This window comes from Panthera uncia, chromosome D4, assembly GCF_023721935.1.
Source record: "Panthera uncia isolate 11264 chromosome D4, Puncia_PCG_1.0, whole genome shotgun sequence".
NCBI classification, from domain to species: domain Eukaryota; kingdom Metazoa; phylum Chordata; class Mammalia; order Carnivora; family Felidae; genus Panthera; species Panthera uncia.
In genome coordinates this window covers 78,700,936-78,771,124 of record NC_064807.1, presented here as the reverse complement: position 1 = coordinate 78,771,124, position 70,189 = coordinate 78,700,936, and the positions used below count along the sequence as shown (strand labels likewise).

At 56.1% G+C, this 70,189-nt stretch overlaps 2 protein-coding genes across 2 annotated transcripts in view; one reads left to right on the top strand and one right to left on the bottom strand.

The window, feature by feature from the left end:
* The window catches only part of TTLL11 (tubulin tyrosine ligase like 11), a 236,875-nt gene extending 231,651 nt beyond the window's left edge, over nt 1-5,224 (top strand). Inside the window, 2 exon segments of the mRNA XM_049637428.1 lie at nt 4,369-4,532; nt 4,534-5,224. Coding sequence (XP_049493385.1) covers nt 4,369-4,532; nt 4,534-4,662 — 293 coding nt within the window. The 3' untranslated portion in view covers nt 4,663-5,224.
* A 27,915-nt stretch (nt 5,225-33,139) lies between these two features.
* Nucleotides 33,140-64,849, bottom strand: LOC125927247 (disabled homolog 2-interacting protein-like). Its single transcript, XM_049637418.1, is given in 15 exon segments — nt 33,140-34,135; nt 35,267-35,354; nt 39,878-40,071; nt 42,148-42,201; nt 42,203-42,301; nt 43,020-43,908; nt 45,809-45,987; nt 47,675-47,876; nt 49,505-49,741; nt 51,970-52,114; nt 52,205-52,349; nt 55,271-55,825; nt 56,645-56,743; nt 58,325-58,478; nt 63,764-64,849. Coding segments are annotated over 14 exon segments (3,198 nt in total). The 5' UTR covers nt 58,469-58,478; nt 63,764-64,849; the 3' UTR covers nt 33,140-33,967.
* Between the last annotated feature and the right edge of the window lie 5,340 nt (nt 64,850-70,189).

The window sequence follows — 70,189 nt, the reverse complement described above, 5'->3', positions numbered from 1 at the left end:
ATTTCCTCCTCCTGTTTTCTTCCTCCCTCCACCCCTAGTCCCTCAGAACCCTACAAAGGCTCGATTCTCTGCAGCTCAGCAAATATCGAGCTGAGTCCGGCCGCCATTTCCTGGGCCAATTGATGAAATGAGGAGCAAGACACTCAGCCCCTCAAGGCGGCCATTGTGGGGACCGGCGACCCACATGTGCATGGTGTGCAGTGTGGGGTGTCCTTCTTCCCAACCCTCACTGGGTTTCTTTCTTATTTTGGTGCTGGTGATGGTAGTGCAGTTTGAGGTCTGGAGACCTGGGGTCCTAGTCCTGCTTATGCTGGGCCTCGATTCCACTCCCCTCTTCTGTAAAAGGAAGTTGCTAGACCAGGCTTTTGGATCGCGGGGAGGGATGGTGCTCGGCTGGGTATGAAGAGACAAGAGTCCCTTAGATGAGTCCCTTCTGGTGAGGGAGGTCTGTCAGGGCAGGGCTCTGAGCCTCCACCCACCTCACAGGATTGCGTTCGAGGAATAAAGCCAACAAACACACTCCACTATACAAAACAGGAATCCCCTGACCGGAGAATGTGCTCAGGCTGTACGAGCCATGGGACTCCGCCTCGGCTCGCTCTCCTCGGACCCCTTCCGTGCCTCCCGGCTCATGTCCCCTGGCCTTCCAGTCCTCTCTGGTCTAGTCCAGCTGCCCCTTCCCCACCTGTCCTGCGGCAGGTGCCCGGGGCCATCACTGGGGCCACACGCCCCACCTCCTCCTCCTTCCTCCCAATTCTCAGCCCAGCCCACCCCTTCCGGCTCATCTCTGCCCATCAAAGCCCTACCCATTTTGCCCATTCCTTATTCCAGGAATGAGATTCAGGACCTGCAGTGCATGAGGCCGGTTCAAATCCATCCCAGCCCTGCTGCCCTTATCGGCATGTAACCCGAGCTCAAGTTATTTGGTCTCTCTGGGCCTCTGTTTTCTCACAGGCACAATAAGAGTCGTAGTGAGGTCAGAGCACCCCGTACACCAAGCCTGGTTCCTGCAAGTCAGTAATGTCCCTTACTCCTCACTCTGCTTCTATTTTCCTTGCATGCATATAAACTGTATCAAAGCAGAACGTGTATTCAGGAAGGTGGCATCGTGTTTTCTTCAAAGTGATACATGCACATAACCTCAAATTCAAGTGGTAGCAAAGGGTTCACAGTGAGAAGCAGCTACCCCTGCCTCGCCTCTTTCCACCTCCTAGAATTTTCCATTGCACGTTTTAAAATTGGGTCCGTGACTTATTCATTCCATAATGGGAAGCCTGTGTTGCCCTCTCGACCCTCCTACCCATTTTGTCCACCCCACCGCCTCCGGCAGTCATCAGCTTATTTTCTGTATCTGTAGGTCTCATTCTGCTTTTTGTTTGTTTATTCATTTTGTTTTGTTTTTAGGTTCCGCAAAAAAATAAATAAATAAAATAAGGTATGTGTTTACTCGAGAAAATCAGGACATGTAGACAAACAAGAACAAAACCCAGTGTAACACAGGATGTCTCCTTTCTCTTTTTAGAAGGTCTCCTTCCAGATGATTTAGTCATATTTTTCGCCCAAGAAAGGTCCTTTATATTTTGTCTGTGCATTACTGCTTCAATCGTAGCCTTATTAGTTTAATTAAGGGAAAGAAACTAATATTGGTTAAGTAAAACGCATTCAGTGCTTGCTACTCAGACTGTGCTCCAAAGAGCAGCCACGCGGGCACCACCAGGAAGCGTGATGGGAATGCGGTGTCTCAGGCCCCACCCCGGAATCTGCATTTTGACAAGATCATGCATGGTAAATTTGTTTTTTAATGTTTACTTATTTTTGAGAGAGAGAGAGAGAGCACGAGCAGGGGAGGGGCAGACAGAGAGGGAGAGAGAGAGAATCCGAAACAGGCTCCGTGCTGTCAGCGCAAAGTCCAGTGTGGGGCCTGAACCCACGAATCGTGAGATCGTGACCTGAGCCCAAGTCAAATGCTCCACTGACTGAGCCATCCAGGCACCACAGTGTCATGTGCATTAAAGCGGGGGGACGGGGTGTGTAGACCAGGGCGGCTCAAAGTTGCAATCCACGAACTGTTCTGCACAGTCCTGGACAAGAGGCTTTGAGCCAAAATGTAAACCAGTGCCGCTTCCTTTGTAGAGAAAGACTTGCTACAAAATACTGCCAGCTGAACTAAACAATGTGATTGATGAGGAGGGTGATTTATATTCTGGCCCAGGCTCCTTATCTTGTCAGAGACCGGGGACACACAGTTCCCGGACTCGGCACCCATCTGCCGTCCACACTTTGAGTAGCACTGTCGAGATCACACGGTTCTGGAATGGGAGGCTGGGGCTGCATTGGGTTTCTCTGGCTTTGGATCCTGGCGCCTTGCACCCTGCTTGGGTCTGACCCTCCCGCTGACTGTGACAGACGCACGTGCACGCATGCACAAATGCACACAGATGCACACGCATGCATCCACGCTCACACTCTAGGAGAGCCCGGGCCCCTTGTCGGTGATTAGGAAACCCCTGTCTCTCGATTCAGACGGAAGCTCCCTTTTCCCTGTGTCTCTCTGCACGAGACCTCTGTTTGTATTAAGAAGGTTTTACGCCAGGGTCCCTGTTCCCTTTATCAGCTCCTCCTGTCAGGGCCCAACAGAGCCCTGGAGAGAGCATCTGGAGCCAAGAAAAGCTGAGCAAAAAAGCTTGGATGGATTCGGATGGAGACAAAGAAACAACTTTGCTCAGCTCAAGTTCCCAACACAAGAAGAGCTCTCAGATCCCAGGGTCCATCTATAATCCAGTATTTAAGCCTCCAGGCCAGGCTTCTGCCTGAGGACAGAAGCAGGGGAGCAAGGCCACTGGGAAGCTATGATTAGCAGAGGCAAAGCCAGCCTCCTCTAAAATGCCTGTGGCGTTCCGTCCAGCCTGAGCGTCACCTTCCCCGAGGAGTCCAGGCAATCCCCTGACTTTGGGTCATGGGGTTCAGTTTTGCTTGGACATTGGAAAGACTCAGAACGTTGTATGTGGTACCACTTATTAAAAGAACTGGGAGTCAGGGGCACCTGGGCGGCTCAGTCGGTTGAGCTTCCGACTTTGGCTCAGGTCACAATCATGAATTACAGCCCTGCATCGAGCTCTGTGCTGACAGCTCAGAGCCTGGAGCCTGCTTCGGATTCTCTCCTTCTCTCTCTCTGCCCCTCCCCTGCTCGCACTCTCTCTCTCTCTCAAGATAAATAAACATTTAAAAAATCTTAAAAATACATAAATAAACTTAAAAAAAAAAAAAGAATTGGGAGCCAGAGTTTGAATTTCCAGGCCACTATTCTCTGGCTGCGTGACCTTAGGGAAGTTACTCAGCCTCTCTGAATGTTGGTTTCCTCATCTGCAAAGCGGGGCATAATAACACTGATCTCAAAAAGGTTCTGTGAGGATTAGTGGCGATGTCTGTGAAGTACCTAGCACTAACCCATTTGTTCACTCATCCATTCATTCACTCACGTATTCAGCGTTGTATATTGAGCACTGGGCATCTGGCCCTGGGGGAGCAGAGGTGAGCTGGAGGTCCCAACTCAGCCGGGAAGAGAGAGGCTGTTGGAAGGACCACACAAATGAACACCGAACAGGCCGCCGTCGGCTGCAAAGGAAAGGGCTAGAAGCCCGTCCCAGCGGCCGCGTCTGATCTGGGGATCAGGGAAGCTTTTCCTGAGCGGGGGATTTTGAGCTCTGATCCCAACGATGAGTAGGAATTTATGAGGCAACGTAAGGGAAGAACGTTTCAGGGACATAGTGGGGACTGCCATGACCTTCTAGAATATCATTTCGGGGAGAGAGAAGGGGTAGAGAGAAGTAAAATTTGCATACAGCAAAACGCACAAAACTTCAGGCACAGTGTGTGACAGGCCCCCACACCCAGATAACCAACACCTCTATCGACATGTAGGGCATCGCCGTCAGGGGTCTCTGAGGAACAAACTTTCCCCGTTGTTATCGACATCAGGGGCTGGGTTTTGACGCGATGTTTTGTGGTGGCACAGAGGGATGAGGCCTTGGGCCAGGCTGCGTATGAGCTCTGCCACCTCCTACCCGTGTGACTTTGCCCAGCGGGCTCCGCTTCTCTGAGACTCAGTTTCCTCATCTGTAAACCAGTGCTGAGCCTCCCCCACATGACTGATGAAGGGGTCGACTCCGCAGATGGTCGTGAGCGCCCAGCTGGTGCCTGGCACAAGGCAGGCCCTCTGGGAGCTTAACCCAGAAACTAAAGTTCCTGGGACGGAAATGGTGGTGAGCAAGGAGCCCGGTGGCTGGAGCGGCGCCATCCCCGGGCAGCGTGTGGGCCCCTTTGGCACACGACCCCCGCCCCCCTTAATGCTGGTCTCTCTGTCCGCAGGAATGTGCTTGCAGGCCTTCGTGGAGGCTTTCTTCTACCTGGCTCAGAGGAAGTTCAAGACGCTGCCGCTCCACGAGCAGGTGGCCTCGCTGATCGACCTATGTGAATACCACCTGTCCCTGCTGGACGAAAAGCGCCTGGTGTGTGGCCGCAGCGGCCCGGCGGGGGGGTCGGCCCCTGGACAGCGGCAGCCCCCCGGACGCCACCCCCTCGGCCCCGCCGGTGGAGGGCCACCCCCCGTCCTGCACAAACAGCGCCCCCAAGGCAGCGCATTCCGGACACGCTCTGTCCTGATGGCCACTCGATGCTGCCGATGAAGGGTAAGCCCTCCGGGGCCGAAGAGGACCCTCTGTGCTCCCCGCCTGTGGATGGAGGGCAGGCCGCGGAGAACCCCCGCGGGACAGCCCCCTGCCTGACATGCTGTCTCCATGTTCTGCTGAGCTGTGCTTTGAAACAGGCTGATGGCACCCACCCGCCTTCCTCTCGGTGGTCCAACTATGTGTGAGTCATCGGTGGACATATGACATCCCAAACGCGACAGATGGCATCTTCTATTCTGGGCTCACAGGAAGCAGCCACCGGGGTAAAACTGTTGCGTTCGGGGCACGGGGCGCCAGCGATCCTGAGCCCGAGCTGCGGAGAGGAAAGAACTCGAGATAGCTGAGACTTGGGTCTGCCGGGGCCTCCGAAAGAACACTGGTTAAATCCCGGGGACATCACGCTGATTTCCTGCCACCGTGCTGTGAAAACCGAGTGGAGCTAGTGTGTGGGCACGCCCAACTCTCCCATCCCGATCGTGTGCTCCCCGGGTGTAGTTAACAGACTGGCCTCATTTATTTCATTAGCTTGCCTGTCACTGTCATGTTCGGTTTGTTATTCATTAAGAACCAAGAAGTAACTAGGTAAAGGCTCCTAGAGTCTCAGGGCTGACAGGAGCCTCAGAGGTCATTTTGTTTGATTTTGTTTGACCTCGACCCCAAAGCAGGAGTCCCAGGGTCCTGTGACGGCACCCCCTCACCCCACATGGATGAGGTGCCATCACCTGGCCGGCAGGTGCCTGGCAGGCACTTGCCAGAGGGCCCCTGGGTGGGAGGAGGGGCTTCCGAGGGGAGGACAAGAAAACCCCCTTAAGGGCCGGTGTGAGGGGGAGCATGGTGTCAGAAGCTCAGGACAAGGGGCGCTCACACCCCCCCTTCCAAGAGACCCTTTCCTTGTCTCCATCTGTGTCCCCAGGCGAACCCCTTCTCAGAGGGGAAGGTTCAGAGGCAGCCAAAGGTGGCATTTTGGAAAACCAAGCCCCGCAGAACTCGCTCTGGGCTGCTTGGTGACAAGAGCCACCTGTAATGACCTTGTTTCCCAAGCAAAAAAAGCAGGACAGGTGGCCTAAGACGGGAGGGGCGGGAGGAACCTGATGCGCCCCTGCATAGGGACATTCTAGAGGTATCAGTCAGCTCGGGTAGTTTTGTAACACTGTTCCCATTTTCAGAGGAGCAAAGGCCGGCCTGGGGGGTCCCGTGGGAGAGTGAGGCTTGGTCCAGTTCTGTTGGTTGACCCCTGAGCCCCATTTCCTTTATGTCCCCTGGTGAACGTGACTCAAGTTCCAATCGCCTCTGCTCCAGGTCTGCCTGCCCTCCCCACCCCCCCCCCCCCGGGGCCCTGCCCGCTCTCCTGCAGCCCTGTGACATGGGCCAGGACAATCAGTGATTCTAAATGGTCTGCTGTGAGAAGCAGACTTTGAAGGCCCCGTCCCCGCTCTTCGGTCCCTGTTATTGCCAGAGCAAATGGGCCTCGCAGTGAAGGAGTCTCTCACACGTGTTAGCAGCTGGGAGCAGCAAAGAGTCTTTTCAACGCAGCTCTTTTTTTTTTTTCTTTTTCCAGACAGCATTCACTTGCCAAAATGGAGTGCAGTTTTCAGTTCCAAAATCAACCAAACACATTGGACTGGGGGGGGGGGGTGTGTTGGGAAACCGACCCACATTGTTTGGGATGATTTGAGCATGTCGGTTCTCACAGTGAGGAATGTCCTGTCCCCACCCTTGCAGGTCACATGCAGGCAGGTGGCTCTGCTCAACCCTTCACTGTCTAGAAGGAGCCCCTCCTCTGCAGGCAGGGCCTGAGACCTGCACCCCACGGGGTGAATGTCGGGAAAATCAGGCCGCCATTTTACAAGAGGCCAGTAAGGGACAGACTGGGCCCTTTCTTTTCAATGCTGTTCAACAGGAAGAATTCGATGCTGCTCCCTTATCAGAGTGAGCGACAAGAGATGTCTCCCGCCTCCTTGGTGCCTATGGGAAGCCCCACTTACCCCCTTTGTTTCCCACACCCCTCACGTTTCAGGGTGCAGCTGAAGTGATAGCAAAGACAGACACGTCCTTTCTCCTAGAAGAGGGGAACCGGAGACAGGGATCCGGGGCCCAGAGACGCCCCATGAGGAGCTGAGTGCCCCGTGTTTTGCCTGTGTTATTTCTGGGGTAGGGCCCTCAGGATCCATCCGGGCCTCTTCTCCCCTAGTCCCCCTTCCTCCCCCTCCCACTGATTCACACACACGCACACACACGTATGCACACACGTGCACGCACTCCAGCCACATCAGCCCTTACTGTTCCTCTGGCTGAGGTCCCTGAAGGGCCAGCTTTCTAGAGCAGGTCCAATGAATGGAGATCAGGTTCAGCCTGTCTCAGCTCAGGGTACATCACTGGGTCTGGCCCCCACCCCACCCTTTCCTGCCACACCTGTCACTTTCGGTGCACCGGTTGGCTCCCTTTCCCTTCCACACTGGTCATCCTGCTGCGCTCCTTCCAGCCTCCTAGGAAATGTGCTTGGCTTCTCTGCTGTCACAGCCAGGAGCTGTGTCCCCACAGCCCGGCCAGAGGGGAGCCTGCCGTAGGTGCTAATAAAGGCACATCCGATTCAGTGCAGTCGTTAGCAAGTGCTGTCCTAACAGGCGTGGAGGCAGGGCCTCCGCCCCCAAACAGGCGCCCTCTCGGTTCTCCTGAGGGTCCCCGTCCACTCTCCCTGGCTCAGACTTCACCACCTCCTGCCTCTCATCCCCCTCAACTCGTCCTCCGTCCTCCAACCCTAGTGGCCCCGAAGGAATTCGGAGAACCCCAGAACCGATCACACGGTCCCCTAATTCAGCCGTCGTCTCTGCCCAGATAAAGCCCGTGCTCCTTAACCCAACGTTCAAGCTGCTCATAATCCAGCCCCGTCCTTCCTTTCCATCCTAAAGCCGTGCCTGGTCCATGCTTTTCCGGGGAAGGCCTCTGCCCCCACCCGTCACCATGCTCCCATGGCACTCTCTGTGTGTTGTTGCCCCTGGGGAAGAGAATGTGCTGGTTTCTGCCCCAGGGCCAGGACCTGCTCCTGGCTCTCCCTTGTGCTTACCCTTCCGTGCTGGACGGCCTCCCTCTGTCCAGTGGACACTTACTTACCTTCAATGTCCAGCTCAAACGCCCCACTGCAATCTCCCACACCGAGTGAACTGTTCCCTCCGTCTATTTGTCAGAATCTGGGAAGTTCTGTTATTACCATGCTTGCCCCGTGGCATCACAGGGTTCTCACCCTTACCAAGCTGGGAGTTCTTCCGGGTCAGGCAGGTGCTGGATTCACTCAGGCCTCCAAGCATGGGGTGGGGGTCTAGCAGGTGCTGGTTGAAACAATACAAATATCCAGCAAGTCCCAGGGGAGGAGTGGGGTCATGGCAGTCCTCCTCCCGAGCCTGTGAACACCCTTAACAATCATGGGATTTTAAACCTTGCCAGGGCCATTCACTCAACACCTCCGTGTCCCCAGCATGGTGGCTGCCCCATGACCCTGAGCGGACAATGGCCCTTCTCACCCCGGGTAGTGTTTCCATCGTCCTTTGTATCTTTGTCCTGGGCTCAGGTGCGGGCAGTGCCCCCGGTGGGCACCCCCTCTTCTTCAGCCTTAGAAAGGCCCGCCAGGCTGGGTCATGCGCACAGGGGTCCTGTGTCAGGTGTCCCACCTTCTCTTCAGCTCTGCAGGACCCTGCGTCTGTGTGGGGTTGGAGAGCTGAGTAGATAATCCCCATGTGAATGTGAATGTCGATGGTTGGGGGGGGTGGTAGGACCGGTCTGCGGAGGAGCCCAGACATTCGGAATGGCGTTTCTGCCTTTCTAGAACCAACTCGTTTTCCCACGTGAATTGAACCACATCTGTTCAGTGCTTCACAGTTTACAAAGTGCCGGCACGTCCATCCTGTCCTCTGACCCTCCAACAACCCGGCGAGGGATGGGGGTTCTCATCACCCTCTTCACAGACAGGGCACCGACGCCCAAGCTCGCGGCTGGAGAAAAGGCAGAGCGGGGACCCACCGTGAGGCCCCCTGCTCCCTCCTTGGCATCGTGCCTGCTCTGCACAGAGACTCGGCGCTCCCAAAACCCAGAGGGCAGAGGCTTTGGGACCCATTTCAGAGACGTGTGAGGCTGGGGGCTTGTTCAGCTCACACCCAGGCTTCTGGGACCTCAACATGGGCCTGCCGACCTCCTCCTCCCAAGTCGAGCCCCCCAGGAGGGCTCTGGGAGCCACCACACTCCCGGGCTCCGGGTCCCTCGGCCACACGAGGGGGTGACAGGCACTCCCTCACTTGGTCCCTGGGAACTAAGACAAGACACAGCAAGCACAAACGTACACGAAAGTGTTTTGCAAACCAGCGGGCTGCTCAAATGCCATGCTCTCTTCGGCCGGCTCCGGCTTCCTACGAAGTGTGAAGGGACGAAGGAAAAACTTTCCTTCTTGAATGTTGTCATCCATCAAGACAAATGAAGCCAAAACAGCTCCTCGCCCCCCGCCCCCCGCCCCCTGCCCTTCATCCTTACACTTAAGACACTCTGCAGGCTGAAAAATGGCCTGTGCTGTGCCTCCGACACCTAGAATCTGCCTTGTGATTGGCAGAGTATTACGCCAAAAAAGCTTCCTTCTTTTTTTCACTTCTTGATTAATGTCCTAAACTCCTTGGCCCTATAATTGAAAATTGGGGCTTGAGAGGGCCGGCGTTTGAGCACCTTCCCTCGAAGCTCAGAACTGATGAGCTCTCTCGCCGGGAGCTGGTGTTCCTGGTGGCCGAGGGGGCCGTCCTCCTCTCCCCCCGCTGAGGTCAATTAACCTAAAATCCACCTCGCCTCAGTTGATAACTTTTGCCAGCCTATTTGCTTTGATGAATGTGAGAAGGATTTTCCCACATGGCATGTGAGTTTCTCCCTCGTGAAATAAATCCACAGGTTTTTTTTTTTTTTTCTGTTCCTGGGCACAAAGGAGCTCTGCAGAACCCTCAGCCTACCCCGTTACCTCCGTCTCTAGTAACCAGAAGTCTTGGTGTTTATTTAACTAGGAAAACCATGCAGCACAACGCTTACAGGTACACACACGAGCACACGCACACACACACACAGCACCACGGAGCTTGTATAAAATGGCAAAATTACTGACGATTTTCTCATTTCTGGCAATTTCCTTCTAAGTCTTATTTAGCGAGCAGAGGGAAAAGGGCTGTGCACAGGCCCTGGGGTAACATAACGCACTCACTAAGGGACTCCTGGGAAACATTTCCTCCAATGTGAAGGTGCTTGCTAGGATTCTGCCCAGGACCGCGGTCCCGGGCCACGGGGACGCTGTCTGCTCCTGACTGTGGCTCCCCTGGGGCCTTCCCAGGCTGCGGGAGCAAGGCCAGGGCTGCTGATGCAGGAAGTCAGGAGGGATATTTTCCCTGCAGAACCACCTGCCTCACAACAGGGACACGAGGGCCTGCTTTTGCTGGACCTGCTGCTCTCTCGCTGTGTGACCGTGCACCTGCGACTTCACCCCTCTGCCCTCTTTCTGGCCCCCACGGTGGCAACTGTGTCGTAATGAATGTAAGAAACCCATCTTGGGCTTGGCACCTGGGAACTACCTTAATAAATGTCTAGAACAAGACGGATGCCAGGGAACCTGGGCCCACCTGGATGTCCCCGACAGGGAGGCCCTTCGAGGCCCGGCGAGAGGCCCCGTGCTGGAGCCCTCCTCCCTCTGAGCAGGGCTCTGTTGCGAGGCTGAAACTCCTGTCTCAAAAGCCTTTAAACATTCTTTATTAAATTTTCATGGCACATAAAGTCAAGGTTCTGTGACTTGGCCTCAGTTGTCTTGGTAACTTCGTAAAATGCAATAATAAAACAAAGCTGAGTGTTGCTAAACACAGGCTCATTGTAAAAACGGCTGCGAAGTATTGACAGTTTCTTCTGTGTGATACTTCTTCATGGCAAATCCACCGGGGTGGACAAAACTCGCTCATTTTGGGGCAGTTGGCAAGAAGAGAGCTCCTTTTACATTTTTTTCTCCCCTGATGGTGCCTGTTTGCCTGGGAAGCTCAACATTGCCTCCAGTAAACTGTGAGATCCTAGGGGAGAAGGAGGGAGGAGTCTGGAATATCCCCCAACCTTTGATCTGCTGCGGAGAGTCCCCCTTAGGGAAGGAGTGATGTGCCACCAGTGTGGCCACCTGTCAGAGACTCTGTGGCAGGGACAGCTGCCCCGGGAGGGAGGGTGGCCCATCCAGCCCCGTGTGTGCAGAAGTCACTGCCTGCAGGGCCGAGCTGAGCAGGTGTGCGTGACAAGCTCCCCCCTCACGGGGAAGCGGGAGGCAGGGCGCCTCCCCAGAGAACTGAGCCATTCAAGCTGCACCGAAAAGGTGATTCCTGGTGCTGCCGGCTCGCGTGGTGGCTCCTTCCCTGGGAACAGGGCGCCTCCTGGACCCACGGCTCCTCTGGACTTGAAGGGAGCAGCCTATGTCTACTCTGAACATCTCCCAGACTCCACACCACCTGGGGAAAGTGAAAAGCAGATCGCCTGAAGTTACATGGGGATCCCCGCCCCGTGAAAACCCCACCGCTCGGTGGCCCCAGGGAGGCACTCATGTCACTGAGCCCCCTCCACAGTGAGGGGGCCAGGCAGGCAGGCTCTGGGTCCAGGGAGCTCCCTTGTTCTTTGGACCCCGGGTACACCATTTTAGGAAACACTCAGGGGTTATGCATTCCTTGCGTTCTCACTGTAGTCCGGCCGCTGGTCCTGGACTCCTGGGTCTGCAGGTCACGGCTCCGCCACGTGGCAGAGCTGTCGGGAGGGCACCCAGCAGCCCGAAACGCTACATCTGCCTTGGCTCTCTGCAGCCGCGGCCAGACGTGTCTTCGGAGGAGCGAGTAGGGACATCGAGGCTGCAGGGCCCTTTCCATACCTCTGCCTCTCCCCCCGGAGCCCTTGGGCATTTGGTGGCGCCCCTCAGGGCTCAGTCCCCACCTCTGACTCTAACCCAAATCTCCGATACACAATGGACTTGGTTCTAATATTGTATCCTTGGCTGCTACATTCCATGTATCAGTGGTACCAATAAAGCAAGGGAAGCCCAGAGAGGGCAAGGGCCTTGCCCCAAATGCTCAGCAAGTTCGGGATGTGAGCTAGCACCCCGTCCTCCTCGGGGAGGGACTCTGAAGAGGAGAAGCCAGCGCCAGCCCAGGGGGCCTTTAGGTCAGGAGTGTAATACCTAGTTCCCACAGTGCATCTCAGCCGTGAGCTGTTTTCCATATTGACGCTGCAGGTAAGGAAAAAGCTTCATATGCCATCATCATCACTTCCAATTTTTTTTTTTTAAACCGGTGACAAAGCTGGGGACCTTGGAGAAAACCCTTGTTCAAAGTTACAACCACAGCAGCATCCTCCCCCGGCCAGCTGTGACCCTACCACCACCCCAGCCACTTGGACCCCTGGAAGACGTGTGTCGTCTCTGGACTGGTTCACACCAGGGCCTAAGAAGGTGCTGGGCCTGCCCAGATTAGACCAGCTTCTCCCACCCGCCACAGAATGGTTTGGGGGGGCGGGGGGCTGGGGAGGAAGGTTGAAGGCTGGAGCTGGCCTCATTTCCTGCTTGGTTCTAATCATGAGACATTGGAGATCCTCTCGGAAACACTCCACCTTGCAGCTCCTTGCCGGTACTTTAAATCTGCTTTGCGCTATTTCTGGGGCCAGCTGCTGCAGCATCCGTGGTCACCGGCTCTACCGCTGACGGTGCTGGGGTACAATACAGCCCCGACTCCGGCAGGTCAGAAGTCTCTAGGTGTGAGCCACCTGTTAGAAGCCTCATGTTTTCGCTTTCCAAGTCTCATAAATACCATCTTCCGCTCCGTATCGTACCCTTATTTTATTTTATTTTATTTATTTATTTTTTTTTTAATTTTTTTTTCAACGTTTTTTATTTATTTTTGGTACAGAGACAGAGCATGAACGGGGGAGGGGCAGAGAGAGAGGGAGACACAGAATCGGAAACAGGCTCCAGGCTCCGAGCCATCAGCTCAGAGCCCGACGCGGGGCTCGAACTCACGGACCGCGAGATCGTGACCTGGCTGAAGTCTCGTACCCTTATTTTAGTCAGGATAGGCGAGGCAATGCCAAGGTGACAACAAATCCCCCGAGTCACAGTGGTGTAACCCAATGGAGAATTTTCTACACGCGCAAAGCTGACCAGTCAGATGGTTCCCCAGGAGGACTTTCCTCCACGCAGGATCCGGGCTGCTTCCAGCCTGGGCTCTTCAGGCTCTCGAGGCTTGGCCTGGCTCCAGGAACGGTTGAGGACCTCAGGCGGCGGAGACCTCAGGCGGTGGAGGCAGGAGGAGCACACTCCGCCCCAGCCCCTGGGGCCCTCTGGCCTGCAGGCAGGTGGTCCGGCCAAGCCAGCTCCAGCCGCCCCTGCGACCAGGCCCGCTGAGGAGGGCAGGCCCGTACAAAGCAGCCTCCGTGCGGTGAATCGAATGGCATCAGGGTTGGGTTCAATTAGCCCAGGGCGGTGGGGCCGGGCCAACATAAACTAGGTGCTCAACTCAACAGCCACCGAGCACATGCAAGGGCCAGATGGCGCTGGGCACGCCGTGCGTATCAGTTTGCTAATAGACGCAAGTCCAGGAAATGGAGTCTCCTCTCATCACCCCATTTTACGGTCGGAGAGACCGAGGTTCCAAACCGAGATGAAATGACTTGCCCGAGGTGGCACGGTTTGTAAATGCCGAAGCCAGTGTGGGATCTCGGCCTCGTGGGGCCGGCGTTCCAGGTGGTTCTTCTCTGTGCCGCCGCCTCGCTGGGTTCTCCCCTTCCCACGGCGGTGAGTCCTGCCAGGGAAGGTGTCCGAGAGCGTGTGGGAGTGGGAGGCGCTGGGGGAGGCCTTGAATAGCACCATATCAGCAAACGTTTCTCTAAAAAGCTCTGGCATGTAGTAAAATCCTTGAGGTAAGGCCTCGACGGTCATGCTTCCTGGAGGCTGCCCCAACCCAGATCGGGAATTGCTCAGCTCGGCAGCCGAGTGACAGCAGAGGGGAACCTAGAGGGACCACACTCCCATAACCAAAGCCTCTGAGTCTGGCTGGAATATGCCAGGCAGCGGGACGGGAGGCTGGGGGCAAAAATGGGGACCATGTGTGGTTGCATCCCAGGCAGGTCCCAGGCACCGCCCCAGGCACCGCCCCAGGCACTGTCATCACAGAAGCCATGCGGGGGAGGCCTGTGACATCACTTCTCTATTACAGCCAAGGAAACTGAGGCTCGGAGAAGCTTCACACCTTTTCCGGGCCCACGAGGCCACCTTAGAGGCTCTGAGGTGAGACAGTAGGGAGAGGGAGGCAGGTGCCCACATCCCTGCAGGTCGGAATGTCCCAGGGCCCCGCCCATCCAGGGCCATCAGTGTGTGAGCAACACATCACAACATCCAGAACGTCTGCCCCCAAGCCCGGGCTCCCGGCTCCACAGCCTGGAAAGAGGCTGGAAATGACACTCTTGTCTCAGCGCGCTCACGTGCTGCATGTGAGGTGACACTTGATGGAAGCAGAAGGGATGAGAGCCTCAGCAGAGAGGGGACTTTAGTGCAGGGGCAGAGAGCCCTTTGCCTCAGGGCCAGCCAGGAAATGTCCACCCACATTCCACATTCTTTACCTGAAAAAATATGGAAGAATATTATACATTTTACGTAGGCTTCCTTAAAAAAAAAAAAAAAAAGGTTTTTAAAGAATTTGATTCCTGTAATATGTCTGGAAATTTTACTTTCATGGAAATTCATTCCCCAAGGACACTAGGTAAAATGAAAACCCCACTGCATGAGAAAGAGACTCAACCACCTGGGCTTCATGTTATTGTTATCAGTTTTTTAAAAAATATGCTATTATACACACACACACACACACACACACAATGCACATATGGCATTAATGGATATATATGCTTAAAACAAACAAAAACAGCACAAAGATATACAGTCATAAGTAATTTCCCTCCACCCCTGTCCCTGTCCCTCAACTCTGGGGAGGTCTGTCTCCAGAGACAACTAGTATTTCTGGGTTTTATATGTTCTTTCTTTCTTCCTTCCCTTCTTTTTAAAAACAATTTTGTAATGATTATTTATTTTGAGAGAGAGAGAGGAAGCAAACGAGTGGAGGAGGGGCAGAGAGGGAGAATCCCAAGCAGGCTCGATGCTATCAGCATGAAGTCCGACTCGGGGCTCAATCTCATGAATCGTGAGATCACGACCTGAGCCAAAATCAAGAATGGGACGCACCACCGACTGGACCACCCCGGCGCCCCTGTATGTTCTTTCAAAGACAGTCTGTGCATATACAAGAATTCTTGTATCTGTGTGTATACCCCTTTTCCTCTCTTTTACACTCTGCCTTTATCACTTGACATATTTCTTGGACACTGTTGCATGAGACGTACAGATAGGCTGGCCTCAGTTACTTAATGACGTCGTGGCATTCCTTTATACGATGCATTATAATTACTTATAATACTTAATTTGCTTAACTGGTCCCCAGTCGATTCACACTGTTTCCCGTTCTCCATTACCACCTAAAGGGACTGTTCCTGTATGTGTACCTTCATGTACTCGTCTGACTAGACCCGAGAGAGCAAACTACCCGGTCAAAGGAGACATGCATTTCAAATTGCAATCGATAAATTGCCAAAGTGTCCTCCCAAGAGGCTGGGCCAATTTTCGGTCCCACCAACAATGTGTGAGAGGACCAGATCCCTTCATCCTCCCCAACAGAGCACATTATCAAAACGCTAACCTTTGCCAATGGATGAGCGAGAAACATGGCATCGTCTGATTATAGACTTAACTTTTGTTTCTCTCGTTACGAATGAGGTTGGGACTCTTCTTGACGTGTTTAAAGGCCATTGGTATTTCCTCGTCTATGAACTGGTTGCTCATGTTCTTTGCCCGTTTTTCCACGGGTCTTTTCTTTGTTGATTGGTAGCATGTCATTGCAAATGGAAAGAATCAGCCTTTTGTCATATTTTTGCAAAATATGTGTTCTCTATGGGCCATTTTTCGGCAGCCAACTGTCTCTCTGCCTCCAACACATTCTCCACAGGCTGCCAGAGTGGCCTTTCTGAAATGCCAATCTGATCATGTCACCCTCCTACCAAGATAGAAGACAGCTTCCCACCACCGCGTCCAGCTCACACACCTCACTTGGTTTTGGGGGTTTTCAGTTCGGGGCCCAGCTTTCCCCAGCCCTGACCCACAAGGCCAACCTCCTACACCATGAACGTCGTGCACAGCGTGGGGGCGAGGACGCACAGAGGAGAACCCAGCGCGCCCCCTAGAGGCGACCCACGGGGCCTCCCACGAGCGGCTGCCTCTGTCCCATACACCTTACCTCAGGACTCACCAGAGTTTTGCCATTCCCCAAACGCCCCGTGCACTTCCGTGCCTTCCCCAGCTCCATCCACGTTCTGCCTTCTAACGCCCTTCCTCCCCTGTGCCCCTAGTGCCCTTCCTCCCCTGTGGGCTGGGGAGATTCTTCCTCCAAATGTTGATGGTCACCACCTCTGCAAAGCTGACCCCGCTCTCGCAGGTGGGCTCACCTTCCCCTGGGGCCCCACAGTCCTCCTGTTACCCCTTTAACCCACGTCGAGGCAAACCTCTCCCTAGGGCAGGGCTGTGCTCATTCCTGTCTGAATGGCACGCCCAGCCAGGGCCTAGCACCGAGGAGGAAATGCGTGCGGAATGAATGAAGGACTGAATGAATGAAGGTAGCCTTCTGACTGCCCAACTCGGTGGGCATGAAGCAAGGGGAAGAAAGACCCAGAACCTCAGCCTTTCAGACTGATGTAAAGTTGTGTATTTACCCAATAGGCTGTTCTTTTGCATAGATATCCATTAAGCACAAAATGCAAATTTAAAAACATGCAGCAGAATGGTCCTTCCCAGGTAATTATATAGTCTGCCCTGCGAGTCTGCAGTGAAGGCCTTTTCATTTAGTGGATCCAGTGCTCTTTTCAAATAATAAATTAAGGCCCATTCAGGAAGAAGGTTCTCCTCCCTCCCCTAATTGCCCCAAAGGGGCATCGTAGGAACACTCAGGGGAGGGGGCAGGGCCCCAGGGACCCTTCCTGGTCTGTAAGGGCTGGTGGGATGTAGGTTCCCCAAACCCCCCCCCCCCCCCCCCCCCCCCTTGTCCATACCAGCCTTCCTGCCAGTCTCCTTGGGTGGGGAATGTGCCCCCAGCTCTGCCTCCATCACCCCCCGGGCACCTGCTGGGCCTCCCGCTGTTCTGCCGCCTCCTCAGCTTGCCAGCACCCCTGCATCCTGGGGACTTTCAAAAACAGAAGTCGGAGGGGTGGCTCAGTCGGTTGAGCGCCCGTCTTCGATTCAGGTTGTGATCTCGCAGTTCGTGGGTTTGACCCCGTATCCGGCTCTCTGCTGTCATCACAGAGCCTGCTTCGGATCCTCGGACTCCCTCTCCCTCTGCCCCTCCCCAGCTCACACTCTCTCTCAAAAATAAACATTGAAAATATATATACATATATATAATCAGATGAGGGCCCTCCCAGCTGCACTTTCCCCTGTGGCTTCCCTTGCCCTGCAGAGTAAGGCCATGGTCCCTGCCTGGCCCCTGTAGCCCTTCTCGCCCTCCCGTGCCCTGCATCTTGTGGGGTCCATCCTCTGGCAGCCCCAGCAGGGCCCCTCTGGCCTGGCTAAGGCCCGCTCAGCCCGCAGGGCCCAGGCCTCTCTGCCCCTTTTCCTTCCTGCCCCTACTTGATGACCGCTGAGCACTTGTCTGGGTGCTGACACGTGCCAGGCCCCGGAGAGGCAGCGGCCACGTGAGCAAAACCAGCCCTGCTGCAGCTGAGAGCCGGACAGGAGGGAACTAAGTGCACAGGGCTGCGGGTGGGGAGGGTGGTGGTGCAGTGGGGAAGCAGCGGTGAGGAGGGCGGGGGCAGGGAGAGGCTGGCAGGCAGGAGAAGGCCGGGCCCCGCAGGATGCCAGCCCAACCGGGGATTTCCTCCTTGTCACTGGAGAGCGCTCAGACGGGCTTGTGTGTTGAAATAAGCAGGCTTCGAATTTGGAAGGGGGGCGGCTTTGAGGCGTCGGAGGTGCGTGAGTGGAGAGTGGAGAGAGGTGGGCGCAGGGGCAGCAGGGTGGCGGCTGTAAGCCGTCAGTGGCTCTGGAGACACAGGGCACAGACTCAAAAAGCTTGTAGGAAGCAAAACCGATGGCTGTTCTCATGACGGTGGCTTGATCGTGGTCTCACCCCCCTCCGAGCAGGCAGGGACTGGACGTCAGCACTGAGAGCACAGCAGGTGGAATGTTCGGGGGATGAGTGAACCGACAGGTGGGAGAGGAAATGCTGAAGCAACGAAGGATTTGACACACGGGGACACTGACACTCTAAGTCGTGGGGTCCTAGGGGCACCTGGGTGGCTCAGTGGGTTAAGCGTCTGACTTCAGCTCAGGTCATAATCTCGAGGTCTGTGAGCTCGAGCCCCGCAGTCTGTAAGCTTGAGCCCCGCGTCGGGCCCTGTGCTGACAGCTCAGAGCCTGGAGCCTGCTTCAGAGTCTCTGTCTCCCTCTCCCTCTGCCCCTCCCCTGCTTGCTCTCTGTCTCTCAAAAATAATAAACACTAAAAAAAAATTCCTTTAAAGTCATGGGGTCGTGTGTCACCTGGAGGGGCCGGTGACCATCCCAGGCCCGGGCAGGCCCCACGGCAGGGCCGGGAAGGAGGAGGAGACGGGCTGCCTCCCCCGGCCCTGGGGCAGCGAGGAAACCCCAGCTCCTCCCACCTGCTCACGAGGACTTGTCATTTCTCCACACACCCACGGGCAGGAACACGCAGTGTCCCAGTAAATAAATCTGGGCCACTTTTCAGCATCGTTTAACGTCCCCGGGAAGGTTGGATCACGTGGCGTCCGGCCGCAGCCCATTAGCGGGCAGGCTGAAGCATGTCATATTGAATTCCACGGCCCGCGGAGCCCGCGAGCCCCCACGCCGCTCTGAAATCTGCGCTCGTTTATTAGAACGCACTTGTGGGGCTGATTTCCCATGAGGAACACGCTGCCCCCCTCCTCTTGCCAGGACCGGTTTTCTAAACCTCCACCAGGGAGGCAGGAGTGGGAGAATCGTGGACTCCTCAGAGTATGGGGCACCCAGGTGGCTTGGTTGGTTAAGCATCTTTTATTTTTTTACTATTTATTTTGGGGAGAGTGCAAGCAGGGGAGGGGTAGAGAGGGGGACAGAAGATCGACAGGCTGACAGTAGCGAACCTGAGGTGGGGCTTGAACTCACGAACCGTGAGATCATGACCTGAGCCAAAGTCAGACGCTCAACAGACTGAGCCATCCAGGCGCCCCAAGCATCTCTTGATTGTGGCTCAGGTCGTGATCTCCCAGTTCGTGGATTGGAGTCCTGAGTCGGGCTCTGCGCTGACAGCACAGAGCCCTGCTTGGGATTCTCTCTCTGTGTGCCCATCCCCCACTTCTGCATTCTCTCTCTCTCTCAAGAGTAAATAAATAATTAAAAAAAAAAAAAAAACAAGAGGGTATGACGTGGAAGGAAGCACGTAGAGGCAGGTGCTATGTGCTGGGGGCTGAACGGAGCTGACCTTGGGTGCTACTCACAGAGAGATGATCTCAAGGCACTGAGCTGTCCTGCTGTCCTGCCCTCTGGTCGCCTGCCTCGTCCCTGGCTTCCCTGGCCCCTGCCCCACTACTACGGCAGGACGTAGGGCCAGGCTGGCCAGGGGCTCAGCCTCCGGAGCTCATGACCCGGCCACAGCACAGTGTCTCTCCCTCTGCCACACCTCCAGGGGGCCCACAGGCCTGGGCTTCTGCCTTGAGCATGTGCCTCACACACTGACCACAGATCTGCACAAAGTAAAACGGGGCACATACCCACACTGGTATGCAAGCCACAGCTGGGCAGAACCACACACAGACACACCCACAGATACCGGCTCCCATCCCTGTGTGTAAGATACACACACACACACACACACACAGTCACATATACACTTCTACATGAATTTTTTTTTCATTTATCTTTGAGAGACAGAGAGAGCACAAGCGGGGAGGGGCAGAGGGGGAAGGAGGCAGAATCCAAAGCAGGCTCTAGACTCTGAGCTGTCAGAGCAGAGCCCGACGTGGAGCTTGAACTCACAAACTGTGAGATCACGACCTGAGCGGTAGTCGGACGCTTAACCGACTGAGCCACCCAGGCGTCCTCTACGTGAATTTTTGATTTCCAAGCAGCAGATAAACTTCGGTTCTTATTGAAGGATAATTGACATACAATATCCTATTAGTCTCGGGTGTACGTCATAGTGACTTGATATTTTTATAGAATATGAAATGATCCCCTGGATAAGTCTAGTCACCATCTGTCACCATACAAAGTTATTACAAATTATTGACTGCATTCCCTCACGTTGTACCTTACATCCCCATAAACCTTTCCTATTAATTCCTACTTTTGCTGCTCTGTGGTCAAGAAATATGGCTTTTCCTTCTTTGAACCTATGATGTACCGAGCGTTATGTTAGGTGCTAATTATACAAAGTTGAATAAGTTTGGACTCCAGAGCCTAATAATGGAGAAGACAAATCCACATGGACAATTCGACCTGACACATGCATGGCAGAGGAAATGTCACAACCTATATTTTCTTTAACATATCTTATATCTTTTTCTCTGCTTAGGTTGATTCCTTTTTCGTTTCAATTACCTAAACACTTCTGGTAAAAAAAATAGGTAATTTTGTGTCATACCCACATTTCCTCTTCTTGAATCATTAGCATGGATGAGCATATTCTCATTCATTGTCATTTGTAGTCTTTCTTTGCCTGCTTTTCTGCTGGGAGGATTGTTTAATTCTTCAAGTTTCCCGTGATTCGTCTTCTGCAATATCCTTGGATAATTCTCCAAGCCGAGACTCTGAGATGGATCGTGACTTTGACCCCCAAGCACATGCATTGTGGGTTTTGCTCTTGGCGATGGTTCTCTCTACCCCCAAGGTTTTGTTTTCAGGCTGCACCTGTCCCGTAGCAGCACACGCCCCCGTGTGTTGATGGAGCATTGTTTGAATTACCTGACCATTCCTTCAGGACCGCTGAGAGGTTTGCACAAACCTGACACGCTAAGGTTGGGTGTGCTGTGGGGGGCATCGGGAGAGAGGACTGTGGGAAAAGGAACCTCTCGGAGATTTTGTCCAGGTTGGCAGGCCCAGCCACTCCCTCCGCTCAGTCCCTGCTTGTGCTGTTCTCGCCCTGGGGGCCGGCAGCCCCACCTGCCTCCTGCGGGTGGTCTTTCTCTTCTGCTCAGTCTACACCGGCTCTTCCTGCCTGCCTAATGTAGGAACCACCGGGGCACCTGCAAAACTTCAGACTCTATGGAATTGGAGGCATACATACAAAATCATGATATCTGAAAGGGGAATATGTCTGTGTGCACCTGTATATATGTATGGATGTATATTTGTATGGTATGTATATGCGTACCTGTGCACACGGATTTATACACACACACACACACACACACACAATCACATTATTTGTTTCCTGGCTTTGCCTGCTGAAAAGGTGAAAAAGAAAGAGCATTCTAGTAGCTCTCAGATCTTGGTCTGTAATTCCAGTCCCCAGAGCTGCTCAGGGAAATGACGAATCTGGAAGGGGTAGTGTAAGTACGAGGTAGGCATGCACCTCTTACGATGTTAGAAATAAAGAAATATTCAGAAACAGCGCTGAGCATGTCACCAGGACGTGGGCACCAGCGTGAAGGGGCTCCTTGTGGCCAAATCTGGACCATTTGAACACCACAATCATCAAATAACGAATTACAAACCCTTAAAAAAAGGACTTTATGTGTCCATACCTATGGTAAATAAACAGATACACGTGGAGAAGGGAGCTCCTTTGTCGGTAGCAAAGTTCTAAGAGGCAGCTGGTGCTAGAATTGCAAATGTGTCTTTTGCAACCATCCTAGTAAAGGCTGGATCAATTAAGAGTCGCTAATGGTTGCTAAATCGAGGGGGGTATTTTGATGAATACCAGGAAAGTTGCATGGTCTCAAAACATCTCCCCATAGGCCACTTGTTAGTTGCAACCAAGACAAGAAAAAAAAAAACAAACAGTAATTATACGATGGAGAAATTGGACCACATCTCGATCAGGTGATCAAAATTAACATCACCAGCGAGGGACAGACAAGGGACAGATGAGGATCATGTGCCTGTCACTCTGCAAAGGATACAAGCATGCCCCCTGCAGTGTTTGGGCCAAGAATGAATCTCCACAACCTAGTCACAAGGAAGCTGCAGGCAAATTGCAACATTATATTTCTATTGAAGAAAGAGGCGGGGGGCAATAGTTGGCGGTAGTTTTCCAAAATTCAACGCCAAAAGACAGAGAAAAAAGCCATAGAAGAAGTCTAGATTAGTAGAGGCTAAAGCGACCTGACACCTAAATGCAGTCTCTGCCCCTAAACTGGATCCTGTGCTGGAGGGGAAAATACTCTAAACGATCATTATTGGTTCAGCCGAGAAGATCGGGATGTGACGTTAGATTACAACACGGACCCATGTGAAACTGACTGAGGTTGATAGCTATCCTGTGATTATGCAAGAGAGTATCTCTCATCTTAGTAAATGGGCGCTGAAGTACTTAGGGGTAAAGGACCATGACGTATGTCACTTATCTTCAAAGAGTTCAGAAAAAAAAATCGTACGGGTGTGGGGAGGAGACAGAGACCAAATGATAAGGCAAATGGGGTAACAGTGTTCATAGGAGAATCTTGGTGTTGTTCTTTGTGCTGTTGATTTTAGCGAATTCGCTGTAAGTTTGAATTCTTTCCAAATCAGAAGGCTGGTTGTTGTTGTTGTTGTTGTTGTTGTTTTTAAAACTTCAGATCCCAGGACTTGAAATGTTAGGCTATGGGCAAGTAGAATTATTAGAAAGCAAAAATAAAAAGGAGGAGGAGGACGAGGAGGAGGAGGAAGGGGAGGAGGAAGGGGAGGGGGAGAAGGAGAAAGAAGAGGAAGAAGAGGGAAGGAAGAAGGAAGGGAGGGAGGAAGGAGGGAAGGGAGGGAGAGACAGCTTAGAAAAAGAATTACATCATGAAATGGTGTCCATGATAAACTGCCAAGTGAAAAAAACAAACTGTCCGTTGGTGTGGAGTGTGACTGCATTTTTGTCTTAAAAATATTAGTTTGTATGCACAGGAGGAAAGTCGGTCAGAGACCTTGATCAGCAGGTGACAAAAGATTTCCACGGAGAAGAGGTTTGTGAATGAGGGAATCCCTTTTAACTTCGTATGTCTCTGTTTGTTGTTTTTCACAAAATTTGTGAAAGACTTCAAAATAGGGAATGAGGATTACCGGGGCCCCACAAACTGCTTTCTGTTGTCTTTGAGCTACTTTACAAAACCCTGATTAAAAGGCACGTGATTCTTACCCATAGAAATACAAGTAACTCGTGTCCAGGGGGATGCACTTGATTATTGCCCTGTGGGTAGACTCCCTTTGCAGCTATTCGTAAAATTTTTTCAGCATTGGCGATTCCCATATAAATGTGGCTCTTTGAATCCTCCTTTGAATGGGTTGTGACCACTGGCAGGTCCCCTCATTATTTAATGAGTTAAAAAATGCCCAACATGCATTCATTTTATATTATTTGGGTGAGCGTCATAGCTTTGTCATAAAAAAAAAAAACACCCCGTATCTTTTAACACAAGCACTTGTTACTCTCATAACTAAAGGTAAAATCCAGAAACATTTTAAAAGAAAAGCAGAGATTCTCCAGGGAGCTAAGTCAGAACTGAGGGGGGAGCCCTCACTTCCTACGGCAGTGCTGACCCTGATGGGCAGAAGCCCAGCTTCGTGCGCCAGCAAAGTATGGACACCCCAAGTGTGGGCTCCCAGGGACCCCACCCAGCCTTCCCCAGGGATCCTGTGCCTCAGGTGAGTGGGTTCTCGGCCCCCTCTGCCCCTGTCGCTGTCCCAGAGTCACTGGCGGGCGGGGAGGGCGTAGCCAAAGTCGGACCATCGTCCTCGGGGAAAGAGATTCTTTATGTTTCTGACTGGCGGGGCCTCTCAGAGAGCAAGACAGCCCAGATTCATTTGTTTTCTGGACGTTCCAAGGATATATAAACACAAAGAAACGCCGAAAGAGAGTCACCAAGATAGCAGTAAATTTTAAACATTTATGTTGGATACATGAATGTTTTAATACAAACTCGATAAACAGCACAGCATCTGTACTGGTCACCAGATAATAAGACCAGGGTTCTGGGACTGTGGCGTGTGCCCTGGGGACAGTCTCTTCCACTCGCCAGGGCTCTGGTCACCATCCAGACTGCGTGGACAACCTCGCTGGGCTGTCCCGGTGTGAGGTTCCCTGTGCGTGGCTCTCCGGGAAGCCACAGCCCGCAACCCCCGCCCCCACCCCGCGTTAACAGGCACCAACCAGTATCTGGAGAGGCAGGTTCAATTTTGTAGACTCATTGTGTATGTGGACGCTTTACCGACATCGTGACCATCTTCTGTGATTCCCGGTGAAATTCTAAGACGGCCCTGTCTTTGGCTTTCTCTTTCCCAGGAGTTACAGCTAACTTCTTGCATTTTGCCATGGACATGTGGGGGTCCTACTTCCAAGCCTTGTTTCTTACCTCACCGGGAATCTCTCTCTCTCTCTCTCTCTCTCTTTTTAGCGTTTATTTTTGAGAGACAGAGACGGAACACGAGCGGGGAGGGGCAGAGAGAGAGGGAGCCACAGAATCCGAAGCAGGCTCCAGGCTCTGACTTGTCAGCACAGAGTCCGATGCGGGGCTCGAACCCGCCGACCGTGAGATCACGACCTGAGCCGAAGTTGGATGCTTAACCGACAGGCGCCCCATCGGGAAGGTCCTTATGTTTTACTCTTAAGAGTGATGTTGGCTATTGGCTTGAGATAGCCTTTCTTTTTTTTTTTTTTTTTTTTTTCGTGTGTTTTTATTACAAAAGCAAAACTACGTTCAGAAAAGAACAGAAAATACCGACAAGCATGGAGAGAGAGGGAGAAACACAAGGCCTTCGTTATCTTACTGTCCCTTGGTCAATGTTTTGTGAACACCTTGGTGTTTGTCCTCAATGATAGTCATTATTAAGATTTTCATAGAATGATTCTTATTGCTTCCACAGCAGGTAACGTTTGTTTAGTTACGTGTCAGTACCCGTGGAAGGCCAGGGTGACAAGCAATATTTCCAGAGAGCCTTTCCAGAGCCTTACAGAGACACCGTCAGCCCTGCCTTACGGTCGGAGCCGTGGAAGCTGGGAGGGCTTTCCCCACTCCCCTAAAGCCCCCTGGCTCATCCACAGACGTGAGGCCTTGAAACCCAGGCTCCCTCACGCCCAGGCTCAAGCTCTCACCTACACTCTACAGCCCCCTGAGCCAGACTCGCTTTTGCAAATAGATTGTAAATCCTAAACTCAAGGGGCGCCCGGGTGGCTCAGTCGGGTAAGCGTCCGACTCTTTGATTTCAGCTCAGGTCACGATCTCACGGTCGCGAGATGGTGCCTCACGTCTGGCTCAGCATGGAGCATGGAGCCTGCTTGGGATTCTCTCTCTCTCTCTCTCTCTCTCTCTCTTGCTTTCTCTCTCCCTGCCCCTCCCATGCTTGTGCTCTCTAAATAAATAAATAAGCAAACAAACTAACCTCGAATCCTCCCATATGGTCCTATTATCAGTTTTTCCACCTGATAGATTATCAACCACTCTCATTATCATTTGTCATTCTACAGATGTAATGGCTGTACCGTGTTTCGTTATGTGGGTACGTGCTACTTATTTTTAAACGGCTCCATTTCAGAATAAGAAATAAACACTGGTTGCAAAATACCTAAACAATGATAAGAATATGACGTAGGGGGGTGCCTGGGTGGCTCCGTCCGTTAAGCATCCAACTTCGGCTCAGGTCATGATCTCACTCTTCGTGGGTTCGAGCCCCGTGCCGGGCTCCAGACTGACAGCACGGATTCACTCTCTCTGCCCCTCCCCTCACTCTCAAAATAAATACGTGAACTTAAAAAAAAAAAGAATATAAAGTAGAAAGTGCAGCTTCTCCTTTCCCTCTGGCTGAGCCCCCTCGTTACAGAAGTCACCATGAGTAGTGGTTTTATTTCTACATAGTGAGTCTATGTCACTTACTATGCATGGTGTAATTTGGTTTTCTTTAAAGGATAAGGGGCTTCTGGAGCCACTTCCTGCTGTCCACACACAAAGTATCATGACCATTGTTCTGGACCTATCCATCCTTTTTCACGCACATGAATCAAGAAGTCACATTTGGCTCCTGGCTCGAGCCACTGGGCAGATGGCAGAGCCGTTCTGGGGTCAGAAAAGTCAAGAGTTCCGTTTCGGACGTACCAAACCTGTTGCCAACTGGTGACGTTAAGTGGGCATGCGGCCCTGTGAATGGGGGGGCTCGGAGAGGGGGAGCTGGGCATCGACACGCGGGGGGTCCATGAGAAGAGAGTGGCTGATGTGGAAATCCATGGCTGTGGTCCCTGCACCTGTAGAAAGTGGGTGTGCTCTTCATTTCACCCCAGTGAATTCACCCCACCTGTCCCTGCTGTCTCTGAGTGTCATTGGAGGTGGGCCTGCTTCCTTCCGTCACTCACATCGCCTGCCAGGTCACCGAGCCTTTGTGCTTTGCATTGTCAGGGAATATTCAGAAAAATCATCCAACCTTGGAATTAAGGCAAAAGGAGGCCGACCTGTCACTCCAGGGTCCCCACTAGATTGTGGTTGGAGAGGGCTGCCCCACGACTGTTCCATCTCTAGGGAGCGTACATTTTTATTTGACTTGCCATTTACTATTTATGTATGCATGCAGCATGGGAAGTTTCACGCTAACCTGTAGATTTGGGGCCGGTGAAGACACAACCCCATTGTCTGTGATTTTATAGCCACGCAGGGCATTTGCGAGTCTTGACCATGGCCAGATGGTGCTAACCGGTCTCCCTGTAATGTCACCTTTTTTTTTTAAGCATTTATTTTATTAATTTTTTAAAAATGTTTACTTATTTTTGAGAGAGGGAGAGAGAGAGTGACAGAGCACAAGCAGGGGAGGGGCAGAGAGAGAGCGAGACACAGAATCCGAAGCAGACTCCAGGCTCTGAGCTGTCAGCATAGAGCCTGACGCAGGGCTCGAACTCATAAACCGAGAGATCATGACCTGAGCTGAAGTCGGATGCTCAACCGACTGAGTCACCCAGGTGCCCCAAATGTCATCATTTCTTGCTGACACCTCTCACCCACACTCCCCACCAGGACATCTCAGGAACACCGTCGCCCTCCGCTCTCTGGGGCCACGATTCCCCAGCTGCTCCTCATTTAGGTGGATGGACTCGGCCACCCCTTCCTTCCTCATGGCTCCTGGCAAAGGCCAGTGATCAGCACAGCTCCAGCCATGTTTGGGAACATCACGACACCTGCAAGGGGACTTCTCCCATCTACTGTGCTGTGTTCCTTCAACCTGGACACAAGCATCCTCCCTTTGCTCTGGAAAATTTACCTTATTATTCTTTTGATCCTTTTCTCCCTTCGCTTTACTCTTTTCCCTGCTTTAGGAATTCCCAATAGTTGGATCTTGGGACAGCCTGGATTGAGCCTCTGGATTTTTTTTTTTCCCCTCTCTCTGTCTCATTTTCTACTTGTATATTTCATTGTACTTTCTGGAGGAATACCTCAATCTTGTATTCCATTGTTTCTACTAGACATTTTGTTTTTGTAAAGAATCTAATAGAGTTCTTTCTTGATCTTGTTTCCTTTTTCATGACATCCTGTTCTTGTTTAAGCTCCATGATGATATAGTTTGAGGTTCTTCCTCTTCTTCTTCTTTTTTTTTTAATGATCTTTTCTTCCCTGCGTTGTCTCTATTTCCGGTTTCCTTTCTTAGGCTGGTTGGTTTAGTCTCTCTTTCATATTGGAAGCTTTCTTTCTTTCTTTTCTTCTCCTTCCTCCTTCCTTGCTTCCTTCCTTCCTTCCAACTTCCCTACTTCCTTCTTTCCCTCCTTTTTTCTTGAGCTGTTATATTTGCAAATAGGGGGCTTTATTGTCATAATGAAGCAGAGACCCAGGGAAATTCTTATCTAGTTCCTTTTATTCCCTGGAAGCTTTCCTCAGCTGTCGAAGGGGAGGACCAGCTGTCCATGCTCTACCCACACGTGTGCACACAGGACACGTTGACTGCTAGCTGTCATTATGGGAGGCTGGGACAGAGATAGTCTTTGCATTGGGGAAGCATCTGGAGGTCTTTTCTCCGAAGTGTTTTCCAAAGAATGTTCCAGTCGGCTGCCTGGGGGATGGGCTCTGGACATTCTGGGAGCAGTGCAGGCACCTGCGGAACAAGCACTCCTGAAGGCAGAAACTCACTTTACTCCCTCCCACTGCCTGCAGACCTGTACCTCACAGAGCCCTCTGCTCTGTCTGGTGTCCCCGGGTCTGGAGCACAGGTTGCTACCCTGATTGCTCCAGAGAACAAATGTCCAGTCCCTTCCAAGGAGATGAGAAGGTAAAGAGAAGTCTCCTACCTGTGCAGAACAGGGGAGGAGGCTGGGGTCTGGTTCCCCTGTGTCCAACCTGGTGCCCTGGCCCTGCCCCCACCACACTGGGACCCCCCACTTCCGAGCCTCTCGGGCTGGGCTGTTCAGCACGCCTCGGTTGTCTCTCCCCCTGCTCTGTTGATCTAGTCAACACTCCGTCCTCCCTTCCCACCTGCCAAAGCTTTTCAAATTCTGTTTCCGGATATCTCCTCTCATATTCACTTCTGATAATCTCCTCAGTCCCTACCTGTCAGGGTGGCGGTGTTCAGGGAGTGAAAGAGACAAATGCGTGTGGTCAATATGCTTTGTTTAATGAGAAGTCAAGTTTCTTCCAAAAATCTAATTCTGTTAATTCAATATTTATTTTTTTTAAACATCCTGATGGTAAGGGTTTTTTTTTTCCCCCTGATTAAATATTTATTAACGGTTTCTAATTTTATTGCTTCGAGGCACAGAATGTGGCCCCAACAGTGTCTTTGGGAGACTTTCTGAGGGTTTCTAGTCACCTTTGGGTGATGTTCCACATATACTCAGAAAGAAGGTATGTTCTCTCTAGGGCAAGTGCGAGGTATCCCTGCTTTATTAAACCTTATAAATGATTAAAAGCCTCAGGGTTCTCATCGTCTCCTTGATCTGTAATAAACTAATACCAGTGGTGTGTTAGTCTCCAAGGTAATTGTATTCGTGTCGATTTTCTTCCTTTGCATCTTCAGGTTTTGCTATTTGACTCCACTTAGTCCACACACGGAGGCTCACGGCTTTTGTTCCTTTGTTAAAGATGCCCTCTGTCAACACGATGTCGGCCTCCTTCATCGCCACTTCCTTGAACCCGGCGTTGTTCCCGTGGTTGCCGCCCCAGCAGAGGGACGGGGGTCCTTGACCTTGAGGACGGAGGACAGCAGCCTGGAAGCTTGGAAGGGACTCATGGGCTTGGCAACGAGGGGGCAGAGGTGCGGGAGGGGAAGCCGGGCCGAGAGTGGGCTGAAGAACGGAGGTGAGGGGGTGGAGACGGAGGTCTCCTGGGCAGCAAGCCTCGGCTGAAGGGGAGGGAAGAAAACCCAGCTGGGGGCAGGTGAGTAGAAAGAGACCCAGCACTTCAGACGCCAGGAAAGAGCAGTGCAGCTGAAGTTTCAGGAGTGATAAGGCAGCAAGGGTGGGGGGAGGGCCCTTGCTGGGTCAATGGGGGAGTCTTCTGTGGGGGGGGGGCAGCAGGATGGCCCTGTGAGCAGGCAGCAGTCAGGCTCGGGAGATGGCAGAGGTGAAGGTCTGGTTACTTGTAGTGGAAAACAGGAAAGGGACACAGAACCCACAGGGGTCGGTGCGAACTGGGGTGTTTTCTTCTGCTCGGCCGCCCAGAGAGCATGGGCTGTGGGTAATCCCAGGGCTGATATGATCAAAGAATATTGCCGAAAAGGGGGCTAAAAAGGGAGACCACAGGGGTTGAGCTTGGTGGGGAAGGCGGTAAAGACACAGAGAAGGTCCCTGGGAGGGAAGGGGTCCGTCTAATGCAGGGAGTGGGGGTGTGGGTGTTAATGTAGACAATGGGGAGGGTGGGACAGAGGAAGGGGTCCTCACCAGAGACCAGAGGTTGAGAGTCAGAGGCCAGGGGGCCGTGGTGGAGGGAGGGGCACAGCCAGGGGAGCGCTGGGCAGGCAGGTGGCAGTGTGGGCGGGTGGGGGAGGGGCGATAACGTTTCCTAGTGGCTGAGCCGAGGCGTGAGCATGGGTTCGGGGAGCAGGAGGCCGCCGCCCCCAGAACCACATGGCTTTGGAGTCACCCGGGGCTAACAGGAACAAGGGCAGGCTGGAGTGTGTAGACAGTGACATTGTGGTTCTGTTACCCCCTGCCATCCTGCCGTTCCGCTCTCGAAACAGCCCTCCCATTACCTTCAAGGATGAGCACAGGAGCGCCCGTGGGCTTTCTCTCTGGGAGTGCTGGACAGCCAGGGCCCAAGTCCCTGGCATGAGCTAGAGACACCTGTGTAGGTGACAGACCAAGGTCTCCATCGGGTGATCTGACTGGATACATCCCCGCCCCCTAGAGTATCCGGGCTCCTGTGTCTGTGTCGTTTCCGAGGGGTTGGGCTGAGGCCCGGATGGGCCCCCTCTTAGCCATGTGTCAACAGGAGAGGTGTTGACCCCTAGGGGTTACTGGGTGGTGCCTGGGACCTGCTGAGTAGGACCCAGGGCTGCAAGGTCCCCGTGCATGGGTGCAGACGAAGGGGTTTGGGGGATGGCTTGTTTCAGAGGCCCTGGGTTTGGCTTTGCAAGTGAGTCTGGCTTGTGACAGCCTCATGAATTGGGGCCTTCCAGGCCTTAGGAGCTTGGTTTAGCCCAGCTCAGCCATGACCTGCTGGGGACATGGGCCAAACTCTCCCCTCTCCCCTGGAGTCAGATTTTAGTGGGTGGGAAGGCATCTGAAGCAGAGCCTGGCAGGAGACGGTATCTCCTGCAGCGAGTGCGGGGGCCACGCCATCCCCCTGGGGGTGTGGGACCAGCAAAGAGTTCCCTTCTGAGCTGGTCAGAGCCCGGGAAGGGCCCTGGGAAGGCAACGCTCCACTGCCCAACGGGAAACAGTCTCAGGTCACTCGGTAAGCCAAGACCAACACCACTACCGGTTCCGGGAGGGCTCCCCTGTCTGCAGGTACCACGGGAGGGAACCCCAGGGCCAGTCCCTTGCTAAAGGACAATACAGACCCACAACTCAAGAGTCACCGCCTAGAAAATCTCCTGAGATGCAGCTGAATGGAGGCGAGTCAGGTTTAAAATAGCTAAATAAATCTTTAATATTTCTAATTGCAAATGTACAGAAATTGCACAGCCACACAGTCTTAGAACACCAACAACTTTCTCTGTACATTATTACACAGTTCAAAGTCGCAGCTGGGAGGGGCTCCAGCCAAGACTCCAACGTTTGCGTGGTTTTCTTTTTCACATACTTACAAAAGGGAGAGCGGGGGGCGGTGTGGGGCCGGGGGTGGATTTGGGGCCAAAGGTGTAGAAAAGAGGGGCTGTTTCCCTGGACAGCCTGCCTTCCGCTGATGGGCGGGGCGGCAGGGAGAGGCGTACCCCATATCCCCCGCCTTGGGGGCAGACGCTCTATAGGGGGGAGGTTGAGGGGGGGGCGTGTGGAGCTCTGGCCTTGGTTCCCCCCCCCCCCCCCCCCCCGCCCACCCGGGAAAAAGTCTTCACTTATAGGAAGTTTGGCAGTTTCCTTCACCCTAAACATAAAAGTTAAGCAAAAAGTCAGGCCTCTCTGTGCCGGCCAGGGAGGACAGTCGTCTCCAGCAGGCTCTGGGCCCAGGGCCTCACCTTCCCGGAGCAGGGCCTGCCTTCCCTCACTCCCCCTCCCTCTGGCCCTCCGGCACCCTGGCCCCACCCCGGGACGCAGGTTCTGTGTGGCCCGGACAGGGCGCGTGTCCCCAGCACCCCACCCAGACAGCACGCTGCAAAGCCGACGGGTACATGCCACAGGTGGGGAGAAACCCCGACACCGAACCCCAAACCCCCTCCTCCTGCCCAATACTGTTCTAGATTAAAAAATAAAATACAAACCATCGGAGAGCAGCGGTCCCGGGCAGCCCTCGGCAGCACCAGGACTAAAGGACTATGTACAACCATTAGGTGAAATAGTTACATTACAGTCGAACACCGAGAACATTTACAAAAATTGTCAGACTTGCAATTCAGATAAAAATCTGTGAAGAGTCTGTACACTTTTACAGTTTTTGCACTAAGTAAATAAGGCTCTCGGCCTGAGAGCTCACACCCACGCCAAGGGCCACCAGCACCACACGCATGCTGGCCTCCTACGCCCTGCTGTCCGGGCCCTGGGAACCTCCCCCCGTATTGCTAAGAGGCGCTCAGTCCGAGGTTGCTCTACGAGGCATCGAGGCATCGGTGGGGGAGGGGTGGGGGGGAGGGGAGGGCTCACCGGGCAGCGGGGGGAATGAGACCGAAGCAGAGGACATCACTGGGGCCAGGCCCTGCCTGTGTGGCCACAGGTGGGGGCGGGGCCACAGCCCCCACGGCCTTCCTTCCTGAGGTCTGTGACCCTTAGGGGCCTGCCCTCTCCTCAGCGGCAAGTCTCTGGCCTAACTGAACTGCAGGTTTCATTTAAAAGCCCCTGCCCAGAGGCCAGGATGGAGCGCAGCGTGGTCTGGGCCACCCTTCCCGCACTCGACCTGGTGGGCTCTGTGGTGACCGTGGCCCTGGCTGCAGCAGGAAGGGCTCAGGGCTCTTCCCCAGGGTCTCAGCTTCCTGAGGCCAAGGCAGAGGGGGCGGCTCGGGCAGCTCGCCTAGCCCGGGCTCTGCCGGGGAGGGGGGCAAATGCCCAGCTCTTGCTGGAGACTCCCCAGGGCTGGGGGTGGGACCAGGGAGGGACTGAGACAGACCCAAGCTCCTGACCACCTATGTCCCGCAAGGGGTGGGGATCAGGGAGGGCTGAGAAGCCACAGAACGGCCTAGAGCTGAGGAAAACCGGCCCCAGCTGTGGGATGTGCCCCTCTCCTGTCTGCAGCGCCTGGGTCCTTGGCCGGGGGCCCGGGAAGGGTGAGGAGGAGGCCGGCCGCACACACGGGGCCTGGTGCAGGCCGCTGCTGTCTTGGAGAGGGAGCAAGTCTAACATCCTCCAGGGCCGCTATTTCCCATGCAGTGCGCACGCTCAATTTAAAAGGCCCCTGCGTTCCAGCAAGCGAGCAAGCGGGCTTTTGTTTCTAATGCATACTGTGAAAGGAAAAAAAATCACAGTTATCCACCTTCTCAGGGCCTGCTGGCATTAGAATTTCTTTTATTCATCATTCAGGAAAGATCAGCCTTCCTCTCAGGGTAAGCACCACCAGCTGGCCACTCCCTGCAGGGCCACGGTGCCCTGGTGCACTGGCCCCGGGAGAAGGGCAGGGATCGGGCACAGTGCCATCTGGGCCAACTCTGCCCAGATCTTTGGCTTTAGGGAGCCCTCGGCCTGGGCAAGTGAGAGAGGCTCCAGATCCTCCCCGCAGATACGAGGGCCCAGAAGAGCGGGCCAGGATCCTCACTGGGTCTGTTTGGCAAAATAAGGAAGGAAGTTGGGGGTGGTGGGGAAGAGGCAGGGAGTCTGGGGACAGGTACAGGGGTGAATCCTCGGTTCCTCACAGCCAGGCAGGTCCCTGGACAGGCCGCATGCAGTGGCAGGGGCTCGGGGGAGCCCTGCAGGACAGGTACTCCGGCAGCTCCGTCCTCCCCACCCTCTCCCTGCCTGCCGACCAGCCTGTCCGTCCGCCCCTGGAACTAAGGGACAAGTCCCTCAGGGCAGGGGCCTGGGCCCCTAGCTCTCTAACCCTCTGCCCTGCGGGCGCTCTCTCCCTGGGGAGGGGGAAGGGGTACATGCACTTGGCCAGGTCAAGGAAGAAAGGTGACACACACCAAACTCAGTAACCGACGGAGACGTACTTTGGCAGGCCCCCTGCTCCCCCCAGGCCGCCCCACCCCCAGCGTGCAGGCCTCTCCGGCCTGCACCGAACTCGCTTCTCGGGCCAGAAGAGAGGGGAGCGGGCCCACGCCGCGTCAGTCTGTCCAGGCTCCCCGTGCGGCACCTCCTGGACCGCAGGCGGAGGGAAGGGGAGGAGGCCTGGGCACCCCCTTGCCCCTGCGCGGGAGGCTGCGACTGTGGGGGCACTCCTCCCCAGGCCCCAGGCCGAGGCCTGCTCTGGGCCACCACGGTCCTCCCTCCTCGGGCAGGTTAACAATGGCTGCTGTTTCGGAACTCGCCGTTCTCGGTAATCTGCAATTTGGTGGGGTTGGTGGGGGAGACGCCGTTACGGGCTTGCATGCTGTACCTCTCTTTCAGCTGCGTCAGGGCGCTCATGAGGCGGGCGTTGGCGGCGTCCAGTGAGGCGATACGCTTCTCCTGGGGGCAAACGGGGCATTAGTTGGGGCCACGGGAGGGGTCCTTGAGCCAAAGGGGGGCTGTACCGGGGCAGGGGTCTCCCTGGGGCTAAGTGTGCCCACCAGGGGTGCTGGGAGGAGACGGGGTGGGGGCACCAGGAGTACACTAAGTGTGAAGGGCAGGAAAGGCGGGGCAGTGGGTGTGCTGGGGAGGAGGCTGGGAGGAGGCTGGGAGGAGGCAGGGAGGAGGCTGGGAGGAGGTGGGAAGGAGGTGGGAAGGAGGTGGGGGACTGGGAGGGGGAGGGGGGGTGCTGGGAAGAGGCAGGGAGGAAGCTGGGAGGAGGCTAGGAGGCTGAGAGGAGGCAGGGAGGAGGCCGGGAGGAGGTGGGGAGGGGGCCGGGGGTAGGAGGAAGAGGAAGAGGAAGAGGAAGAGGAGGAGGAGGAGGAGGAGGAGGAGGAGGAAGAGGAGGAGGAGGAGGAAGAGGAGGAGGCCTCCACGTCACTGACAGAGACCTCCTAGAGCCTGCCTTCTGACGACGTCTCTCACACCACTGCTGCTCACCCAAACAGCAGCCCTAGTGGTGTCACCTGTCAGCCACCTGAGCCCCAAGGGTGTGCGCCCTGGCTCACGTGCATGTGCGAGTGTGTGACACAGAGGTCACAGCTCCTGGTCAGCCTGTGCTGTTTACAGTCTGACCAAGGCCTGGTCCTATTCCCGGGTGAGTGAGAGGAAACAGTGCAGTGAAGGAGAATGGTGGCCGCAGTCTCTTATGTGCCACATCTCTCAATGCAGCTGGGGACCACAGATAAGAGCCCCCCTGCTCCATCTGCCCAGCCTGCTGTCACCTGAAGCCATCCCCGTTCCCCTCCCACCCGCTTCCAGTCCTTGCTCGGTATCCTTGGGGAAAGGCAGTGCCCACCAAGTCGTCCCGGTAGGGAAGGACTTGCCCCACCACTTTCACAGCCTGTCCCCATGAGCGTGTGGTCCACGGAGACCTTCAAATCTGACTTTCCAGACCAGAGACCCTGGCCTCCTGTTCCTCCTCAGCTTTTATAGTGGGGGGCATTAATGAGGAGGTAGAGATCTCAAAGTCACCCGCTGCCCAACCCAGGTCCTTTAACGCCTATGGCTGAGCACAGGGCCGGAACCCACCTGGGCATCGATGATCTTCTGTTTGGAGTCTACAGCTGCTTGCATCTCAGCGTGGTCTTTCTTCAGCTCCTCCTCCACAGACATCAACCTGTGACCACACACAAGGACAGTCGAGCTGGCACTTGAGGGAGGTGAGGAGGTGGGTGTGGGGGCGTGGGGCGTGGGGCCTTGTGGGAAGAAGCCATCACACCTGCACAGCGGGGACACAGCAGGGGAGCCCCTCCAGCTGGCCTCCAACAGGCGACATGAGCTGGGTCTACTTCTTCCTTATGCTTTACCCACTCCAGACTCTGTTCCCAGATCCCCCAGAAACCCTTGGAGCTGCCCATTTCCTGATGTTCTTCCAGGAGCCACGGTGGTTGGGGGTGGTGGTTACGTCCTCACCGCCTCCCAGAGCAGGGCAGGTGGGGTAATGCCGTAAGACCCATGGCACAGGCGGGAAGACGAAACCCTGAAGGGCTCTAGGGCTTTCTCCGCCGACTCGGCGGAGAGTCGTGCCAAGGCCGTGCCAAGAGGTACCAGGCACTCAAAGTAGCGAGATGAAAAGTACAGATCTCCATCGCTCAAAAAGTTCACAGAGCAGCAGGGACACAGGCAGACAATAGCCTAGAGGCTATGGGAACAGAGAAGAGGAAGAAGGCAACTGCGCTGGAGGGTGGGAGCACATACTGGACATCTGAGGGACAAGCAAGTCTGAATATGGGTAAGCGTAGGGAAGACGGGAGGAATACCGTCTGCAGAGGCTCAGAACTAAGGCATGTGTGTGTCTGTTGCCAGCTGCTCCCTCCCTGAAACCCTTTCTGGCTTCACCTTGCCGGGCCCTCACACACCTGTCAATCACTGCGGATGACACCCACCTTCTGATGCTCATCCTTTAGCTTCCGGACCCCACGCTCTCTGGGTTTGCCTCCTAGCCCCAAGGCTACTGCTCTGCAGATGCCTGTCCTGCCTGCTCCCAGCATGTCTCCACTGGGGTCTGTCCAAGCCCCCGCTCTTGCTCTCCAGACAAGCTCACCTACTCCCAAGGCTTCATCCCCCTCTCTACCTGCACAACTTCTCCAGGCCAGCAGAGCGGTCCCCTAACCCCTGGGTGAGCACTGAGCGCCTGTCACAGAAGGTGCACAGAGAGGTCAACGGTGCTGGGGCAGGTACCCGCAGGGCTGTTGTGAGAAGTCGGTGAGATCAGCGGTTGGGGAGCACTGATCAGGAGGAAGGGGTGTGGGGCCATGCCAAGGGGGGGTTCCTTGTCACAGAAAGATCAGACATTGAGAAAAGCCTGTAAGAAGGGGGAAGGGAGGAATAGGGAGAAGACGGGCATTAGATGGTGTCAGTCAGAAGGGGAGAGACGTGTGCTTCTGGCTGGTGGGGTAACAGGGACTGGATTTACCCTTTTGCCATCAAACAGTGACCACAATAAACAAACCAGAAAACCGAATGAAATGTATGAAAAAGTGGCGTCCAGACACAGAACAACTGGCAGTGTCTCCTAAGAGAAGGGAATGCACGAGCTGAGCCCCTCTCACGGCCTGGAGTGTCCAGGCCAAACAAAAAAAGAAGGGAAGTAATCTCATGGAGTAGAGGAGACCCAGGGAGGCCATACCCAAGAAGAGGAAGACACAGAGAGAGCTCCACATATATCCTGAGGGCTCCCCTTGAGTCTCTGGCTGAGGACTGGTCTGCATGCACCACTGAAACATGAGAACAAAACAGCCCCAGGAAGAGTTAATATTCCTACCTGGCAGGGTAGAAAGACGTGCTAACACAGGGGCATAAAGCAGAATCCTCAGAAGGAAACTGCCTCAATATGGAGTCAGATTAGGCTAGATTAAAAGCTGTCCAGACCCACCCCAACAGAGCTTAAACGTAAGCCTCAAAAGAATCAGACTAATTCCAAATAACCTCATTGTGTCCCAGAACAAAGCCCAAAAACATTTAAAAGAACACAAAACATTCCACACCTAAGCAAAAGTCACAATGTCTGGCATCCAACCAAAAATCACCAAACATACAGAGAAGCAGGAAAGTGTAACGGATAACCAGGAAGAAAATTAATCAATAAAAACAGACTCAGAAATGTCACGGATGACAGAATTAGTAGACACTGAAACTACTGTAAATGCATTCCACATGGCTGAGAAAATAGAGGAAAGCAGGAGCATGATGAGAAGAGAAATAGAATTTAAACCAAGCTGAAAGTCTGAAGGTGAAAAATACAGTATCTGAAACGAAATGAAAAAAATACTGATAGGATTAACAGCAGATTGGACATTGAAGAAGAAATGATTAGTAACCTTGCAGACGCAGTAACAGAAATGATCTAACACACGGCAGGAAAGAAAAGGGAAAAAAGGAAACAACAAAGCATCAGTGCAGTGTAGGACAATATAAAGCAGCCTAACGGAAGTGTAGGATGGTGGACTCACAGAGCCAAAAGCTCAAACCCAAGAAACATGAAGGAAACTACGGCAAGGACCATCATAATCAAATTATCGGTGATCAGCGATAAAAAAAATCTTAAAAACAGCCAGAGAAAAAGATAGCTTAAGTACAAAGGAACAAAAATGATGACAGAATTGCTACTATTATAGCTTGAGAATGAGGGCCCGACTGGGCCCACTGCCTGTTTTTGTAAATAGCCACACCACACACATAGTTCTGCTACAACAGCAGAGTTGAATACTTACAGGGGCCATATGGCCTGCAAAGCCTAAAATATTTATTATCTGCCTTCTTATGGGAAGTTTCCAACTCCTGCCCTAAAGTGACAACAGAGACATAGCTAGTAAGACAATAAGCGATAAAATGCAATCATAAAAAATGCTCAATCCAAAAGAGTTCGGGGAAAAAAGGGAACAAAACAGATGGTACAAATAGATAATGGTAGCGAGATAAGAGATTCATACATAATTATATTGATAATTACATTAAATGTAAATGGTCTAAACACTCCAATTAAAAGGCAGAAACTGTCAGATTAGATAAAATGCAAGAACCAATAAGGTGTCTATAAAAGAAATTCATTTATATAGAAAGACACCAATAGGTTAAAAGTATAAGGATAAAAAAGGATACACCTGGCTAATATTAATCAAAATAAATTGAGACACCTGTAATTAACATCAAACAAAGTAGATTTCAGAACAAAGAATGTTATGAGGGATAAAGATGGTGATGTTATAATAATAAAGAGATCAGTTCATCACCAGCACGTAACAATCCTAGATGTGGTTGCAGAGTTTCAGTGTACATAAATCGAAAACAATAGAAAAGAGAAATACACAAATCCATATTATGATTAGACATTCAATATCCTTTCCCCAAATAGTGATAGAATGGTAAACAAGTAGACACAAAAACTGGTAAGAATCTAGAGTTAAACAATGCTAGCAACCAAACTGATCTAATTTGACATTTCCATTACGGAGGAAATACACTGTGATAGTTAGTAGAAATAAATGCGCTAAGTAAGCCACTGAATTCAGAGACCACACGCTCCTCAGAGAAGAGATACAATGAGGAAGAGGTGGTTAGTTTGAGAAGCATTTCCATTCCCGGAACCACACACACAAAGAACAGAGCTGGCTGTCAAGTGAACAGTGGATTAACAGTCACTCTGGTTACAGGATCTCTGCTCACGTTAACCATTTTATAATGAACACACCCATAGGTATGTGAAACAAACAGTAATTAGGAGCAGAGAAACGGGTAGTCTAAGTAGGAAGAATCCGGAAAGGGTTTCTGTAGTGGACAAAACATGAGGCCAGGTGGGGAAACTTCTGGGTATGGCACACCTGCTAAATCTGTCCAGCTGACAGGCTCTTATGCCGTGAAAACAAGCTAGAAAGTCCACGCTATTTCCTCTGCTACCTTGTATTACTGTCATAAAGACGTGAACTTCACGATCGGGACGCTGTGGGATGGCTGGGACGCTACACCTTCACTGTGCTCCCTGCCTACAGACGCCCTACCCATGGGTGGAGACAGAGAGAGAATGAGAGAGAGAAAATCAACACAGGATGTCATCGAAGCCATCAATAAAGGTGAGAGTCCGCATCAGAGCCAATGGTTCCCTGGAAATTTTCCCAGGTAACCCAAGGGCACCTTAAACTGGAATGGCTGGGACACCCCAACTGCTCCCCTCCCCAGACCCTCATCTCAGCAACTGGCACCAAGACACCCAGACGCTCTTGGTAGAAACTTGGGGGATATTTTGCCTTCCTCCCCCCCCCCCCCCCCTTCACCCGCCGAATGTAATGACATTTATGCCGACTTTTCCTGCCCAGAATTGGGTCCTCACTGTGTTTCAAGGCGCCCCCAATCCTAGCTCCCCTGACAGGGCTTACCAAGAAAACAGGACTCCTTACAGGGCCTTGTCTGACCTCACTCCTGCCACGCCCGACTTCGCGTTCCACCATCAGTGCACCCTGTGCCGGGTAGGGCTTCCTGCGGTCCAGGCTGCCTAACGCCACACGTGTGCCATGCTGTCCCCACTGCCTGGGACGCTCTCCTCCTTCCACCCTTGGCTCATCCTGCGGCTGATCAGCCCTTCCCCTCATCAGGAGGACGGCCTGCCTGCTCTGTGTGCGGGGGACCAGAACCGGCTGCTCTCACCTACTGATGATGCCCTTCATCTGGATGTCCTTGTCCTCCTGCTGCCGCCGTAGCCGCTCCTCACCCTCCTCCAGCCGCGCCTGGTACTCCAGCACCAGCTTCTGCGTCGTCTCCTCCTGGCACTTGAACAGGGTCTCGTACTCCTCCAGCTTCTTGGTGGAGATCCGCAACTTGTCCTGCAGCACGGCCAGGTCCTGCCAGGGGGGCGGCGCGCCAGGGGCACAGCACCCAGGACAAAGAGCACACCTCGTGAGCCCAAGCGGGAGCACGGGTAGCAGGGAGCCCAGCTCGGAGACTCCTCAGGAGCCCAGCCAGAGGGGTGGCGGTGACACGCAAGGCCTGTCCCCACCCGGGGCTTTCTCCGCTTCAACCTCCCACCCCTGCAGCCTGGCCTCACAGCTGTGAGGGAATGAAGACTCACACCCAGATCTCGGAAGTAACGGTTTAACTAGGGCACTGAGGTTGTTGTTGTCGTCATTAATACAATAAACAAATGTTAAAAACACTCTTGGATATATTAAGACCTGACAGCATCCTGAGAGATAGGGGCTCTACAGGAGGGGAAACCGAGGCCCAGAAGGCAAGGTGACCCGGTCACGTGGAGAGTGACTGAACAGTGGGGTAAGGTCCTAGCCTCCCAGCCTCTATGTGAAACTAAAGCAAGGGCATGGTGTGGGGAAGTAAGGGGGAGACAGGTTAAAGGCAGGTGGGGCTGAGGCTAGAATCAAGGGGCTGGGGGCCAGGATGCCATGACAGTATGGGGGCTGGAGGAGGCAGGAAGAGCCTCTCCTTGAGTCCCAGGCAACAGAGGCCTAATTCACTTCAGCAAAGGACTGCCCAAAGGTTAGGAGGCGGCAAATCCAGAGACCGGTGAGAGACCAGCCCCAACTCAAAGCAAAGGTCCTACAGCAAAGCTGGATCCACAGAGAGCCTGGCTCCGGGAGAAATGACCTCGGCCCATCCCAAGTCTTGCTGAGCTGGCCAGAGAGGGGTGGGGAAGACCCTCCCAGGTCTCCAGGGAGCTCGAGGGAACAAGGCCTCCTGGATTTTCCTGTAAGGGTTAGTAGTGGAGAGAGTGAGAGAAACAGGAGCTCGTTCAGCCATGGAGCAGCAAGGAAAGGGGACACCCCGGCTGCAGCCGGACCCCTGCAAATGGTCCGGGCGGTCCTTGCAATTCACAAGTGGGAACTGGAGTCTCAGAGACGTGCAGAGCCCAGCCCGGCTCACGCAGGGAGCCCGGGCGAAGGCTGGCTCTCCTTGCTGCCCAGCCAAACGCTGGCTCTTGGAGCACTGTGCCCCACATCCCCTTGTCCCCTTCACGTAATTATGGTGAAAGCAGGTGGATGCAGTGGACTAAGGGGATGGTGGAAGGTGGCGGAATGCAGCATGGACATGAACCTCGCCTTAGGCCAGGAGGAGGGAGAGCTGCCACCCTGACCTCCGTGGAATTGCCCGAGAGGCTGCTACAGGCTTTCCTGGGGCTGAGAGGCGAGGGCACCTAGGGAAGCGGGGGATGTGGCTGCCATGCTGGGGTGGCCTTGCAAGGGGCCCCGTGTTGACCTGGGCCTGCAGGGGGACATGAGAACCAGCCATGGATCCAGGACAGGTGCCATAACAGCAGGGAGAATTTGGGAGGACAGAAGCCCCTCCCACTGCCCCCGCCAAATGCTGGATGTGTGTGGTGGGGTGGAATCTAGATATTTTAGAACCATTTTTTCTCCCTAGGGGGAAGCAAGCCTCGCAGTAGCAGTCTGGCCCCACCCCTTCACCCTGGCTCTTTCTCTCTCAGGCCCTGGCTAGGCACAAACCCAGAGTGGGCGGGGCCTGGCTGGGGGGCAGCCCTCCCGGCTGCCTTGGGGACCCACACCTCTCTGCTGCTCATGCACGAAGCGCCCCACGACGGTCTCCATGTGCCTCTTTGGCATCCCCCAGCCCTCAAGTCCGGCACTCTCAGAAACTCAGCTGCCCGGTCACTCAGGGAAGGGGCCTCCCAGAGGTCTGAGGACCGAGTCCTGGGAGTCTGGATTCAGTACAACTTCCAGTGAGTCTCGTGTGCAGCCTATACAGGAATCCTCAGCTCTGAACTAAGCCCTTCTTGCTGCTTCTACTTCCAGATTCCACTGGCTGCCGTCCTCATGGGGGACCAAGGGTTGAGAGAGGACTAGCCATACACAGGAAGAAGCAGCACCCTTCATTCAGGGCTCAAGGGGAGAGAACGTTGTCGGGCAGGCAGCCCCGCCCTGCCCCACACTGCCAGGGTCCGGCTTTACCTTTTCTGCTTGGCTGAGCTCCTCCTTACTCCTTAGCCTATCCCTGTGGGGGGGGGTCTGGGCCCAGGCCCTCGTCTTCTAACAACTGCGCGTTCATGGTCAAGAGCCAAGCGGCCGTGCGGTCCAGGGCATTGGGGCTCACGGGTGAAGGGCCCTACAATGAAACACAGCCGTGAGGGGCTGGAGGGAACAGGGGGGTGGGACGAGGTGAGTCACGGGGACAAGTGGCTCAGAGGCATGGCAGGGGCAGGGGGTTTCCAGCTGGCCAGGTGCCTACCGATACCACCCCCAACTCAGGAACTCCCATTCTCGATGGCGGCCTGAGGCGGAGTCAAGAGCCCAGGTGGCCCAAGCACCCCTCTCTGCCGCCCAGGTGAGAGCAAGTGAGCTCGGCCAGGCAGGTGGTCATGCAAGTCACAACACATCTGTCCCACATACTGTGTGCGGCCCCAGGGTGACAGGAACACCATTCGCTCCAGCAGCTGAGCCCTGGAGGCCAGCTGAGACACGAAGGTGCGGGGGGTGGGGGTGGGGGGGACGTGCTGGGGGTCTGGTTGACTCCTACCCTGGGCAGGGCTTTATCAGGCCTCCAGCTGGAGATGGATAGAGCCCTCCCTCCTTTCTCTCCCCAACCCCTGCTGCCCTTGGGAGAAGTGGCAGAGAGACCCTCAGGCCGCGCTACCCCTGATTCAAGGACTCGGGCGGGGGCCAGCGGCCCCCGGGGGAGGGGAGGTGGTGTGCGTGGCAGGCCGGCAGGATGGGCCACGTGCGGCATCACTCAGCGTGGGATGGCAGCTGGGCACAGGTGAGATGACCAGGAGGAGCAGCGCGACATGGGGGATGATGGCCCGCCCTCGGACGACAGCACTGACCTGCTTGTGCACCGCGCGAGGCTTCAGCTCCGGGCTGTCACCCTTGGATGAGGACGACGGCTGCCGGAGCCGGGCTCCGGGGCCAGCCCAGTCAGGCGAGGCCGACGCCAGCGGTCCGCTTGAAGGCCGCGGGTACTGCAGCGTGCTCAGCAGGGCGGGTGGCGTCCGGCCACGGGGCGCGGGGGGTGGTGGTGGGGGCGGCGGCGGCGGCTGGTCGATCCTCCGCTGGGGGCCGGCGCTGTTCTGCCGTGGCACCGTGGGCTGCCCGCCCTTCTCAGTCAGTGACACCTGCCGCCGCGCCAGCTCCCCGGGCCGCCGCGCCAGCTCCTCGGCGGCACCGCCGAAACTTCCCAGCTTGGCGGCAGCTGCCAGCTCCTCACTGTTGCTGTGGGAGCTCAAGGAGCTATGGCCCTCGGAGCCCGAGTCACCAAGGCCGCGGGGCGAAAGCGGCAGGCCCGCCGCCATCTGGTACACGGGGTTCTGGAAGGAGAGCGGCGCCAGCAACTGGGGCCGGCCGGGGGCACCCTCGGAGGTGCCCGGCGTGGTCGGCGTCTGGCCCGCCCGCCGCACCGTGGCCAGCCCCGCCAGGCTCGCCGGGGCCGCCCGGGCCGGCCACCCGGCCACCAGCTGCGATGCCGGCGCCTGCCCGTCGGCAGTGAGGGCGTCGGGGCCCGCCGGGGAGCCAGCCTCCCCGTCCAGCGTGCGGGCATCTTGCAGGTCCACCATAGACAGGCTCTTGCCACCATTGGCCATCTGAAGATCAGGCTCGTTGGCTTCCGAGTAACTCGAGCTGCGGGCAGGTGAGGGCTGGACCCCGGAGGACCTTGTGACAAAAAACAAGTCCTTGTTTTCGGGGGTTGGAGACGGTAACCGGGTGAAATCTATCAGACTGCAGGGAGACAAGCACACACAGGGAAAGAAGGGGGAAGAGAAGAACTGTGAATGTGGCCAAGGCGGGTCCAAACCGAGCGCCCCGCCGACCTGCCAGGGCCTGGCAGCCTGAGGCAGGGCTGGGGAGGAGGGAAGATGGGGTGGGGGAGAGGAGGTTCGTGGGCTGCAAAAGTGGGAGAGGCTGGGAGCGGTGGCCCAGCCGCAAACCAAACCACAGCCCTGGCAGCTGACCCCGGCAAAAGCCCCCACGGGGACTGAGTGGCCAGGGTGGCCGTTCCTGCACAGAACCTCTACTCTAGGGGCCAGCGCTGCTAGTTCCAGGTCAGGCTGTCTGGTACACCTGTTCCTGACTCAGCTGCATCTTGGGACACAGAGTGCTGGGGCCTGGAGTGTTCTGGGAAATTCCCCTTGGCTAAACCCCAACCCACAATGCAGTGGCTCTCTGCTATCCAAGGGTCCTGCACTAAGAACTCTGACTTCAAAGCCGCAAGGGCCCCTGCTGCCTCTTCCCTCTCGTTCCTCACCAGACTGATAACCAGAGTGGGGACCCAGTGAGGCCCCCCCCCCCCCGCCTCCTGCTGCCACCTTTGTCTGACTGGCAGGCGGGGGCTGGTGTTCCTGGCAAAAACAAGGACTCAGAGGAGGATCCAAAGGTGTGACTCAGGCAGGGAGGGTCTGCACCTGCAGAGGCAGAGCCGTACCCACCCCCAGTCTTCCAGCCTCTTCCCTGGCCCCTCCCCGGAAGCCCACTCCTTAGAAGGCACAATGTGGAGGGTCAGGTCGGCTGTGGAGGGAAGGCTGGGGGAGGTAAACAGGCTCTGAGCGGGCAGGGGTTTCAACAACGGGGAGCCTGGGATGGAGAGGAAGTGACAAGTCCCAACTGATGGAACTTGGGCGGGACAGGCTGCAGCCACTCGGCTGGACACCGGCAGGCAATGGAGCCGGAGAAACCCAGACCGGCCTCAGGCTTTGGCTGTCGTGCTACACACGCGGTCAGGTCTCCTCAGAACCCACGCACCTGGCTACCTCTTAACCAAGGTGTGTCCCCTTCCACCTGACCCGCTCTCCTTCATCTGGCAGGTTGTGTGAACGGACCCCCCGGGCTCAGCGGGAGCTGGGAAGCACCCCCAGTCCTGTGTACCACACACCCTATTCTGGATGTCCGCGCCCTCGCCTGCTTACGAGCCCGCTGCCGTTGCCACCTCAGAGCAAGACCCAAGTCCCAACTCTGCTGCATAAGCCTTACTAGCCGGTCCAAGATGCCCCCTGGGAGGGCAGTGTGTGAGTGGGGCACAAACGGTTCACTACACATGCCAAGTCTTTCAAAGGAATGTCCTCATTTTGACGTTAACATCCAAGAACATTCTGCCTCCCTGTCCTCAGTCTGAGGGCGGGGCCTCAACACCTCTCCTAGTTTCTGGAGCGCCCAGCCTCAAAGCCTTGCAGAGTGACCCAGACTCCTGCTGAAAACACATACACTTGAATGCCACTCCTGGAGATTCTGATTCAGACCCAGGAAATACCAGAAGAGGTATTTTTAACACACACCTGGGTAATCTAAAAGCATTTGGGACTAGTGATCGTTCTTCAACAGAATGTATTGTCTTTCTCCAAGCCTTTGTTTGTGCTAGTTCCTCTACATAGAATGCCTTTTCCACCCATGGAAATGTTGCTTTTCCTAAAAAGCCCAAAACACGTTACCTCCTCCAAGAAGCCTTCCCTGATTTTTCCCAAATGGAGGCTCACTGCCTACAGCCTGCACAACACATTTCAAGTCTCAAGTAGCTTATTTTATAAACGTTTGTGTAGACATCCTCCTCCCCAGTGGAAACTGCAGGCAGGTTGTACCTTGTCTACACGCGCACCCCACAACAGCCGGTACACCTGGCCTCTCTTACCCAGAGAGATCATTCTCGATCACCATCTTCTGCAGCCCGGCCGAGATGCTGCTACTGCCAGAGCCAGGAGTGGAGGCCAAGTCGTTGGTCCCCGTGAGCTGCCCACTGCCTGGGGTACTCAGTGCTGTGTGGACATCCCTCAGGATTCGAGGCAGGGGTCCCAGTTTGGATACAATGTTCTGCAAATACACAGCAAGTGGCAGGTGTGACCTGTGGGTGCCACTTGGGGAGGCCAAGTGCACTGCACCTGCTGCGGTTCAACACTGCTGAGGAGCCACTTGGAAAGGCAGGCCCTGCCCTACCCTCCCTACCTGTCAGACCCAACAGGGCTGGGAAGGAGCTGGAAAGCCTAGAAATCTGCAAATGAACATTTTTCCCAAGCCCCCCAGATACTTCTGGTGGTGGGGGGGGGCGGGTGAGAGGCCTAAAGGGAGAAATGGTGACCTAGTCCAAGCCTTCCACCTGAGAACATCCCATCTCCATGCCCCAGAGAGGGGAGCCCACGAGGAACCCCAGAACTTCCCACAGCAACACCTCCCTATCCGAGAGACTTCTGGGATTGGCCTTCTGCTTATGCACTGGCTTCCGTGGTTTTGTGCAAAAAAAGTGTGAAAACTCATGCAGTCAACAGCATAGACTTGAGAGGCAAACACCTCGATTTCAAATTCTTGCTGTACTGCCATCAGCTGTGACGGCGGCTGCCATCTCCTGTGCTTCCTGCCTGCTTGTGCAGATGTGGGTGTCGGAGGCAGGCACGGGATGCCGTAAGCGGTGGCAGTTAGAGTGACTGGTGTTGGCAGCAGTGGAGAAAGAGAGGGCCTTGGCCCCACTGCCGTTTCCTGCCCTGTGTCTCTTGAGCCAAAGGGGAGTGGGTATCAGCGAACAGACACGACCGCAGCAACAAGACGTGGGGATTAACCCGTGTGTCCGCAACAGGGGCTAGTGAAATGTGTACTCCTATGCAGGACAGCCTGTGGCCATCCGAGGGGCCACAGCGGCGGCGTAGCCCCTAGTGACACGGAAAGAGGACAACAGAGCCAGGTGAGAAATGCACTCTGCAGTGCTCACTTCAACACAAACAAAAACGGAAAAGAACTCTGTGCATGCATGGGTACTTAACACACATGCAGACATATCTAGAAAGCTACACACTGGAGTGCCCTGAGTGGTCGCCTCTAGGGAATGGGACGGGACCAAGGAGGCCTTCCATCCCTGTTCAGGCAGTAACCACGTTTGTAAAGTGGTCTCTTTAAGCCCGGGGAAGCAACAGATATTGTGGAAGTGGATCCTGACCGGACTGCTTGCAGTGTGGGCTGGGGCTGCTGGGGCGACAGTGGAACCTCAGGCCACCGAGGGCGCAGGCCAGGCGGCCGCAGCAGGATCAGACATGTCTAGGGAATCAGATTTTCAACTCATGGTCAAGGGTAATTCTGGAAAGGCCTGTAGCTTCCTGCCTGACGTGTGGAGGTGCAGCATCTTCAGTGTCTATCTTTTTCACATCAGTGGCCTTAAAACCTAGAACGAGGATATTTTCAGAGAAGCAGCTAAAGATGATCACGTTTCTCACAGGTAGGGGGCACACCTTCACACACTCAATGCTGAGTGTGGACAGCTAAAGCCCCCGTGGGCAAAGTGGGCTCCCGTGGCTGGTGCTGGTGACTGAATGGGACACTGCCCATCAAGGGAAAGGGGCTCAGGGACCCTGAGGGCAATGCTCACAGGGCCTGGGCTGGAACCTTGGGTTCTGGCACCCGGGCAGGCGAACACTTTGACCCCCACAGTTAGTCCAGAAGGAGGGGCAGCCCTGAGCTCTGCAGCTTCCTCTGGCCCGGCTCTGTCCCCCCTGGAGCCCGTGGGGCCAGGCACCTGCTCCAGCTGGCTGACGGCCTCCCAGAGCAGCGAGTGCAGGCTGGAGAGCTCGCGGCCCAGGTCGATGTAGCCCTCGAAGCCGGCCGTGTTGGAGACAGTCTCGGGGTTGGAGATCTCCAGCAGGAAGCGCTGCATGTTGGTCCACTCGTGCTCCAGGAACTGGTTCATGAATGACATGTACTCCTCCTTGCTGCCAAACCTGGACAGAAAGCAGAGAGGGTAAGTGTCCCGGGGCCGGTCCAGGAGACCCCCTTTGAGTCCCCCAGCCCCCACTGTGGCTGCCTCTCCCACCACTCACTCCACCAAGCCAACACATCTGCTCTGGCTCAGGGCCCTCGTTCCCGGCTGAGGCCGGAGACCCTTTCCCGGACCTCTCCTCACAGGACCAGAATGTTCTGTGGCCCTCACTCCCCATTCACTGCTGGTCAGTCTCCTTCCCTCTTTCTTCCAAGTTTCAATGGCTTGGTGTGCAGGTGACTTTTAATGCACACTTAGTGGGTCTCTCTGCTGAGCTTTCAGGCGTGTACATCCACGGGCACCTCCCCTGTCCTCAGCCTGGCCGAGTCTGGCCGACTCAGCGCTGTCACCTCAAACCCATGCGGCGCTCCTGGGCTTCCTACCTAAGTAGGGACACTGCTGTCCCCCAGAGAGCTCAGCCAGAAGCCTGGGGGTGGCCAGCTTCTCCCTCTTCCTCCCCACCCGGCTAGGCCTGCTGACTTTACCTTCCAATCACCCCCGACCTTAGCCGCTCCCCACCCCCCAATACTTCCGTGGCGGTTTCTTCTGTGGGAGGGAACCACAGCTGTGCCCTCTGCCCTGTCTCTCTGCTGCCTGCTGTGCTCTCTCCAGCCCCCATTCCCCATGCTGTCAGGCTGACCAGTTCAGGACCCAGAACGGACGAGGGCCATCCTCCCTGTGGGGGACCCACTTTCCCACCTGAACTTCAAGATCCCGCTGTCCTCTTGGGTCTCGCACCCCCCTTCTCCGGGCCTGCCATGTAATGACTCGGGAATGCCACGGTGCCTCATCAAGCCAGCACACGGGCCTCCCGGGGCCTGCCCCACCTCTGTTCCTGCTGCCTCTCCGTGAGCAGGTGACTGCCTCCCCACCTTCCCGGTCCTGACACACAGCAGGGGGTGCATCTCCTAGGAGGACAGGGCTGGGGCCCTCCTAGGAGGCCTGTGTCTCTATCACTGCTCTGCTGCTTCCTGCCCTCTCTCCCTGATCAAATGTGGGTCCAGGAGGCTGGAACCAGATGTGACTCAGAGCCCAGCACAGAGAAGGCTTGCAGCACGGCTCTGTCCACACTGTGAATGAGCCCTTCCGTTTCCACCCACTCGCTCTAGGGTACAGTCGAGAACACTGAAGCGCCTTATAAGCAAAGACATTCTTCACAGCATCAAACAAGGACAGTCTGAAACAACCTGAGAGCCCAACCACGCAGGACGGGTTAAGGAAATATGGGCCATTCTCCCTTAAAGGCATGTTAGTCATTCATCGCAAAACGAGGCTTATGAATGTTAAGTACACGGGATAATCCTTATGATAAAAATGTTAGTTCAAAAAGCAGAAGGAAAAAATATCTCCTTTTCTCACCTTTGAAAATTAAGGAAACATACCCAAATGCCATGTACTTTTTGTAGGGGGAGGATGGGAGGTGGAGATCTGATTTTGAAAGAAGGGGAGGAGAAGAGCTGAGGAGGACAGGGACAGAAGCAGGGCCTGCCGTGTGGCCCCACCCCAGGGCAGACACACCCACGGCCTGTCCCCAGGGCTCCAGCAGATGCCCACGCCTGGACCCTGGCCGTCCGGGCTCACGGCACTCACTTGGCGAAGTTGGCCAGGTTCTGGGTAACCTTGGCGATGAGGGTGAGGGTGCGGGCAGTGCGGTCATCGGGGTACTCCTGCAGCAGGTTGAAGAGTGAGGGCGACATGATGGCAGGGCAGAGGAAGCGCAGAAACAGGGAGGCGCTGATGAGTCGCTCGCTGATGTCAGGCCGGCCACGGCTGCTGCACTCCTGTCGCCATGAGGCAAATACCTCTTTCAGCTCCCGTGGGAAGACACTGGAGGGACAGAGGAAGGTGGGCCAGTCATCGGGCAGGGGGCTAGGGCAGGAGGGTGCAGAGCAGGGACCTGGTGCTGGGTCTGATGGAGCCCTGGATTCCAACGCCTCCACCGTGATGGCGTGTGAGCTACTGAGCACAGGACTGCAGCACGGCAGCGAGGGCAAAGGGAGAGCCTGGCCTAGGGAGCAGGGACACGGAACCCCAGGCAAGGCCGTGGGCTCTCTACAAATGGGCCGAGAGGGGATGGGCGCAGGCACACAGGAGCCAGGTCTCGGTCCCAATGAGATTCGACGGCAATGGCCAGCTCCTGGGCCTGCCCCGGGGCTCCACCCTCTGTCCCAGACACCAGGCACGAGGATCTCGGGGAGAGTGAGGAAAACACGATTGGAACAGACCACTGCCCCTTGGATGCCATCACTGGCTGCTGAGACTCACTCCCTTTGCTTGAATATTATAGGAATCAGACATTTTCAGAAGAGCTCCAAATGATCAAGATGGCAACAGGCTAATCACAGGATGAGAACACAGCTCCCGCTTTCTAGGTGGGAAGGGAAATGGAGGAAGTGACCTCCCCAGGGGGTCCAGTGAAGGTGGGAAGGGTTCCCAGTACCCCACTGGGGGCTCTCTCTGCCAGGCACCCGCAGCCTGCTGCAGTCAGGCCCCACTGGCCAATCTTTACGTGGTTTTCCTATCTTTTCACCCTGACAGACATGCCTCCCACCCTGGGGCAGTCCAGGCCCCAGCACTCTTTGGACTCTATGCCTGGCTCTGCCACGGACTCAGGGTGCTCTGAGCAAGTGCCTGGCCCTCCCTGAACTTCATTCAGTCCCCTCATCCTTACACTGAGAACAAGGTCGGCCCTGCCACATTCATAGGACCATCTCAAGTCTATCAGACGCCTTGATCAACTCCGAAGGCTTTTGCCCAACAAGCCCAGCACCTGCTCAGCAGGCTCTCTGCAGTGAAACAACAAGAACATGCTACAGACAGTGACAGAGGAGCAGAGGAGGACACGACCTTAAGCCCTGACCCTCAAATTGCCTGGCACAGGACTGGGCAGGGGGCAGGTGCTGAGCGATGACATCTATCGATGGCCTTGTCCAGGACAGAAAGATGCCTCCGGGCCTCGGACAGATATCAGAAAGAGGAAATGGAAAATGGCTGTCTATGGATATGTTTCCCTGTGTCCCACGCCCAGTCTGCCCTGGGAACTGGGCGGGTACCGGGTAAAAGCACAGCCCAGCCCAAGGATGGGAAGTATGTTCCCAAAGAGTTCAAGGCTGTGCCTCTACCCCAGGCCAGGGGTCATTTCTGGCCCAGCCCGAGGGGCCAGGATGGACCTAGGTGAGCACCTTGTGCAGCCCAGGGGCAGAGGGACCTGGTAGAAGGACATCCACTCTATGCGCTCTGGCTATTCTCTCTGTCCCCTTCCCAAGGCTGCTGCTAACCTAGCAGGCCTGTCTCTGCCTGTTTTTTGGGAGTAGCAAACCATTCCCGGGCCTTCCTGGGTCCAGCCCTGAGCCGGGGGTATCTGTCTGCCCCCAGGGTGCTCCAGGTACGTGCGGGAAATGGATCTGGACACAGGCACAGTCCCACTCTGATGGGATCAGGGCTGTGACAGCGGGTGCCGGGAGGAATGAGACAACTGCGTCTGATACCATGACGGGCGGTGACAGAGGGAAGCAGGCACAAGGCCTTGAAGCAGGAAGGGAGGGAGTGTGTGGAGGTGAGGTGTGGGGTGAGGGAGACCCTGCCAAAGAAAGGAGTGAGGTACGGTAGGTGCAGGAGGGGGTCACCCCTGTGGACAGCTGAGGGGTCTCACCTGAAGCTGTCCACCTGCCCCACGTGGGTACCTGAGCAGGGCCGTCGGCCTCGCTCCTAGTGCTGCAGCTCCAGCATCAACGACAGTGCCCGGCACATGGAGGGTGCCCGCTAAGAAGCGTGGAAATGCACTGCCGTGTCCTGCATATGTTCTGGGACGCTCCCTTACATGAGCGAGCCCACAAAGGACCAGGACGGGGCCCGGCAGCCCATCAAGACTCCACTGGGCCAGGCAGGGTGTGTCATTGTGCCCTCCCTGCGTAACCTCTGCTCCGTCATTTAGAAGTCGGGGAAGACGGAGCCTAAGGGCCTTGCCGAGCACACGCACACGCACACTAGCACGGCGCCCAGCGTCCTGCATGCAGGAAGGGAGACACAGGGGTGGGGGCCCGGACGGCACTGACCAGTAGGAGTTGATGATCTTGCAGAAGGCTAGCTCGCAGCACATCTTGAGGTTGCCCTGGTGCTCGGGGAGGTCGGCGGCCGAGCACTTGCTCGGGTCCACTTCGCAGTTCTCATCCGACTCGTACAGAGCTTTGATGAACTCACCTGGGGCCAGGAGGGCAGGGAGAGGGAGTGAGGGCCCTGCAGGCACAGCCCATGCCCTGCCCACCTGCCGGCCCCACGCCCCACCCCTACCTAGCGCATCTTGCAGGTACTTCTGGCCCACCAGCTTGAGGTACTCCTCGATGGCCTTGGTGGCCAGCGTGTTCTCCCGGAAGATAAGGTGCTCATTGTCCCCACAGCGGTCCACCTCTGACATCATCAGGTCCGTCAGGAAGTCCTGGGGAGGCGGGAGGTGAGGAGAATGGACATGAGCAGGCCTGCAAGTAGGACCCTAAGATCCCAGACCCGCTCCCCAGCCAGAAGTGCCTCCTTCTCAAGGCTGCTCCACTGCCACGCTGCTGGTGCCCACCCTGGAGGGGCTGCTGGGGGCGCGCACAAGGCAGCCTGTGCAGGGGAGATGCCTATAGTTGGTGAGAGCTGGGTCTAGGAATAGGGAAGGCAGGCCTGGGCAAGAGCACGCAGAGCCATGAGCCAACTGCACCATGGTCAGGTCCGCTGGACTCAAACCCTGTTCAGCCCTGACCAGGCCTGGCCAGGTCTCCCTTCCCATCACCAACAGCGCCGAAGAGGACAGACAGGCCACCCTCCCTCTGTCATACAAGCAGCTGCCACTATCTACCCACCCGTTACTCTGAGGGGGTCTCCCACCCCAGAAGACCTGTTCTATGCAGCCCCACAGTGGGGAGTTGTCCAGATGCCCTAAGGCAGTGCGCCAGGGCCCAGATGGCGAGAACACGGCCCTCAGCTTAGGTGGGAAGGCGGCCCCTCACTGCTATGGGTCCCAGACTTTCTGGAAGGCAGCTGTGAAACTGGTGAGCCTGTGGGTCCTGTACACAGTGTCACGGGAAGACCCTGGGAGGAGCCTGAGCCCACGCACGCCCTCCTGACTGCAGAGATGTGGGCAGTGTGAACCTGCCTCTCTCAGGAGCCCCTGCCTCCTCATGCCCTCAGCCAACCCTGTGACCTGGGGGAGGGAAAGAAGACAGGCAGGGAATCAGAGACCCGGGGTAGGGGGGAGGTGACGAGGCGGCAAGGAGGCCGGTGTGGGCCAGGGTTTCTGGGGCTCTGGAAATTTCTCACTCCATTATGTACAACTTTGGGCCCTCTGAAATTGAAAGTGGACCTTAGACTACAGAATTGAGTTCTAGGTCCAGGAGACCTACTGGCCAATGGAGAAAGGGTGGGGGCTGGGGGAGGGAGTGGCCACTGCCTCTCTGGGAACCACACAGCCTGAGGACCCCCTTCCTGTCCTACAGGCAACCCAGAGAGCCCCTTTCTCTGAACACACAGAGCAGAGGCAAGTACTGCATGGAGCCTGGTGGCTCCACAGGGCTTCTAAACACCTGGGGTGGGTGCCAGGCCCAGGCTGGGATGAGTAGGAGCTCTTTAGAGCTAAAACCCAACGAGGCATGGAACAGGAAAGTGACCTGCCTGAGCCCACCCAGCTATCAGGGCCGGATCTGCCTCTTGTCACATTGAAAGGAGTGGGGATGACGGGGAGAAGGCCTGGGAACCCAAGGACAGGGACTCTGAAAAGCCACAGCCCAGGGAAGCAGAGCCCGGGGAGCGGGCAGGAAGGTGCGGAGATGCCCGCTCACACAAACCTCACCTTGGGACTTCGGGGCCCTTGTCAGACGCTCTGCTTCTCACCAAGAATGTCCCTTTGGTTCCCAAGTGTTCAGATAGAAGGGGCTCATAAGCACATGGCCCTAGCACATGAGTTACTTTCTATGCTTCTGCCTATTGATCCCCCAAGGCCCACTGAGGCGGCTGGAGCCTGGCTTCCAACTCCCTCCACAAAGCACCGTGAGCCCCGAGAACAAAGGTCACTGCAGATGGAAGTCGGCTTTCCAGGCTAGCCCAGCCCTTGGGGGACAAGTACCGAAGGAATAGACACAGCAGCAGAAGAGGTCTCCCTTGCTCCCTCTCTGGGGGCCAGGGACTCCCTCAGTTCACTCAGTTTCCCAGCAACCCCCAACACTGACCAGGAAATTAAGGACAGTATAGCCAGAGCCGGTCCAACCTATCAGGTCTGCAGCTGGGGGTGGGTAGAAGACAATGAGGCCTCCCTCCCCTTATGGAAAGCACAGTCAGGAAGTCCCTTTCCTTGAAGGACAGCATGAGTCCAACAGGCAGGGGGGCTCTGGAGGCCTGAAGAGGGCCACAGACTTCTGGGAACAGATAAGAGGATAAGGGGCCCTAATGGAGTCATGTGCCTGGGTCCTCAGCCTGTGTCTCCCCTGTCCTGAGACTGAGAGGGCTCAGGACCCTGACACACAGTGGTCCCTCGTCTCCATCACAGGCTAGTTGGTCCTCAAACCACACCATGTCCAGAGGGCAGAGGCCCAGTTCCTTCTTTCTTGTCTTAAATGTAGGTAAGAGATTCATCTTTTATTCTCCTAGGACACAGGCCAGCATGCAAGGCCTTCTGCAATGTCCAGTCCTTCTCCACTGCATCCCCTTAAGGCAACTCCCACCAGGAGGGGACGGGGGGAGCCTTCCTGAAGGAGCCTGTCTCCAGAACTAGGTGGGAGGGACTGAAGCATGGCCTGGAAGATAAAAAGAGGTGGGCAGAAGCCCTCCAGGAGGGCTTGCCCAGATGGCTACGGGACAATCCCTGTTCTGGAGGCCATGGGACCAGGGATGGCTGTCACGATAGCTGGCTGGTTGCTGCGTGGAGGCAATACACTGCGCTCTGTGTGTGAGTCTGTGTGTCTGACGTGTGAGGGCTGCGACAGGTGGTCACTTGTGGGGATGTCAACTGAACTCTGTCTCACTGGACGTGTGTCTGGGAGAGGCTGGCTCCCCTCAAGCCTTAGACGCCAGCCCTTGGGTGCAGCGGGAAGGTTCCTAAAACCCACTTCCTCACTGTAAGCCACAACCCCACCCATCGGCTCCATATGTGTGTCAGCGATCAGCTCCAACCACGAGGAGGAACAAGAACCCCCCCCCCCCCCGCCCGGCAACTCTATGACACAACTCTTGGGTTTAGGGAGCCCACCTGGCTGCGACGGGTGCTTCTGTTAGAGCTGAAATCACGGACTCGGACACGGGGGGCAGCAGATAACCTAGTGCGCATCCCAGGCCTCTGCATGGGGCCACACAGCGTGGGGGACCCACCTGCTCCCACACACGCACCTTCACCTTGCCCGTGCTCTGCAGGATGTGCACCAGGGCTGATGCCATCTCCTCCTTGGTCTTGGCGCTGAGGATGGGCTCGAGGGCTGCACAGAGCCCCAGGTAGTGGTTGGTGATGTGCTCGGCAAACTCCTTGTACATCTCCATGGGCAGGATGGTGACGGTCTGGTAGCGAGCCTTAATGCGGATCATGGGCCCGGGGCCCTTGCCGCCCTTGGGGTTGGGCGTCACCACCGGGTACCACTTCTCCACGAACTGCCGCCCAGCCACCGAGGCGGCAGGCAGGCTCACCAGGCCCAGGTAACTGTTGCGCTCCTTCTTCTTCTTCTTGTCAGTCTCCCGGTACAGGTGGACGGTGACGGTGCGCAGAGGGGGCAGGTTGTGGAACTCAAAGTGCTCGCCCCAGAAGACATTGTCCGTCTTGAGCTTGCCCGTGGTGCGGGCGTAGAGCACGTCGTCCAGGCACAGCTCACACAGATACTTCTTCTTGGCCGGCAGGTCCTTGGCCTCGATCACCCACAGCTTTAGGATGTGCTCCACACGCCGGCTGTTGTCCTGCACGTGCACAAAGGGGCCTCGGTCACCGGGGGCCAGGGAGAGCGTTCAGACGCAGGAGGGGCCCAAGCCCGACACAGGACAGGGGTGAGGCAGGGACCGCTCAGAGCCTGGCGGACAAGGAGCTGGATCCCTGCTCTGTCTCGTACGAGCCCACTGACCTTAGGCACATGACTTAACCCAAGCCTTGGTTCCCTTTCCTGTGAAACAGGAATGAAACAGAGTAACAGATCGAGTAAGAGGTTCGCACAATGCCTGGCACATAGCAGGTGACTGTGCCATTCACCAGCTCTTCTGGAGTTTGCTGGTCTGTAACGTCACTTAGGAGGTGACCACTGCTAAGGCCCCTTCCGTAGTGAGGTCATGGTGACCAGGGCTCAGCCCAGCCCCAAAGGCAGCCACAGAAGCAGATGATTATAGGAGGGGATCCAGGGACCTGACGGGGGCGGCTTGGGGGCACACCTGCCTAGGTCAGTGGTGCTCCCCTGAAGGGGACAGATGTCTAAGCTGGAACTGGATGCGTAGGGAATCAGCCTGGGGAAAGGGGGACATCCAGGCAGCAGAATGCCAGCACTCAAGTCCCCAACAGCCCAATGCTCAGTTCTCTGGCCCAGCCTCTTTAGCATGTGGCTCAAGTCAGTCTGGCCAACTGGAGCTCCTCCCTCAGAGCCCGGCACCTACTGCTCACCTGGGCGCTGCCTCCACCCCCCATCACAGCCCACATCGGAGATCCCTGCCTCTCCCCTCCTGTCAGCGTCTAGGTCCACTCTGGGTCCAGCCTCAGTCCACCCTACTTGGGGACTGGGGACACAGGCTTACCTTGTTGGGGTGTACCGCTCGCCGAAGGTTCTCCATCCACTTATCCCGCTCGGCTGCCGATCGGCAGGAGAAACACTTGCTTCCTGATGACGTGGTCACCTGTGAGAGACAGGCAGGACCGTGTCACAGGGGAAGGGAACACAGTAAGGCTGGTATACGACGGAAGACCTCTGGGCCCTGGGCGGGTGGACTATGGCCACCAGGTCTGAGCCACAGCCACAGGGCAGCTCACCCAATGACCACGTTTGCAGGTGACCCAAGGTCCCAGAGCAAGTCAACAGCAGGACAGCGGAGCCCTGCGTCAGTCGGTGCCTGGTCCCCACTCCCCACCCCTGCCTCAGCGTCCCCGTCCACAGGAGAGCATCCTTCTGGCTCCAACCTCACTCTCCCAGAGATGGGGAGAGAAGGTGTGGGCCCCCTGTCCGGGTCAGAGGGCAATGCTCAACTCGGACCTCCCCCCACTACAGGTAAAGCCACAGGCACCGAGGAGACAGATACAAAGGATCACCTCAGTCCTTAGCGGCTACTTCTGACAGTTCTCTTTAGCCAAGTGGCTAAACTTGGTCACAGAAACTTAACATTTGGGGGACAACACTGGAGAAATAAAAATTGCACTGTCTAGATGTGCTGGGCCCTGGGGTCCTACTGTCTGAAACCCTTACCCTCCTCCCCAGATTCCTGCTCCTCCTTCAGTCCCATCCAGGTCGGGGGGCCCGACCCAAACTGCTCCCACTCTGTTCCTGCTGTTCCCTGCTGTCCCGGCTTTGTGGGGGAAACCAGACTCCTCACCCAGCTGTTCAGGCACCCCCTGCTGTGGACAAGCGGGCAGGCACCATCTTCAGCCTGTCCCAGGCAAAGAAGTCAGAGCCCGGCCGGTCCAGGCGTCTTGAGCCAGAAACGGCACCCAGAGGCCCAGAGCTCGGGGCAGGTGCGCCAGGCAGCACTCCGCCTCTTCCCCGGGGCCAGGGGGGCCCCGGAGGTTGTCCCTGAGTAGCTGATTTCCATCACCAGGCGAATTCATTCCTCTACCAGAGAGCTCCCCTAATTATGCAAGACAGTTGGGGGTGGGAAGCTTCCCAGAAACAGAGGTGGGAAGAGAATATGAATAATTGGAGAAGCAATTAGGAACTCCCAGGAACACCTGCAACATTAGCTACCATGGTCTTGGTTTGGCCTCAGGCTTTTGTGTGGCTGCTGACATCGTCCTGCCCACTCTGGGCCTCAGATTCCCCATCTACGGTGAGGGGGCCCTGCACAGGTTGGGTGGCTGTCCCCCTGCTCTCAAACTTGGGTCACAGAAAGCTAGGGCAGGAAAGGTTCTGGCTCTCATTATGCAGAAGGGGAGACAGGCCCAAAAAAGGGGTACTCTCTCCTACCCCACATTGTACTTGAGGGGTTTCTAAGGAGGAGTGAGCAGGCTCTGGGGGCTTAAGCAATTCTATACAGGCCTTCACTCCCTTCACCCACTGGGGCCTCATGCCGTTGCACATGGGAGACAGTGCCGGGCCGTGTACAAAGAGCCCACGGAGCGGGAACAGAGCCCCCCATTTCCCAGCTCCACCCGGTCTCTTAGGAGCCAAAAGCGCTGGGTAGATTCCAGCCTGGCCCCAAAGAGCCTGGCCTTCACCGAGGCCACAGAGCGACACCAGCGCCCCACCTTGCTCCTGCAGTGGGACCCACCTCGAAGCAGTAGTCCTGGCCCAGGATGCTGCTGTGCACCGGCTTGATGACCACCTCCTCCTCCATGCTGAGGTCCAGCGCCTCTACCGCGCTGCTGGGGCTGAGCAGGGACTCGTGGGAGCGAGACTCCTTCAGCCTGGGCATCAGATGGGACCTGGGGGTGGGCGGTTCTTGTGTCAGGCCCAGCCTGCTGCTCCCCTCCCTTCCCCCTTCCCCGGGAGGCCCGCCCAGACTTCCCAGCTGGAGGCAGTCACTCCTCCCGGGAAGGGGGGACTACAGCGCTGGAGTCACAGACACCCGCCAGGCCCTCTTGCCCACGGCGGGACTCCGGGAGAGTGGCTCAGCCTAAGGGAGCAGATGCCGGAGGATCAGGCCACCACTCAGGAGCCGAATGTCAGCACCGAGTGCTGGGGTAGGGTCCTGGCCTTGGAGACCCACGGGACCCACGCGACCTTCTCTACCTCCTCTCCTCGGCCCTGGTCTCCCTCCAAGACCAAAGTAGTCACCCATTTGTCTAGAAAGTCACTGTCAACAAAGCTCTTTCTCACACATCATCCCACTCCCCCCACCAGTCCCACTCAGGGCAGGAGAGCCACGGGGACATCCGCTGCTCCCACCTTACAGAGGAGGACCTGGGGCTCAAACGGGAAAGAATACCACAGTCTCCGCACAGTACCTGAGACACTGAGACTCAGACAGGGTCCATGTCCCGGAGCTTGGGGGCCCAGGCCAGGCTCAGTGGGCTCGACACAGGCACAAAGAGCAGAGATAGTTGACATCATCTGGTGCCCAGGAGGAGCCCAGACTAGGACGGACTCTGACAGACCCGGCCTTGGACCTGGGCCCACTGCTCACTTGCTGTTCCCCTCTCTGAGCCTGTTTCCTCAGTACATCACATGGGAGGTACCTCAGATGGCACCCGCACCAGGGCTTGGTAGAGTCCTTCCGAGAGGCGAATGTCCCTTCCAGAGCCAACGGCACACGGCAGTGTCCCACCAAAGCCCCCTCCCACAGCTGTGGCCTGAGGGCCAGCAGGCTTTCTAAGCCCTTCCTGGCATGGAAGCCGGGCAGGTCTTGCCCCTACCCCTGTCCACAGCGCAAACCCCTGGGGGGCTTGGCCCACCCAGACCTCCTTCCCCCAGCACCCTCTGCCTCTCAGCTCCTGGCCTCCAACGGCTCCAAGCTCAAGCCATCATTCTCTCCCTGTCTCACCAAAGACCCTACCTCAGGCCAGGAAGGTCAGGCAGAATCACCAAACACTTCCTGCGGAGCACAAACCCGGTAGCCCGTATCTCCGTGACCACTGGAGGTAAGCCACTGGGGTAAGCCCCGCTATGTGGGGGCTCAGGAATTCAGAGATGAGCTGGACGGATCCTGCCCAGAGGCCCCCACAGGCTGCGAGAGGCCACCGTCCACACCCCAGACTCGAGGTGCCCATGGCAACAGACCTCTCTAAGACGGAGTTCTGTGCTAGGCACTGCAGAGGAGTCAGAGCCAGAACTGGGACCCCAGCCCACAGGGACCCCACAGCCTGACCCAAGAGGCCCAGTCAGCCCCGCCCACCCCCCTGTGCCTAGAACGAAGCTGGCACAGGGCAAGGCTCAGGTCCCTCAAGCTGAACTGACGCATTCAGGTAGGACTCCTGAGAGCTTGAGGGGGGTGGCCGGACCAGAGGGAAGCTGTGAGGCAGGCTGAGGTCAGGTTAGAGCCCAGCCAAACCCTCACTCACGTGTGGAACTCGGTGAGGCCCGAGCCTTTCGGCACGCCAGCGACACCACCTCCGCTCCTCCAGCTCTCTCTCTCTGGAGGCAGCCCTCACAAACCTGCACTGTGGCCACCACCCCACTCAGTTCTGGGTGCTAACAGAGCTCCCCCGGCCCTGCTCCAGTGGCCTATTCACCCCCATCATAGCACTGACCTAGGCGGGGGGCGGGCTTGTAGTCCCCTCAGCTGCAAGACTCTACCTTGGGCCACCCCCCACGCGAGGCAAACTCCAGGCCTCCCTCCCAGGATAGGGCTTCATACCTCAGTGCAAGAGATGCCCTGCCCCAGGTGCTGGAATAGCCACCCTGCCTAGGAAGGGCTGGGAACCACAGCACCCTAGGCTTGCTGTCCAGGGCTTAAAACCCAGCTGGCAGGGTGGGACCGAGCTGTTTTCCGGCCCAGCCTGGAAATCCCTGCCAGGTAAGGATGCTGGGAAGGCAGAGTAGGGACCCAGGATGTACAGAGGGAGGAGCTGGTGTCCTAGGGGGCTAGGGCCCCCTCTCGCCTGAACAAGGTGGCTGGGGAGAGGAAAGGGAGGCATGGTTCAGTAGACTGGCTCTGCCCAGGGAGAGCCAACGAGGCTCTGGGTTTACAGCCCAGGAACCCAGCAGGCCCAGCCCAGACCCCAAGCAGCCAGATCCTGGAGCCTACGGCTGCACAGCCCTCCTCTTTCTTCCCTACCACCCGGTTCCATAATCACACCCCAGCGGGCCCAGGCCTCCCTGGGAAGGTTCCTGGCTGAACAGAGGGCTGTGGGGAAACTCACAGTAAAGGCATCCTGACTGTAGCTGGGCAGCTGTGACCCTCCCAACCTCCTGTGGGCTTCTCCAGGCTGGGGGACCCAGAACAGAGGCCGAACCCCTTGCACCCGAGTTGACTGGGAGGGGGAGTGGGGGCAGCTACTCCAAGGTCTGGCAGGCTATTTCTGCACCGTCTAGAGGGCCAAGCTCTAACTGCTGGCCTGTGGGATGGGGGCAGGGCCAGTGGGCCTGTGCTCCCTGATTCCCATGCAGACACGTATCCTTCCCGCTCGGCCTGGAGCCCGCCCGTTCCTCCTCTCTTCCCCACAAGGCTCCTGGCGAGAGAGAAAGGGGCACATGAGGTCCAGAGGGAGTTGTTCTTCTGTGACCCTGGTGGGTAAAATGTCCTGGCAGAGGTGAGTGTGCCCCTGGTGGTGGCTATAAGATGACCGGGTTTCGGGAAGGGAGAGTGGTCACTTGGTCACTTCCTCAACCCAAGAGGATCACCAAACGGCCTAAGAACCACCTCCTCCAGGAAACCAGCCTTGACCCAGGCCCACAGGACCCCCAAATACCCCCACACCAGCCCACCCCACCAATTACTCAAAGCAGGCCTTTACCACACCATTCCTTTGCCTCATGTCAGCACTGGTAGGCCAGCATCTTGCTTACCTACAGCCTCTGCCTTCCCAGGCTGGGCAAAAGGTTCAATAAGGCAAGGAGGGAGGGTGGAGGGTACCGCAGACTTCCCAGGCCCTAAGGGGGCAGCAAGTAGGCACGGACTCCCTACCCAGGAAGCTCAGGAAAAGGAGGTGATCAGGTGCTGGCCGCTGCCTCGCTCCCACTCTACTCCCAGGAGAGAAGGGCTCCACCCACAGGCACTTGCTTTTTCACTCTGCACAGGGCGCTCAGCTGCTCACTTTGGCGTCCTTTTTACCAGGAATATTCATCTACTCATTTCCCAGAAAGGTAAGGGGTTCAGGAAGCAGCAGTTACCTGATGTGTCCAAAGCCCCTGCTAGGACGGGGCCCTGGTTGCTCTGGGAGCCCTGCCCACGGCTGCCTCATGTGGTGTGGGGGGTCCGGGGCCTGATGCCATTGTACACAGGGTCTCTGTGTCCCCCAACCCCTGCATCAGGTCCCTTCCTGTCACTCCCACTGCATGGCCTCCTCCTGTGGTCCCTGGAGACCAGAACCACCACACCAAGCAGGGCCAAAGGCCTTCCCACGTCTGCAGCCCAGGAGCGAGCTCATTCTCACAACAACCCTGCCGGGCACGCCACATGTCTACACTGGGCTCCATGCACCCGGCCCTCCTCACCAGGGCAGAGCTGGCACCCCTGGGCTGTGCCCACAGGAAACATCACACATATCCCTTTGATGAACCCTCACAAGGCCAAGAGACAGATACTGAGTTCACCCCTACTTTACATGGGAGAAATGAGCCTGCTCGAGAGGGCAGCCCCTCTCCACACCTCACCCCCCTGGGGCCACTTCTTTATCCGGAAGAGGAGGGTGTTATTTCAAACAGAAATCAATAGTAATGAACATGCACTTAAAAGGTGCCGTAAAGAGGATTTTTCAGGGAGACCCATCTCTCGGGCCCTGGAGTCCAGAAGATGCGGTTTCTGGTCAGGACTGCATGGGATTCAATGCCAGCCCCGCTGGCCAGGGCCCACCTGCCTGTTCCACCTCACCCTGGGCTGCTCTTCTCGACTCCCACAGGCAGGCCTCCAGGCATAGGCTGTCCCCTCATCCTAGCCGACCTTCAACTCTTGGCATCAGTGCACCCTCCTCCACGAAGCCTTTCCGGACTCCTCAGAGACAGCAACCTTGTACGTGGTCCCAGAGCCTGAAAGTCATCAGGCTATGCTGGGAAGGTCTCTCGTGACCCTCTTTCTGCCTGGCAGGGGGCTCCTAGTAGATAGGGCGGGGTCTGGCTCAGCACCAAGGCTCAGGGCCCTCGAGTTCCCAGACCAAAGTCCCAGTATCCCAGCAGCCAAGGTCAGCTAAGCTCCGGGAAGGAGGAGGAGTCAGCTAGGATAAGGACAATCCTCCCCGGTGACAAAGATGAACCCAGCTTTGGTCATCAGGGCAGCTGCCTGCTCACCCAGTACCTCTGAGAAATGCCCCTGCTCTGGCTTTGTCCAGGTATGGGGGGCTCCCTCCACGTCTCCCAAGGCCAGGGGTCACTGCACCCTCCATGGCTGCACCCCCCTCCCCACTGTCCCATCCCTCCGAGACATCCCTGAGTCCTAGACACAACTGATTCTCTAGACTCTAAACAGACCCAGGGGATTAGAAGCCCTGGATCCCCTCCCCAACCAAGGCCAGTTGCTCGGGCCTTTACCTCCATCGCATGGAATCCTCATACTTCCTGGCAAGGGGATGGTGCCATGGTTCCCAGACCATCGATGAGACAGCCAAGGACACAGGGTAGGGAGACCTGCCCTGGACTCCTCTGCTCCAGAGAGCTATCTCGGCCAGGGCCCGGGAGGCAGTGCGGGAGGGCCTCCCCACTGGCCGCCTCCACCTAGACCACAGCGGCAGCCTTCCGCCGGACAGGCCCCTCTGCCGTGCCCTCACAGCCCAAAGAGAATCAAGCCACAGTGCTCCAAGCTGGTGTTGAGCCCTCCCTGAGACGCCCCTCACACCACACCCAGACAAGTGACCTAGACTCTCCTCCCCAACTGGTCCCTGCCTTGCCCTGAACCCCTTCCCCCTCAGGGCCTTCGCCAGTACAGTTTCCAGAAGCCCCTACCACCTCTCCCTGCACCCCTCTGCCTGACGAAATCCTTGTTTCTCGGCTGTCAAAGCCCAGCCCGCATTCGGCCACCACCACCGTGCCACTCCGGTCTCCCGAGGCAGACAAGGGCTCACACCCAGGCCACGTGGCTGAGCCCCGTGCCACACCACTTGCCCACGTGTCTCCTCACCTAGCTGTCAGGACAACCACCAGGACTGAGGTACCGCACCCCAGAAGGACAGGGTGGGTGAGACTCGAGTGAGCCAAGTGAGACTCGAGCCCCGTCCGGCAGAGTCTAAGGCTGGCTCCATCGGTGCCCCCATCCCTTCTCTGTCACCCCCAGGCTGCCGAGCAGCCAAAGGCCACGGGCAGCCGACCTGCTCACCATGACCCACTCATTCCAGGTCCGGGAGGAAGAGACAGGGGGGCTGGCGAGGGTGGGGCAGCCCCTGCCCAGGAAACGGGCGAGGGAGCCCCTGCTAGAGATACAGCCAGGCCCCACAGCAGCTCATTGTGAGGGCTGGGGAGCAGGAACAAGAGGACATTGTCCCAGCTCCTGGGCCACTGCCTTATCTGATAGCCTTCCAGCCAGCCCACGAGCTGTTTTTCAACTCCAGCCTTTTTTTCTCTTCAAAGGTTACTGACACAGAAGTTTAGCAAATTCCCCATTATTTCAAGGAGGGAGGAGACCCACAAACAAAAACTTGCGATAATTAAAAAGCCCTATCTGACACAGGGAGGACGTTCTCAGCTACTATGGGGGGGGGGGGGGGGGGGGGGCGCGGGGAGCTGAGAGGTTGTATAGCCTGGAAAATGAGAGGCTCAGAATCTCCTTCCAAATCTCAAAAGGGCAGAGAGAGCTGCCCTGCATGCCCCCACCGGAGGGCAAAGCCGGGCCCAGGAGAAGCCAATCGTAGCTCAGGCAGAGCTGACCCCAAATGGGTCAAGCTGGTTTGGTTTTGGAGGAGTGAGCACCCTGTCTGTGGGAGTGTGCAAGCAGGAGCTGGGAGCCCCTTTAGACATGCTGCGGAGGGGATGCCTGCGCTGCTAGACGGCTGCTGGGTAACAGGCCAGGTGCACAGGTAGGCAGTGGAGTAAGCCCCAGGGCAGACACACATATACCCTCCCCACCCACAGCTGGGAACAGGGAGGAGAGCAGGAGGGCCTGGTGTCACCAGTGCCCAGCCATTCCTCAAAAACCACTCAGCCTTGATCGTTTGTAAGTCATTCAACTCTCCAGGCCTCGGTTTCCCCATCTGTAAGTGGGGAGAGTGACATACATTCCTTACAGGACTGTTGTAAGGATCAAGTAGGAGTGCAGGGGAGGGGCCCCCCGGGGGGGGCTCAATGGGTTAAGTGTCCGACTTCTGTTCAGGTCATGATCTTGCGGTTCATGGGTTCGAGCCCCACACTGGGCCCTGTGCTGATAGCTCAGAGCCTGGAGCCTGCTTGGGATTCTGTGTCTCCCTCTCTCTCTGCCCATCCCCCACTCACTCTGTCTGTCTGTCTGTCTGTCTGTCTCTCTCTCTCAAAAATAAACCTTAAAAAAAAAAAAAAGATAGTGCAGGGGAGAGGCTCCAGAAAGCAGGGGTAAATAAATGCCAGCCGCTCATGACAGTTCCAGTCCTTCTGTCTGCTCTACACACTTGCCTCAGTAGGAACAGGGGGGCAGCTGTGAGCAAGGCCAAAGCTTCCGGGGTGGGTGACGCTGCTGACATTTGGGGTGATAAGGACCCCTCAGGTCATTCTCTGTTCCTTTCCTCTGACCACTCAAGTCCCTCGTTTTCTCCATGCCTCAAGTCTTCCCCATCTGCAAAATGGGGACAAATTACATCTCCCCAAATGCTCTGGGATGCCTCAAAAAAAAAAAAAAAAAAAAAAAAAAAAAGCTCTTAATTTCCTGAAAGAAAGGAAAGGGTGGTCAGTATACCCTGCTGAGGGGGCCACTTTAGCCCCTTTGCCCGTGACTCCTGAGCACAGCATTCCCCGACCCAATGTCCCACTCATGCTTGTGTGGTCCCCTGCCACTGCCCACGGCCACAACCAGGCCTGGAGGGGGTAAAAGTCCTGGCCAAGGTTGGTCTCAATGGAGGAGGTGCCCACCTGGGGGCTGGCAGGACCTGTGGACTCTGGAGTCATGTCAGAACATGACAGGAGGTCCAAGGAGCTGTGCTGGAAGCCTCTGCCCACAGCGGAAGGAGCCCGGTGCTGGAGCACAGTCAGGGGGGAGGACACCGCGTCCCGGGACACAAACAGGGCCGCACCCCACCGGGAACATCCAGCAGAGCTCTCTCTCCCCAGGCCCAGCCTTGCCCCTCCGGCCTGGGAACTCACTGCTGAGAAGGCCAGTGCTCACTCTGGCCCAGCTGGGGCCCCAGGGGAGGGGAGAAGAATGCAGCTGCCTGGTGGCTCCCATGGCCCAGGGGAGACAGAGCCTGTCCTTAAAAGGCAGGCAGGCAGGCAGGCTGCCTGCCCTGCCTGGGAAGCCTTCCTGGGATGACAGAGCCTGGAGGCATGGCCCCTCTCGGCCCAGCATTCTGTCAGTCCAAGGCAAGGGGGGGCAGTCCTAGCAGTCACTAGATCTGGTGTGACCCTATCTGAGGACTACACTGAGCCCTGGGCTGGCCGGTGCCTGGTCTCCAGCCTTCACCCTACCCCTGCAGCCCGTGCCTCCCCTCATACTGCAGGGCTGAGCTGGCAAAGGAGGGTCCACACCCTGACTACCAGGACAGGAGGATGGGACGGCTCATCACATGCTATGGCTACGGTGCAGCCCGAGGCCTGGCTCCCAGGAAGTGCCCCAGACATGCCGATTTAATGATCGACACTGTGGCCACGTGCACTTAACAACCACTTAAGCACCTACTATGTGCCCAGCTGTGTGACAAGTATTCCTGCCAAGACGATGGCCTTCTCCCAACATGGCCCCGCACAAAAAGCAGACGGGGGGAGCCGGCACTCAAATAGGTCCTCAGAGCCCCAGCTCATGGAGTGACCTTTCCCATGCATACCCCGGTAAATCCAAGGACTTGATGAAGGAAGCTTTAAGACATCAGAGGCAACAGGCTAGGGATGTGGAGTGGCTTGGGCGGGTCACAGGGTCCAGAAGTGAGAGCTGGGATCCTAACGGCCACATCGCCCTCAGCTGGACAGTCCTGGTACCTACGTGATGCTGGGCCAGGCCCTCACTGAGAGGGAGACAGGAGGGCGGGGAACCTGGCCTGGGGGGCCTGGGCTCCTGTCCGCCCTTAACCTGCCTGTGACCTTGGGCCCCCCTTTCCCTTAAACCCACAGACTTGCTGCACAGCTCTGAACAAGCTCCCTCCTCTCTAGGCTACAGTTCCTCACCTGCTTCCAAGAGCGCCACAAAAGCCCGACACGTCAACTCTCGAAGAACATAAGGGACCGGATACTAAATACTACAACTCCTCCCACTGCCACCACAGCCACAGTACCTTCAGAGTGATACCTCACTGCTGCCTGCAGGTGACTTGGGGTCACGGTGCTTGGGAAGAGACCAGGGACGTGAGGAGTACTGGTTCTGGTCCCCTCGGTGTCCTGGCCACCCCCCACCCCCGCCATTTCCGGTGTGGTTCTGCAGCCCTAACGGAGTTTTCAAAAAGCATTCGGGAACACATTTACCTCCGCACATCTTACTTTCTTTTGGGGGGGGCTGGGGGGGCAAGGGGCATGCAGAGTGTGAAGAAACAAAAAACTTTCCATCTAATCCCCCAAGTCATCCTGCAGCCTGAATAATTTTGGGTTTTTAATCAATAGCTGTCAGACTTGTCAAATTACTTTGGGGACCGCAAAGCAGTTTTTAAACATTCATAAACCTCAGTAGAACAGCGAAGTGCCCTGAATTTTAAAAGAAGAGAATCTGAGCAACTCTCATTGAATAGGATGAGATCTGGGCCAATCGAAAGTGAGTTGAGGCCCAAGCGCCCCTCCTGTTCCTGCTCCTGGTCCCCAGGAGAAACAGCCTAGAGCCTAGCCAGGGTGCTCAGAAAGATCGAGGGTGACACCCTCAAACCCTCGGCCTCCCTCATCCTCCCCCAGTAAAGCCCCCACTCCCAGCCCCAGAAGCACAGCACCCAAAGCTCTGACCCGGGCCTCAGGCGCTGACATGGCAGGCCCCAGAGGACCTGGACTGTACCCCGCGGCACGCAGGTTGGCCCTGTGCTCGAATGCCCTTCCCACCTTCTCCACTTAGACGACTCTTGAGAATGGTTCAAGGCCCTGGCAGAGGTGTTCCTTCCCCGCGAGCTGAGTCTGTGCCTGTCTCCTTCTCACACATGTGAACACACCCATCCACCCCCTTGGTCCCGCAGATCACACAACTGAGTATGGGACTGGTTTCTGACTGGTTCCCCAACAACGCCCCCCTCCTGCCCCCCGCCCCAAGCAGCAACCATAAATACCTCCAACAGCTGCCTCCGGCCTTGGGGACTCATGACCCAAGCGGGTAAAGATGATGAAATTAAAAACAAATGAGCTGAAAACCAAGGACTTCCATCCCACGGAAGCCACTTCCCCTCTGGCTTATCTAATTCCTCTCAGCTCTCTACCTTCAGGAAGCCCTCCTAGGTTCAGCTGGCCCCTCCAAGGAATGTGAGGGAGGGGGCTGGGGGCGGGGCACAGGCAGCATCTTCTCCCCTCTCATCCCCTCCCCCTACTACCCAAGCGCCATGCCATGTGGCCTTCTGTTCTGTGCAGGTTGTCAGATTAGGGTGACAAGGCGATGTGGGGACTGTCCTTCCCCCATTCCTGGGCACCAAGCTTCCTGCCTCAACCTAGGACCTGCCATTTGTCACCACAGCCCCAGCTCCTGGCACCATGCTGGTTGATGACCAGTCTAATGTAGTGAGGTCTCCTTCCTTACAAAGCTCCGTGACTTAGGTCTCCGTTTTTTCATCTGTAAAATGGGGATGACACCACCTCTGACATGCAGTGAGCCCTATGACCAGCCCTGGTTCTACCCTTCCCTGGGCACTCTGCCCCTTCCTGCCCCTGCTTATGCCCCCACTGCTGGTTTGAGTTAATCCAGCGGCCCAGTATATAGCTACTGAGTGCCTCCAGTATGCCAACACTGAGCCCGGGGACCTTGGGACGCCGGATCCCTCTTCCTCCCAAAGCCTGCTATCTGGGTGTCCCAGCGGGTGGGACACCAGAGCTCTGCTTCCCAGACTGTAACTGGCAGAAAACAGCCAGGATCATTCAACAGCAGCAACACAGCAGGAGAGGGCGGCTGCCAGCCACAGGCTCTCAGGCCACCAACAAAGGCAGGAACTCAAGATGTCAAAGACTGGGGTGTAGCTGCTGAGTTCCTCCTGCTCCTAGCGACCACGCATCAGAGCCACCTGTGGCGCTACAATGCCTGCCTCACCTGCGACACCCCACACCTGGGAAGGGCAGGAGGCAGCCAAAGGGTCTCCTAAATGTGGGCTTCTGATGCTCACGCAAGTGCAGCCACCTCAAGACTTTGCAGGGCTTCCAAGGCCAGACAACATGCCAGACGCTGAGAGCCCACCATCTTTTCCCACCCGCACTGGCTGACTCTAGGATAAACTAGCCCAATATGTCACTTGCCACTTGGTGCACAGGATTGCAACCGGTAACGCCATATACTTTATTTTTTCACGTAGGCTTCCACCCAACGTGGAGCCCAACGCACGGCTTGAATTCACAGCCCTGAGGTCAAGACCTGAGCTGAGCTCAAGAGTCGGACACCTAACCAACGGAGCCACCCAGGCACCTCTGTCGCACGCTTTTAAATACAGCTTCCCAGGTACCTCTCAACCCAGCAGCACTGGGCTGTCCACTGATGCTTGGAATGCTCCCAGCAGCCAAGTTCTCTGTACCCATCAATCCTGGCTCAAAGACCACCACCTCCAGGACACATGCCCCCGCAAAACCGACAACTCCCTCCAGGGTTTGCCTCATGCACACCACCCACCCCCTCACACACTGGGAAGTGGAGGCTCGGAGGGGTCCAGCAGCTTGCCCCAGGTCACAGTTCACAGCCACCAGGGCAGGGCTGGAGGCCTGGCAATTTGGGCTCTAGCTCCAAACTATCTTCACTGCTTGTCAAAGCCTCAGGCTTTCACCAAAACTACAGAAATCGTATGAGCACATGCAGCAACTTTCAAGGAACTTACAGAAACCCTGGGTCACCAGAACTATACACTGAGCCCTGCCTTTGTCACCTCCCGTGCGACCCTAGGTAGATTGTTTCCCCCATCTGGCAAATGGTGAGAAGGACACCTTGCTGGAAGGAGTCCCATCCACCACCGGCCTCCCGGTTGTGACAGCAAAGGTGGCTGGGACCAAGGGACGCAGAGACTTGTAACAAGCCAGGGACAGTGCTTAGCACTTCACAGCACTGGCTCCTTTATCCCTCGCAATCCCTCCACCAGACAGTTCATAACAAGCTGAATCCCTGCCTCTTCTGGAGACAGAGGTACTTCCCCAGGAAAGACTGCCACCTCACAGTACCCTGGCTCCCAACCGCTGTTTCAGACATGGAAGCCGGAGCTGAACACACCCCGGGCCCAGAACAGCCTTCCAGGTCTTCCACCGCCCCCAGCCTGCAGGCCCACGGATCAGGGAGCAGACA